Below are 72,089 nucleotides of genomic sequence, written 5' to 3' on the forward strand. Positions count from 1 at the left end.
CCGGCATCTTGCATTCTGATCGGTTTTGATCTGCTTGACGCGTTTCGGAGACTGCAACTCCTTAATCATACGCCTACGAAACTCCACAGATGCACTACCCAGACATCTTTAATTCCATGCTGTTAAGTTCAATAGCCTCCGGTGGGTTACACAGGTGCGTTCCTTTTGCAAGGCATGTTAGAATTTGTAGTGTATTTTAAAACCTTTCTTATCCTTCAGTGGGTTCTGCGTAGCTGCAGTCTGTGTAGTGCATCTGCACAGCTGCACTGCCACACCCACTCACAGACCCATGCAGCCACTCAGACCCACTCACAGACCCATGCAGGCAATCAAACACTCATTCCTAGACCCACTAAGGTACTCACATACCCACAGACAGACCCACACATCAACTCACACAGCCACTCACAGACCCACACAGGCAGTATCACACCTACTCACAGCCACTCACACACCCACTCACAGACCCATGTAGGCACTGAAAAACTCATTCATAGGCCAATACAGACACTCACAGGTCCAGTCACAGAACCATGCAGATACTAACACATACCCTTTCAAAAACCCATACAGGTACTAAGAGACCCAAATAGGCATTCACATGCCCACTTATAGACCCACACCACCACTCACACACTCTCACAGACCCACACATGCACTCTCATACCCACTGACAGAACCACACAGGCAATTACAGACCCACTCACATACCCCCTCAGAAATCAATGCAGCCACTGACAGACCTGCTCACATACCTAGACAGGTACTAGCAGGCACACTCACAGACCTATGCAGATACTCACACATTCACTCACAGACCCATGCATCCACTTACACATCCACTTACAGACCCAAAGAGGCACTTACACACCTGCTCACAGACCCACACTCTCAAAGTTCAATGCTGGCACTTTCAGACCCACCTAAAATCTCACAATGGCAGTCACATATCCACTCACAGCCCCACACAGGCATTCACAGGTATACTCACAGACCTACTCATCCAGTCACACACCTACTCACAGACCTATGCAGGAATTCATAAAGACACGTGTATACTTATGCAGGTACTCACATACCTACTCAAAGATCCATGCAGCCACTTATACACCCACATAGGCACTCACACCCCCACTCACAGAGCTATGCAGGAATTAACAGACCCACTCACAGAACCACACAGAAAACTAATACACCTGCTTAACCACTCACACACCCATTCACAGACCCAGACAAACCCTCACACATCCACTCACAAACCCACACAGACACTCACACCCCCACTCAGAGACTAACTCGTAGATCCACTCATAGACCCACACAAGCACTCTCACACCCACTCACACAAAATCACACAGGCAGCCAAATACCCATCAAGAGAGCCACTCAGGCACTAATATATCCATGCAGGTGTTAATATCTATGAATACAATGTAATTACATACCATGATATATGCAAGTCCCACAACAGCAAAACCAATAAATGCAATGTCGATGCACACCATAAACTGTGCATGCATACAAATGTTGATACCAGCAGAAACAATGTCAATTTATTCCATTAAGCATGCACACATAACAATGTCAAAATCAGTAAAGGCAATATTGATGTATGCTATGACAAATGCACGCACAGTACTGAGGATGTTGGCAAAAATGACATCAATGACCACCATATTTGTTGAACACATTATAACAAACTTGCATAATTTTGGTCGAATTCACCAGAGGTGACCTCCCCATCAACCCTGAGTCAGAGGTACGTGGTCAGACAGGCCCTGAGACCCAAGCCCAAGCCTACCAATTGACACTTCACAGGTGGACTACACTTAGCCCAGAGACAAACGCACACCCATGGAAAACACATATCGATCCCACAGATAGGCAGCTACACCACAGACAGGTCAGAGGAAATTGGCCCCAGTAAAACACGTTTGGCCAAAGGCACACATTACCAAAATAATGCATGGTCAGATTGCACATAAAGTCAGGAACACTCAGCCAATCAGGACACAGAATGCACACCACATGTAGTGAGTGCACTCTCCCCATACCGGACATCTGAACACATACACACTGGGGCACATTAGCTCTCCCCGAGGTCAAGAGACAACTATGTCGTCCTTATCAGATGATTGTACTTGTTGTTTATGACTAAGTTGCTTTTCTAAGATATAAGATCAGTTTATTGTACCTCACACGCTGTAGATATTTTTGGCTAAAACGTCTGTACATTGAGAGAATTTCTTGAGATGCGACTCTGTCGATACTCTCCCTGCCGCTGCGTTTAATTAAACCAACTTGTTTCTGTTTTGCCAAACGCCTCTTGTTATTTTTAAGGTAAATCCATATCTGAGCAACACAGGCACTAAAAATCCACTCACAGACCCACCCAGGCACTCAGAGACCCACTCATAGATCCTTGGAGATACTCAAATACTCACTCACAAACTTATGCAGGCATTCATATACCCACTAAGAGACCCCTGCGTCTACTTACACACACACTTGCAGACGTTCACAGGCACTTGTACACTCACTCACACACCGATGTAGGTACTCACAGACCCATATAGGCAATCACACACCCACTTACAGACCCTAAAAAGGCTTTCACAGATCCCCTCTCAGACCCACACACTCACTCACAGATTTAGAGAAACTCTCACACACCTATCCACAGACCGTCACAGGTACTCACACACCCACTCACAGATCCACACACAGTCATAAATCCACTCATAAATCTGTACAAACAAACCCTAAATGTGCTACTTTGCATTGAATGTGTGCTTTTGGTTTGTGGATCCAATATGGATTAGTGAAGTTGAGTAAAAATGTATAAAAAAGGATTTGAGATGAGGATGAACCAGTGTTTGGGAAAAACCATGGCTCTAAAGAGAGCCTTTGTGTTTATGATCTGCAGATAATAACTACACATTAAAGAAGATGGAGTCTTTCAAGTTCAGTTCAGTGAAAAATTACGTTATTCAGCACCAGAACCACAAAAGCTTGGCAAACAGACAACACATTTTTAAAATGTTAAAAAAAATCCTTATAAGTAGATAAAATCACAATTAAAAATAATTAAAAAATAAGCACCTCATCAACAATAACATTTCATATTTCTTAAAATGAGACTATACTAGATATTTCTTCTCCCTGACCAGTAACTGTGATTCATAACATTTTCTAATACCCATTGCAGTTTTGATAAAATTTGACACTGCACTGCAAATAACAGAACTGGTCAGGAATTGCAGGTATTTAAACCCCTCATTATATGTACATGGACAAATATTCTTTAGTAGCGGTACCAAAAATCTTCTCCTCAGTTCCCATTCCTTATAAAGTGCCCAAAAAAGAATAACGTGCATGGTGCTCTGGGTTGCCATATTGTCACAAGTGCAGGGAGTGAGATTGTCCATCTATCCATATTGACTGGGAAATGCCACTTGAAATTGCAAAGTGCCTAAGCGGAACCTTTTTTTTTTTAAACAATTTTTTATTGAAGTTCTTTGGATCTTAAGGTCTGATCAAATACAGAAACAATATGAAAGTCAAGGCATACATTAGGACAAAATTACGTTCAAAATACAGAAAGAGCTCCGTTTTTAACATAAATACAATAATCCAGAGTTACTCAAATACGCTTCCCAAATCTTTTCAAACTTCCTCATCCCTCCTATACGTTGTGCATATAAAGATTCACTTCTTCTCACATTCCTCATTTTTTGCAACCATGCCTGGAACAGGGGGACCTGAATTGATCTCCAATTTTGCAATATTAACGACCTTGCTACTGCCATTACAATATATAACAATTTGACAGTCTGATCAGCAAATTCGAGCTCGGAATCGTATCCGTGGAGCATTAATTTTACATTCTACGAACTCTGAATCTCGCAGTCAGCTTGTAGAAAATCAAAAATCTCTTTGCAGAAGGATACAATTTTAGAACAATATACTATAATGTGAGACCAATTAGCAGGGGAGAATTGCTGACATCTAAAACAATTAGCAGATGTATTAACGTACATTTTTGAGATAACTGCTGGGGTATGGTATAAAAGCCATTTATTAAAGAATAGCATTCTTCTTCAATTAGCGCCACGTAGCGCACTAAAGTTTAATTCATTTAACGTCTTCCACACATTGGCAGAAAGAAAGTGATTCTCTTGATCCTGCCATTTTTTAATAGCTTTCAGACTCACATCCACCTTGATATGTTGAGCTAAACAACGTTTCCAGTCCCAGGTTTCCTCGACCGTATAGTCAAAAACAAATCGTCCCATAACTGAATCGATAAACAGAGATTTCTGGGGTCCAGTTGTTCCAGCATTTTATAGATCAAGTTATAAGAGCCCGTTAGCAAATAGTTCCCCTGAATCAATTGTTGCATCTCGCCGGGGGATAGCTAAACTTCATCTCTTAAAGTCTGATTAAGTGTTAAACCCTCTGCGATTCCACTGCATTATGATAACTGAACTGATTTTAATCCCTGTATATATGAAGATATATTTTAGAGGGGTCCTAGAGTTGAAATGCGGAAGAGAGTATCTTTTGAGGATTGCATCCGGCGTTTAAAAAACCAGTTCATAGTCTTATATCGCACTAATTTTGGAGATATCGGAATTTGCAAAGAGAAGGGAATCTGAGTCTCATAACAAATTAGATCAAAGAAAAAGTTAATAAATTAACTAGGACTATACATTCCAATTTTAAAACGCTCTAAATATTGAGCGAAATATGCGCTATAGTAATCTTTAATATTAGGTAGAGAAAGCCCTCCTTGTTTTATATCTACATAAAGAGTTCTTGTTGCTAATCTAGGAGTTTTTTTTGCCCAGATGAATCCTGAAAATAAAGATTCTACTTTTGAAAAAAAGGCAGCAGGCAGAGAACATGGAATAGTTGAAAATAAAAAGTTGAAAAGCGGGAGTACTGACATTTTAATCAGGGCCACACGACCCAAAATTGACAGTGGTAAGGGACTCCATCTAGCAAACATAGAATGCATTTTCCGCAAAAGAGGTTCGAAATTAAATGTATATAGATCTGAGACCGAGACGGAAAAAAAAATCCCTAAATACCTTTTTGGCCTTAAATTAATACATCCAGCTAACTCTGGGTGTAACTTGAAATCCATACCTCCACAAGCTAATATTCCGTTTTTTTTTATTGATCCGATAGCCGCCTAAGGTTTCAAATTCCTCAAAAAGCTATAAGACATAAGACTGAGATTTAATATCCGGCTTAATTAAAAGCATGATGTCATCTGCGTACATTTTAATGTTCGCCATGGAGGAAATCGGAGGAACAATATTTACAGAATTGCGAATTGCTATGGCTAAAGGCTCCATAAAAAAGCAAAAAGAATGGTGGACAAAGGGCAGCCTTGCCGAGTCCCACGCTGAACCAATACTGTGCCTGCTAAAACCGAATTAATGATTATATTAGCTTTGACACCAGTGTATACATTTTGAATTAATCTAATAATTTGTGGGGGAATTCCAAAATGTGCCAAAATAACAAATAAGAATGTCCAAACCACCAAATCAAAAGCCTTTTCTGCATCAAGCAGTAAAATTAAAGCAGGAATCTTTTTAATCTCAAAATAATCTAACACCTCCACCAAAAAGTGAGTATTAGTTACGAGTTGACGGCCTGCAATAAAACCATTCTGATCAGGGTGGATAAGATCTGCAGCAGCTATGGAATTAAAGCGTAAGGATAGTAATTTGGTTGTAATCTTATAATCAGTATTCAATAAGGTAATAGGCCTATATAAATTAGGGTCTTTAAGGTCTTTGCCCTTTTTAGGAAAACTAACCACAGAGCCTTCAGCGAAGGAATCTGGTACTTGCCCACGTTTAGCATAGAGCAGGGGTCTCCAAACCGGTCCTGGAGGACCGGATCCATGCCAGATTGTTAACATTACTACATGAATCTCAATGGGGATATCCAAACAATCTGTCATGGATCCGGCCCTCCAGGACCGGTTTGGGGATCCCTGGCATAGAGTTTAACAGCTGAAGTAATAACTCCGAAATAGAATCAAAGAAAACCTTAAAAAATTTGGCTGGGAGGCCATCTGGGCCACAAGCCTTGCCCACAGGTAGGTCCTTGACCACCAGTTCTAATTCAGCCTTGGTAAATGGAGTTGACATTGCTTCCTGCTCCTCTCGAGCAAAAGAGAGTATTTCATATCTGTTTAAAAAATTTATAAGTTTTGCTTGATCTATATTTTGATGTTGTGTATATATCTGTTGATAATGTGACAGCATTATAGTTCCAATTGCTGCAGCCTGTGATGTCTCTATACGTGTGTTGGGACATTTTAACAAACGAATCTGATTCGCAGCAATTCGTTCTTTCGCCTGCCAGGCCAAGAGTTTACCAGTAAAATTGCTCTCCTCATAAATCTTCTGAGTTTGTCTTCGAAATTGTTCCTCACTCTGTTTAAAAAAATTTGCTTCAAAAAACGTTTTGCTTCATTTAACTTGTTCTTAACAACGTTGGAGGGATTGGATTGCGTTAATAAGGTTAAGGCATTTATTTTTTGATACAGTAAATTTCTCGCTTGCTTAACAACACGCCATTCCGAAGCATCCTTACTTATTAGAATACCACGAATAAAGGCTTTCAGCGAGTCCCACACAATGTGGAGGGGCAGTATCCGTATTACGTGTTATGAAATCTGAAATCTCCAATTTTAATGAATTAATCCAATTCTCATCCTGTAAATATACCTTATTAAATAACCATTTTTTAGGTATTTTATCGGCTTCTCCGGCCACGAATTCAATAACCAACATAGCATGGTCTGAAAGCCCATTATGAAGAAAATTTTGACAAGAAAAATCTAAGGCTTCTTTCACTTCTGCCACTGTAAAACAGGCACTAAGCTCAGCAGCTTGTACTAGATCTATGGGGAGAAATGAGGAGCTACGGGGAGCTCCTCATTGCTCACCATCAGCTCACCGTCAGCTCCCTACTGCTTGGGTTAAAGATGGTCGCAAAATGGGATTCCAAAATGTCTCCAAGGATCATTGAGTCCATTCTTTCCACTTCCTCACTGAATTGAGGTCGGTTAATAATGACTCAAAACTTTTGCTATCTTTGAGAGCACTTGCTCTCTCCAAATCCTCCCATGCTAGGTGCCTCAACTCCTCTGTTCATTTAGTGTTGGTACTTTTGTATAAACATCTAGCACTTTTTATGGTTCTCAGTGACCCTCTCTCAGACCCACACACTCACTCACAGATCTACAGAAACACTCACACACCTACACTCAGAACCACACAGGTACTTATACACCCACTCACAGATCCACGCACAGTCATAAATACACTCATAAATCTGTACAAGTGAATCCTAAATGTGCTGCTTTACATTGAATGTGTGCTTTTGGTTTGTGGATTCACGATGGATCCATGGAGTTGAGAAAAAATGTATAAAAAAGATTTGAAATGAAGATGAACCAGTGTTTGGGAAAAACGATGTCTCTAAAAAGAAGCTTTGTGTTTATGATGTGCTGATAATAACTACACATAAAAGAAGATGCAGTCTTTCAAGTAGGGGAGGAACATCCTGTTGCCTTTCTCTAGGAAATTAACTCCATCATTTCTGTATATACCGTCCATATCAAAGCGTAAATTGTTTTTTTATATAGAGCCCATGTTGTGGTCTCTGAAGAATGCAGAAACAGTTTATTGACATGTTTCCTGGATTTGTCTTTCTGTGGACAGTATTTGTTTGACCACTTCCGTCTTTGGCAAATGTTGTAGAACACTAAGGCAGTGTGTGGGAAAAGTGGCATCAATTTATCAAGGGTATCCTTCATTAGGATTTCCAGCCCAATCCCAGTAATTGTGCTTAGGTCATTTCAACTACATTGCACAATCATGAAATCTGGATGTTGGCAATCCACAATGCTTTCAACCGAAGGTAGAAATTGATGCCACTTTAATCCTCTCTGGCCAAGTTAAGGAATGCCTACATTAGGTGAACCCACTCATTCTAGCACTCTCTCTGGCCCAAAACACTAAATCATGGGCCACAATCCACACACTAACCCTTTTAGAGGGAAATTGGAGTACCACACAGAAGAAGGACATAGGAGAATGAGACAGTTTTCAAAATGAAAGGCAATTAAAATGGAGGACAGCACCTAAATAAAAAAGAACATATGTGATTGGACACTGTTAATGTGGAGGTAGTTAAAAGTAGGTAGTGTGTTTGATAAAAAATAATTACGTCTGTGAATGGCTCTGTAAAAAAAAAAAGTTATGCTGCTTGGGATTCACATATTCCAAACAGTCAACCACACCCGCTACCGTTCACATTGAGGGTAGTATGGTGCTCACATAAAGGGGTGTGAACTTTTGACCTGCTGCTAGCAGTGAATGTTCTAAACATGGTTACTATGGAAACTGAGCTAAAAGAGTTTGGGGTGGGAAATAAAAAAGACTGTACAGTAACACTTAAAAGGAGAGTGGTGTAGACACACTGCATATTGTGGACTGTTTGCCTCCATAATCACTAGTTTCCTACAAAGTGAAATGTGCATGCAAACCAGAACAGTACAATGATGAATGCATGTACAGGCTTTCGTGCGGAATCGTGGATCCACTGAAAATTTGCACAGGGGGCTGCGCTGAACCCTGTGGCATATCCTCAAATCTGACTAAAAGCTCTACTAAATTGGGCTTCTTCATAAGCTTCTAATAAAGGGTTAGTAAAGACTGACCATTCAAAAGTGATTTAAAAAAATACAATAAGAAAGGAATGCTATGACTTGCTGACTACATCAGTATCACTGAGAGGAGAGTGGGACGGGTTGCCATTATTGGTTCTTCTGTCCTCAGTGTAGCATACCATTCTTGTACTGCTGGCTTGCTTGAGATTTTCACTGAGAAGCCATTCTATGTTGAAAAAAATATTTGAAGAGCAGCAAAGAAATTTCACAGGTTTGTCAGTAATGCTTCTCATTTAAAAAAGTATATGTATATAGAACGTTATGAGTGGATATACAGTGAAAGAAAGTGAGCAGGTTGTACACAACAATAAAAAGAAAACTATAAGGGAGAGTCTTTGATGATGATAAGGAAAAGCATAATGAGTAACAAAGGAGGAAGGAATTTGTGCAAAGACAAAATAGAGGTATTTTATGAAGGTACTATTAGACAATGTGTTTGGAAGAAGTTGTTGTTGAATGATTATAGTAGATAATGTAATAGTATATAATTTGTGCCCAGTCACAGAGATAGGCAAGCACTGAAATGCTCAGTTACAGATACAAAGCACTTATGAACCCAGAACATATGAAGCCAAACAGACCCTAACTAAAGTATTCACACACTCAATTACTCACCTATAAATGCACTTTCATATTTATGTTCACTCCCATGAAGGCATTGTCATATTCACTGAGAAACATATACAGCCATTCATGTACCCAGCAATCACTCTGTTACAGACAGATGTACACAGTCATATACTGATTTATACACCTAGTCACCCACCAATACACACACTAAATTACCTATTTACAAAACCATAGAGCAAATCTCTCATTCAGTAAGAGGGCAGCAGAGTCACTTACACATCCAGTCACACATCTGCACATCAATTATGTGTCCAACAGTAACAGAGTCAGTTGCACACACAGTTATATACTCCAACACTCACTAACAGAGCCAATAAGCAGTCCAAACAGCCACTTACATACACATTTACAGACCCATAGAGTTACTAAGAGTGCAAGTCATATAGTGACATAGTTACTTACACAATCAAGTGATAGACCCACAGAGGGTCTGATACACTCACTCAGATGTATACTCAAGTACTGACACTCATAGACAACCATCCAAACAAGTAGCCCTTTACCCATGTTTCTGGCCCGCTACTGCAGAATCTGTATGTGCGGTTTTACTGGCAGGCCGACTTGCCACCTAAAACCCCTTGCCAATCCTTAAACTCCCCATTTTCTACATATAAATCACCCATACCGTAAGACATAGGTAGCCCATAGGGCAGGGAGCTATGTGCTCAAACGGTGAGACATTTACTTTGAAGTTTCAGTGAGTTATGTACACTTACAGACCCATACATCCAGTTATACATCCAGTATCACACCTATACTGCGACTCACATACCTATGTACAGAACCATAGAGCAGCCCAAACATCCAGTGAGAAGGGGGCACAGATGCACTTACTTTCACACACACACACACACACATATATAGATATATATATACATATCTACATATATATTTTGATGGCGATGTGCTGTGAAGCAACACAAACCTGCATTGATGTTGTGGTCACAATATTATAAAACAATTTAAAGTAATAGTCTAGTGGTTTACCATTGGCGAAGCATGGCCAACTACAAATCTCAAACATGAAAAGGGATGCTGAAAGAAATGCTGAGTAGGAAGTGAAAGTTCCTTAGGGTGCAAAGTGAAAGGTCATATGTTTGAGCAAGAAATGCTGGGGATTGAAGGTAGGCTGTCTCGATTTTCCCTGGATGAATTAACCTCCCATTTGCAGAGAATGTAGCAGGTTCATATATGAAATGGATCCATTTCCAGCTAAATGCTTAAAGTGATTTTCACTCTTACGGAAACTGCTATAAATATTATACAAATCTGCAATACCCTTAAATTAGGGAAACTAATACTTTCCTTTTTTTAATTTTTTTTTTATTTTTTAATTTATTTTATAATCATCGTTGGGTCTTTTGACTTTACAAGTGATTCATTCACCAATTTACATGACATTTAACAATCAAATAAAATCTTCTTTTACTAACAAGATATTTGTAACGGGTAGGTAATAAGGATGGGTTCCTATACAAAAGATAAAACTAATACTTTCCAAAGGGACACATACATGGAGATTGGGTTTTCTAAAACACATCTTGGCCAGTTGATTAGTGCGATGATCATGGTGCGTACAGAAGAGAGATGCTTTTTAGATGCAACACGTGCACTTCTCTAGTTTATATTTCTGCTGCACATCCACTTAATAGACAGAGCAATACTCTCTCTTGCAGACTGATGAGAGCACATTTTATTGCCCATTATGATTTAATAACTAACTTTACTGTTCCAATACTGGTAGTTTATCACATTGCAGATGCTGTTTTCTGATATAATACTTTATGAACACTTAAAACAGTATAATGGATCATTACCAGAATATCAGCAAATCAAACGCATAGTTTCCCTTCAGAAGAGGCAATGTAACTTATAAATATGAGTTTTCAGTCGATGAAAGTTAAATATTGGCATCCAAATAAAAAGTGTTGCTGGTAAATGGACTGTAAAATGCTGTTTTATGCACTCAGAGTAATCAGTAGTAAATATGCTATATGTTCAGGGATAAAAAATGGACCTAATCCATAAAAAATGAAAAGTAATAAAAATTCAATTTTTATTCAACATTGAGGGTTGTGGTGAGTGGAAAAGTTAAATCACACATATATTTATGACAACTAATGTGATACGTGGCTAGATACGTTTTACTAGCTTTAGGCACTGAGATCTTTTTCTCTGTCCTTTGTTATTCCAGAAGATTGCTCACACAATTAAACATAAACATATGTGTGTGTCTGTGTGTGTGCGCGTGTCTGTGCGTGTGCTCTCATAGGTGCACCGTGCCCAGATCACCACTAACCATGCATGATTGTTTACTTGTAAATAGTAATCATTCTCCCATGCATTTATGCCTACATTAAGAGGATCTCTTAATCTAGGGGGTAAATGGCCGACTGAACCTCTGTCATTAAAGAGACAATTTCAAGATCAAAAACACAGATAAACACACAACCACCCACATAAACATTACAGTTAGCTGCAAGGTTCTGGCAATCATCTATGGATCATCCTACCATCCTAAATCAAATCAAATCTCTGTATAGAACATGAAGTAAGAGAAGGATGATGCAGTCTGTTCTCTCCTCCAGGCGAAAAAAAAGAGAAAGATTTAGATTGAATGAATTCCGATATATACAGTTAGAAAGGGTGTGCGTACTCTAAGACTCAAGCAGCTGGTGGTGGGGTCCAAAATGCTATCAGCAAACGTGAATGGGTAACAAAAGATCTTAACTGTAGTGCAGCACCAACACCTATGTTGGGATGAAAGCTGCAACATGGCTGCAGGCTGAGAACCAACAAGTACAGATTGATTTATCATACGTTGTGTTAATCAAGGTGCAGTTTTTTTTAGGTAATCCATGGTAAATAAACAAATATATATGAAATACGACCATGGCGCCGTACTACAATAAACCGTTAAATATTGGGGTCAACATCCAACGATCATGGTGACAAAATATTGAAGTCTGTCAAAAAGCTATGATATTTTGGTTTGTGATAACATGAGACAATTCTCTGATAGATCACTTCATCATGCATACAGCCATTCACCAAAAGCATCTCTTTAATGTGCCATAGTAGGGATAGGATGGGGGCTTTTGATCATCTAGGCGTAAAAGTTGGACTTTGATGCATTTTTAAATAAGTGGTAAAATACATAGTTGGTAAGTCTTGTCACAGTCTGGGGGGGGCAACAAAATGGACTATGAGAAAAAAATGGAAGTCACAGATCTGGACGCTTGAAGAATATTTTTACAGTGAAATAATTAATACTGGGTATATGTGGTAAGTTATTCATTTCACAAACTTTTTCACATCATGCATCACTGCCAGTAAAATGATCACAAGTTGTACTAGCTGAGCTTTTTGTCAGTAGCCCAATGAGAACGTTTAGGCAGGACCCCCCCCCCCCACACACACACACCCTCAGTAGTTACATTGGGCCCATACTAGCACATCTTTGTTAGAACCGTTGTTATGTGGCAACAGCATATCTCTAATGAGCACCATATAATATTGAAAAGGATCCAGCAGCTGCTTACTCTGACAAAGCAGGTGTCTTCGAGGCGTAATTGGGCACCACTTAGTAATTATTTTGTGCTGGATAGAGGCTAGCACGTAGAATGTGCCTAGCCTTACTCAAAGAAAATATCTAAATATGCCTGTCGCAGAAATGAAATGCACACTAGTGGAACCACAGCCTGGAATTAGAAGGAGCCTGTATCTCTAGTGTGCTGAATATATTTGGAACCCACATTTTCCCATCCTAGAGCCTTCTGAGTGGTCTACTCTGTGCACCTCCCTTTGGCTGTTGTCTTCTTGGCACTGGGCACTCCTCATGCAAATACTTTCCTTTAGTTAACACACGTGCCTGAAGATCTGGCATAATTGAATGTTTACAGGGGCAGTAGTGAATACAACAATGTGCTTTTTCTGCATGTGTCACACTTTTTATTTCAATTCAGGTCCTAGAGCGCTGTTTTGTTAAGCATTTGACAAAATGGAGCCACTATTAAAATTACAAAACTAAAGTTAAGTAGGCTTATCTCCAGTTCTTCTGCTTCCAGCTTGTTCCACTAATAATTCTACACGTGAAGGTTTCTAAATTCTCTCTTATCCCACTTATCTGATCAGCTGTTCCAGCAGCACTAATTACTCTCTTGACTTTTGTTAATCTTTTGTTTTAATCTCCTGCTCATTTTTCATCTATAAAATCCATCTTCTCAAGATATATTCATCCTTAAGTATTTTAAATGATCCGTTAATATAACCATCCTATTGAAGCAGAGTGTGTTCCTTCACTCTGGACTTGACCCCTTTGAGATCAATCATCATTGAAAATAAATCATGAGCTCCTACTGACTTCTAACGCCCAGCCTGGTCTGCGCACCTGGTGGTGACTGCCATTGCTCCTAAGTACTAGAGTCTCCACAGCATGGATTTCCTTTTTGCTGTTCACCTCCATGTTTGACCTTTTACTCTGATTATCAATATCCCACTCTATGACTGTGGTACCCAAAGAAGGGATCACATTTTATCAAGAGCTCAAATTTGTCCCAAACAGGTCCAAGGTGTCAGCCTGCTGATTCGATCTTCTGAAGGCCGAGAAGGACATTTGACAATCTCTTCCTGCTGAGACTCACTTTTTGAAATACCAATCTGTTCTCACCTCAACTACTGCATAGAAATCAAGTCACAGATTCAACACTTGTAATTCATCAACTTCAAGTTCAAATTGCTACTGCAAATTGATGGACGGAATGATGGACAATGCAAACATTCACCCCCCAGTCACAAGGATCTGGGTTAAACCCATCCATTAAATCCAAAATAATTATGGATTAAACCCAGATCCTTGTGAATGGGGGGTGTATGTTTCCATTGTCCAGCATTCCGTCCATTAAGTGTTTCTTTTGCATATGTCACCCTAAGTGGGAAGGGTATACCCAGACGTGGATCCCGTGCTCACTACACCACTGGATTCAATCTAGCCTGGTTGATAAAGGATGATGCCCTGAAACCGGTCCCAGGATGCGTGTTTCCAGTCCAGGGAGTACCTGGCTTGGCAGTTCAGGCTGGACTGCTCCCACAAGGAACAGGGTCAAGACTGATTTGCATATGGCTGGGTCAAAACTGGGGTGGTGTGGTGAGCAAAAGAATTATGGGTTAAACCCAGAGCCTTCTGCCTGGGGGTGATTGTTTGCATTTTCCAGCATTCCGTCCATCACTTGTTTCTTTAGCACATGTCACCCTAAGTGGGTAGGTCATGCCTAGACGTGGGTCCCGTGCTCATACACCACTGGATTCAAGCTAGCCTGGCTGATAAAGGGTGATGCCCTGAAACCGGTCCCAGGATGCTTGTTTCCGGTCCAGGGAGGACCTGGGTTGGCAGTTCGGGCTGGACTGTTCCCACATGGAACAGGGTCAAGACTGATTTGCATATGGCTGGGTCCAAACTGGGGTGGTGTGGTGAGCAAAAGAATTATGGATTAAACCCAGATGCTTGTGACTGGGTGTGAATGTTTGCATTGTTCAACATTCCGTCCATCAATTGTTTCTTTTGCATATGATTTGAAATGAAATGAAATACCAGTATTTGTAAAGCGCACAGCTACCTCCGAAGCGGTGTCCCGGCGCTGGAGGCCCTCGGAAGATTAAGCAAGCTATTGCCCAGAGTCACATGGTGCTGGGCTAACCTGCCGCCGGCACCGGGGATCGAACCGTGAACCCCGTAGTCCCGAGTCAGGCACCCTGGCTGGTGCGCCACACCTCTTCCACCCTAACTGGGAAGGGTGTGCCAAGACGTGGGTCCAGTGCTCACTACACCACTGGATTCAAGCTAGCCTAGCCCATAAAGGGTGCTGCCCGGAAACCGGTCACATGATTCTTGTTTCCAGTCCAGGGAGGACCTGGCTTGGCAGTTTGCGTTGGACTGTTCCACAAGGAACAGATTCAAGAATAATTTGCATATGGCTGGGTCCAAACTGGAAAGGTGTGGTGAGCAAAAGAATGATGGATTAAACCCAGGTCCTTGTGACTGGGGATAAATGTTTGCATTGTCCAGCATTCTGCCCATCAATTGTTTCTTTTGCGGAAACGTTCTTAAACATCATAGATGGGTGCCCGTTGGGCACAGAACCCAATAATGGCCTTTCTTATGATCATCCCCAATATTTTGGACTGAAGCTGCTGGTTTTTCAAATCACAGCATGCAGTGAGGCCGGCTAACCAGACATCAGTGCCAGTGTTCTGACTCTACAAGGTATATGTCTGATTGGCCTAAACCCAATCAATATAACATTATTTACTTATATTTCCCAAGTATTTGGTACCAGTAATAACCAGAGCCTGTAAGTTGAAGTATCCCATCAGCACTACAGCACCCGTTGTGCCACTTTGGCTGCAACCATTATAAAACATGACTCCAAGCATTACACTGCAGACTGGCAGAGCAGTTGTAAACTGCTAACTCAACAATACCATGTAAATTAAGTCTGGGCAGAGTTCGCAGAGTTCCGCTATGCAAAGTGACAAAAAAACTAGGCAGAGTTCTGCGAGCAGCAGAGTGGGTTACCTCATGCTGTTTGCAATGCTTTTTGTGCCTGGTGTTTGTCCCACTATGGGTTGCTCCTCCGCTATGGCAGAGGAGTGTCGCCCCACTGCTTTCTCACAGTGCGAGAAGCAAAAAAATAAAATGGTAATATCTTTTAGTCATTACCATTTAATGTTTGCTTTGTGGGTGGGTGTTAGATTTGGGGGTCTCTAGTAGGCAGAGGCAGGTACCTTTGACCAAATAGGGACCCTTGCGTCTAGTCAGGGTAAGGGGTACACTCCTAAAATAACACCTGTTCACCCCCTTGGTAGCTTGGCACAAGCAGACAGGCTTATCTTCGAGGCAGTGTGTAAAGCCTTTGTGAACACATACAGTAACCCAGTGACAACACTACAGATGGACACCACACAAGTTGTAGTATAAAAATAAATATTTTTATATAGACTTAACACAAGACCACAAATGACAAAAAAACACAATACTGTACTTAAAAATGGTAGAATTAGCTTAGTTCTCTTAAGGTTAAAAATGCGACACTGTGAGTTCAATGTACGTTTGGATGTGTAACGCTATACAACAAAATTGTTGCAGGGAAGGTGATGCGTCGGTTCCTTACACACAAGAGCGTAATGCGTCGGGTCCCTTCTGATGCGTGGGGGATGCGTCAGTTCTTCTCGGTGTGGGGAGGTGATGCGTCGGTTTCTTACTGCGCTTCCGTGGCGATGCGACCAGCAGCGCCGTGATGCGATGATGATCTGGTGCAATGAAAAAAAATGGCGTCTTCTCCTTGATGCAACACAATGCGTGCATGCCCGACGACGGTGCAGCAACTGAACAATTCTTCTGAGCCGCGACAGACCCTGTGCCATGCTTCACTGTGATGCGGCGGCATCTGATGCAACGTCGATCCTCTTCTCCAACAATGCGAGGCACTTCGGGAACGATGCAACAGCTATCGCAGCGACATGCTTTCCCAGCGATGCGACGACAACGGCTGCAACGGCGACACGCTTCTCCGATGATGCAGCAGCGTCTGGTGCAACGTCGATCCTCTTCTCCGGCGATGCGAGTCGCTTCTGTGTTGCGAAGCAACAGCGGCAGTAGCAGCAACCCGCTTCCTCTTTGTGAGTAGCTCTTCCAGCTCCTTGTGACACACATTACCTCAGAAAGCCCAACACAACTGCAGGCACTTCCAAAGAACTCTTTTGGAGCTGGTGGGTGAAGTCTGTTGTGCCTGAGACTTCAACAGGAGGCACGCTTTATCTCAAGTCCTCGGAGATACTTCACAAGTTGAATTAAAGTAGCACAACGTCCTTTTTCCTCTCTTTGGCAGTCAGGAAACAACTGCAGGCCAATCCATCATGCTTAGGAATAGTCTCTCCTCAGTCTCTCCAGTTCCTCTCCTCAGCAAAGGTTTCTTCTTATTGCCAAAAAGTGATCTAAAATTCTGGGGTCTGGGTCCCCCTTTTTATACACAGCATTCTGTTTACATGACTCCTTCTTTCCTTTCACAGTGCAGGGCAGAGACATCAGACACACCACAGGAGGTGTAGCCAGCATTGTGGAGGGAAGGCACAGCCCTATTCAGGTCCCAGGTGCAACTCCTCCCTCCCATCTGCATGCAGATCTCTCTATTTAGCCCTGTGCTGATTCACCCTGTCGACTGGAATCCCCCAGCCCCTGTCACAAAAACTCCAGACAAGGAATAAATAACCTAGCAGAGACAGGCTTGGATGGTTAGACAAGAAAGTGCCTACTTTTTAAAAGTGGTATTTTCAAACACAGAATGTTAAAACCAACTTCACTAAAAGATGTATTTTATCATTCTGTGTTCAGGCATACTAAACTCGAATTTCTACCTAGTTTCCTGAGTCAGTTAGGATTATAAGATGTAATAATCATACTGCCCATTCTGGCCTACAGGGAACAGGTAGCCTTGCAATAGTGAAACATGAAAATGGCTGTAATTCACTATTAGGACATGCCACACACACCAGGGCATGTCCTACTTTATACTTTCACTGCACCCCCCCCCCTTGGGCCTACCCTGGGGTGTCTGACATGAAGAAAAGGGAAGGTTTAGGGACTGGCAAGTGGGTGCACTTGCCCAGTCAACATGGCAGTACTAGACTGCACACAGGCTCTGCAATGGCAAACCTGAGACACACTTGTACATGCTGCTTCTGTGGGTGGCACAACCAGTGCTGCAAGCCCACCAGCAGAATTTGATGTTCACACCCTGGGCACACTCAGTGCACTGTACTAGGCTCTGACATGTAAACCAAACCAACCAATCATGGAATCACTAATCAATACATCAATTTACCTTAGGGAGCACTTGCATAGTCGCACTGGACAGCAGTGGCACAGTGCCCAAAGCATCAATAACCAGCAAAAACACATGAGCCAGCTGCAAAAAATGGAAGGGAGACCCACACCAAGGTGTTAGGTCCACAGTGGGGCTGCTCTTCTCTCCGAGCAGAGCAGGGGTGGAGTGGTTCGTAGTGCCTAATTTGTGAAATATGAAGTGCAGGTGCTCACGTTTTCTTAGGAGGCCACGCCCACTACCTCAGCTCTGCCAAGAACCCCCAGTGGCTCCACCCACTTCCTTTATTGGCTCCAGCAACATTCGCAAGCCTAAACACATTAGAGCTACCTCCTCACTTCTTGAGGACCGCCAGAAGCTGAAGACCTAGTTTTTCGCAAAAACACTTCGAGGACCTCACACCTACACACCTGCCCAAGGGCCTGAATACCCTCTCAGGTGATTAGTGCGCTATAAGAATCAATGTAGCACAACATATTATAACATATGCGAAGCCTATGACAAAAACTTAAAAGTGAACTTGAATGAGAGAATGTGTTTAAATCTCAAAAGGCAGCTTTAGTGGGGGCATTTGAGGACCTGAGGCAGCTTTATAAACTAAAGAGAATGTGTTTGGACTGTGCTGTTTTAAAAGAAGGGAAGGGATGGAGGAAGGAATACATTAAAGTAGACAGCAACAAATACAGGCAGGTAGGTGAGTACTGGAGTTAGGAATTAAATGAGAAATGGATGAAAGTAAGAGGGAATAAGCAAAAAATTTGAAAAGAAGACATGAAGGGATAGAAGAAATGAGGGAGAAAGGAAGTGCACGATGTGTGATGGATGAACAAAAAAGAAAAAAGGAAATGAGGAAGAAAAGCCGAAGGAAGGGTCAAGGATAAGAAAAGAAGAAATTAAAGAAGGGATGAAGGAAGGAACTGGAAAACGAAAGGAGGAAGATGGAAGAAATGCACAAAGTGAGGGAGGAAGGATGGGGAATGAATGAGGGTGTAAGGAAGCAAGAATGGAAAGAGGAAAGGAGGCATGGCTGGAGGTGCTGAGGAAGAGAACAATGAAAGAAAAAGATGGCTTGAAGGAAAGAAAGGAAGTCAGGGAAATGGATACGTGAATGAAAGGTACTGGGTAACTGAGGGACAGAGGGCTGGGCAATACTGCAAAGAAATTGAAAAACAAAAGATTAAAATACATATCGGCGTCCTTAACATACCATTTATGCTTGTAAAGCACATATTAACCAGAGGGGGCATTGACACAGAATTGAAATTGTTGTTATTCAGCTCACTTGCACTCATTTTATCAACCTAAGAATGAGAAAAGTTTGAGTGGCCACACCAAGATTTAAATTTTTGGCCCTGACATCAAACACAGATTCCTAGAGTGGATATAAATAGTATGCTCAAGAAGGAAAAGCATAAAAGAGAGAGTGAGGAAGGAGGAGAGGTCTGAAGGAAAAGATAGATACAGTCGAAGAAGAATGTAAAGAGAAGCGGAAAGCAGAGATGTAGAGATTGAGAGTGAAAGACTGCATTTGAACACAATGAGAATGAAAAGTGGAAAGAGGAGAAAGGCAAGGGAAGAAAGGCAGACTGCTGGGAATATGTGAAAGGAAAGTGAAAGGCAAAGAGAGGTTGGTGAAAAGGGAGAGATTAAGAGGAAACATGGACAAATGGCAGATAGTGAAGGAAGAATGGCGAGAAGGGAATGAGTAAGGTGTGAGGAGAAAGAATAGCAGATGCAGAGGGAGTGCAAGAAAAGAGTAAACCTCTGATTTATTACCTATTGAGTAATTCATTATGTAACGTTGAAGGGTGGCAGGGCTGTATCATTCTTTGGCCTGTCTCACCAAAGCATAACTGTGCTGTCCAAGACACACAATAGCAAATAATTACTGTGTTAAGATTTTATGCCATCAAAATATGATTTGCGGCCTCACAATTAGTACCCCTGCTAAAAGATACAAGTGTCAGTTAAAGGGCTGAGTTCAGTTCAGGGCAGAGGTGGCACAGCAGAGCTGTGAGTGAAGGGCCACTGCCCAGCCAGTGAGAAATGTCAATTAGGAGAGAACAGCGCTGACATAGACCTGGGGATGCGCTGATGCTCTTAAATTAGCAGAATACCTGTGTTGGTTTATTGTGCTGCGGCTTTCGGGGCTGAGCTGGAAGCAGGCTTGAGGTGCCTCAGCAGAGTTGACCTCGGCAAGGCCTTCCAACAATTTTTCACCAGTGTTGTGTAAACTCCTAAACTGAGCTGCAGCAATGTGGGCCACTGATGAGACCAGGACTGCACATCCTGGGCACAGACAACCTCTGAAATATCATCACTTGGTGCAGGTCAGACTGGGACCCTCCCACCTCTGGGCTCCACCAGCTGCACCAATAGTCACTATGCCCCTGTTATCATCCGTGAGGTCCACCTTGCCCACCTTATCTTGATTCTGTTCCTCACTGTTCCACATGCTTGCTTTCAGTTCATAATGTTTATTTTGTGAAACACACGCTCTGTCCTGTGTTTCCAACTCAAGAATACTCATATGGTAGACCTAGAGGATGAAAGCCTGCACGTCCTTGGCAGATTTCGAACGTATGACAATAAACCAAACACAGATCGATGCATTAAATTATTCACTCCACTGACTCATCACACCCTGCATCCAGGCACTCTCTCCATCATCATATAACTTGGAAATTGAAACTCACCCTTCCAATTCAATTCCAGTTGAAAGAATTGCAGCCTACACTGTGTCCCACAGATTTTCAAAGTTTGAAATCTTGTAGTAGCTCATTCTCGTGCGTGGCATGTGGCCTGCTTCGGCACCTTCCACACCAGGCTTGAGATAGCCCAGCAGGCAAGGAAAGACTCTGTGTAGGCCCTCTGCGTAACTGGCATGGAAACAAGGAAAAAACACCATCTCTACGTGCAGTACACTGACATGTTAGTTGTTGGACGCTCCCATTGGCCATTTACCACCAATAAATATCACCAACTAAACAACACTATTGACGCAGCCCTCCATTCAAAACGTATAGTGCTTTGAGAATGACATATGTACCGGTACAGATTTAAACTTGTGCACTGAATGTGACATCACACCTGACATGAAATTGTACCCTGGATCCTACCGCTCTTAAGAAGCGTGCTGTAGTGTCTAAGAAGAACCCTGGGTATGTTTTGGAGGATGGGAGGGTGGAGTGAAAATAGGGGATTCACGCTCAAAACCTGTATCACTTTTTTTCCCCGCAGATTTATTTAGCGCTATCTTGACTGAAGGTTTTGGAGCGCTTTACATGAGTGACCCTGGCTCTGCAAGAATAACCTCTGTGCAGAGGAGCATGCCAGTAGTGAGCCCCAATTAATGCTAGGTGTGAGTGAGCAGTTGTGCTGAACGGTTTCAGTTTTCCATTCCCTGCTTTTTGCTTCAACTGGATGTATGATGTTACAATGCGATAATTTTGATCGTGGTACATTACATCGCTGTTTTTACAACGCAAGTCGTTATAACGATTTGCGTTGTAGGGCGCTGGACTTAGGAAAAGTATGATTTACTATTCCAACTCCAGCCTACGTACAGTAGGGAAGGTGTTGGAATGGTAAATCACACTATTCCTCAGTCTAGAGCGCCCTCCAGTGCAAGTCGTGGTAACGACTTGCGTTGTAAAAGCAACAATGTAAATGTATTGAGGTATTTTGACCGCGTTGTTAAGGTAGTTTCCCACTTCAACTGCATGCACTGTCCAGGGGCATACAAATAAATGAATCTCAGACCTGCTGGTGTTTAGGATCTGGGCTGAATTAGGTCAGGTAACTGAAAACTTCGAGTGAGTGGAGAGCAGAGCATGGGTGGCACCACAGTAACTCACAGCCCAGCCTGTGGGTAAAGGACATGGCTTTGCCGTCGCACATTTATACTTCTGACTGTGCATGGCTCCCGGGGTGTCTGCTCTTGTGTAGGGTTGTTGTTGGCCCTTCCAGTACACGCCTAAGCCTGCCTCCGTGATCTAGTGTTTCTTTGACCCGTCCCTAGCCTGATTAAAAGTAAAAAAAGTGCAAGACTTAGCCGAAGAGTCCAAAACAAGACAGGCCCCACATAACGAGGAGACAGGGTTAGATTGGAGGCATTTGGTGTGCATAACATTGGAATTCCCCTGCTGAATGTTTAAGAATGTTTATTCTGTCCACCCCTACATAGACCCGGCCCTGGGAAATAAGTCCCGGTGCTCAGCACCTGAAAGCACTGGCACAATTTAAGCACTGGTGGTTGGCCCACTCCTGAGTGTGCACAGACTGTTTGGTCCGCCCTCTCGGGCCGCCCAAACCAGTCATGCACACACTGCCCTTTTCCTTGCAGTCTTCAATACAGCCTGCATGAAGAACATGCCCATTCCTCTAGCCCCTGCTGAGGGCCGTGTTACGGTGCTCAGACCAATCAGAACGCTGCACTACAGCATTGTCATTGGCTTAGGGGAGGGAGCCTAGCTGCCTGCTTCCTGTTCATGTCAGAGGCAGGAAAGCATGAGAGCAGTAGCAAAGAAGACGCAGGACCCGGCCTCAAGGTAAGTTTGCATTTTTATTTTTTTAAATTATTATGACCCCTCTGCATGACATCCTGCTCGATCCCCCCGCACCAACACCTCTACCCATGAGCAATACAGGCCGCAACTGTGTCACACACTAAAATTAGCGAGAATGTCATCTTGCACAGTGCAAGAGGGCGTTGCTTGTTTCTGTCGCTGGAGTAGAAGTTCTACTTGAGCGTCAGCTTCCTCAACGTGAACGGAAGGTTTCTCAACTCGGGCAGTGGCGACGATCCGTGACCACCCGTGTTAATAAATCTCACTCGCTAGCTTACAGTTGGCGAGTGTGAGCGAGGAAAATACTCTGCAAATGGAGCAGAGATCACCACCCAGGCTTTATTTGAACTAATGGCAAAGCCGAAACCTCCCTCTTTAATAAATATGTCACCCTTAAAGTAGGCCTATTGAGTCCTAAGGCAGGGTGCAATGTATTCAAGAGTAGGACATGTATTTTTGTATATATCCTAGCAATAAAATCTTCAAGTTGATGTTTTTACTGCAGAAATGTTAGTAGTCCCATTGGTGAGTATTTGGTTACATGTTGCCATCTCAGCTGTGCTAACTTCTTAATGGGAGTACTAAAGTTGATGCTTCAAGGTTTCACAATGATTGTTACTTGATACCCAAGTCAAATGTAATGTACCTTTGTTAGAAATGCAATTTTAGAAATATGCCAATTTGTTTCCCAAGCCTTTCTGTGGCCACCTACAGATCTTGGCTGCAAGAGAGCCTTCTTCACTCCTGGAAAGAATTGTAAATGACTCCCAGGAGTACCAGCAATAGGTGCCTAATTTCAGAAGAGGTTGTTGTCTCTCCCTGCCAGGAATCCACACATGGTGTGTGCCCAAAAGGCAAGCTCCAAAATGCAAGCCACTCTTTTGTTGAAGTAGACGGGTTGGGGTCAGTGACACAGAGGGGAGACCGGTTGCTAGACCAGTTTTACAGTGGGCATGTAGCCCCCAAGTAGCCACACCTCTAGTGTGGGCTGTCAATCTTCACACACCAAGAGAGGTGGTCTGCCATCTTGAGATTGGGCAGAATAGTGCACTCTGGACTAGCTATATGCCACACATCGCAGGAGGTTGTCACTAGGTGGGGAGGGTCCTAGTAGCTCATTGGCAAGACTTTCTGGTTATAAATATGGCACCCCTGGCACTCAGTACTCAGATCATATCTGGGCTGGAGAGAGGACTGAAGAAGGGCTGCTCTGCTGTTCTCTGAACATGACAAAGAGAGTGGCTACAGTGAAGACTGGACTGCACCTACTGATCCTTGGTCTAGCAAACAGAGGTCTGTGCCTTTTTTGCTTGGTTCATAGAACAACAAAATTCAATTGCCCCTCAAGGAATCATTTAATTCAATCTAATTATTCAAAAATAATGTCACCTTCATGATCAACACTTGAATTGAAGCAGGAAACAGTCAACCAATACAAATAGCTAACTGTATCAAAGGACAAGTTTTTTTCTTGTATTCACGTTTTTCTTATTATATTTTCTTTATACTTAGGCAACATACACAAAATTGAAAATTTACAATTGATTACAGTTGTGTGAAATCACCATTTGCCAAAATTATGGAGTTCTGAAATACCACAATATGTGACAGAATCACAGTCATACGTGTATTTGTGTATACTCCAATTATAACATATGAGCAAAATGGTGATGCAATGTCAACGTTTCGGTCCTCCTTTGGTCTATACGATCCTTAGGACCATCATCAGGACGATGTAGTTGCACATGTATATATCTGATGAGAAAACAAGCTTATACTTTAATAATTCGCCTGCATGTCAATATATAATTGTGTTGCTTCACACAGCTGAATGACAAATAGAACCACGTAAACCAGACTACCCAGTGAATGAGAGAGACAAAGACATTCCATGTGAAAGTTTACTCCACACTAATTAAAAACATATTAAAAACATGTCATCTGAGCATAAAGTGTATTCACCTTATTCATAGTAGTTCCATCCCAACAGAAACCGGGATTAATTCCCTCGGCCACGCTTCTCGGATAAAGTTCTACAACATAATATAAAACGATCAGAGGCTACCTTAGTTTCCCTGGGTGGTGAGGAAGTTCAACTCTTGGCACACTGGCCTTCAAGTCTGGAAGCATACAAGCAGTATCCACAAATGAATGGGATTTAAGTACATGCTCTGAGGGATATAGGTGCCAGCATAACCATGGTGATGGACAGGCTGGTTTCTCCTGATCAAACACTACCTGATGAGGTGGCTTCAGTCCCTTTGACCTACTCTTTGGACACCCTGTCATGGGTCAATAAAGTTTAAAAAAGCCCAAACAAGATTTTGTGGATTATGTATTTGTCCTTTGCTTTAGGATTTTTGAATACATTAAAAAAAGCTAACTAGAATTAGGAGGATAGCCAGGAGCTTGTTAACCATTGTTATGACCAGAAGTCCTCAATGGTGGAATACCAGTCAAGGCAGTTGGTGTGGGTTTCTGGAGCCTGTAAGAACCGGAACACTTCAGGACAAGTGGGCTTGGCCTTATCCTAGCCTGCAAAAGAAAGGGAAAGTCACCTACTCGAAGGATTTAGGAACCCAAAAACAACATCACAGAGCTTTCCATGTGACCATGCTAAAACTCTATGACAGACCATAAATTACAATGTTCATTGTGACCTACCGAGGAGAAGGAAAGGAGAGTGACTTGCTTTCATCAAATGTTGAAGATGGTTCAGTGGAAGGAGTGGTTCTCTCTTACACTCTAACAGACCAACACTAGAGGGACTGCTACAAGTTGATAACAACGGTTGCTGGTCTGTTCTCATTAACTCCAGGTCTGACAACTTGGTGTAGCCATGGTGTGGAACTGGTGACAGCTTGGCTGACTAGGTTAAAGCTGATATCAAGGCTGAGGTTGCCAGGATGCTAGAGTTGGGGGTGATAGAGCCCTATAGTAGTCCTTTGGCTAGCCCAGTGGTACAGGTGTACAAAAATACTCCAAAAGGTGGGAAACCTGAGATGAGGTTCTATGTGACCTACAGAGGTCTAAATGCAACCACCAAGTTTGATGCCCACACCATACTGTGGAGGCCATGTACAACCTCTCTAGCCCACAATCTAGAGAGTTCTGGCCTGTGAAGCTCTTAAGACCCAAACTCAAGTCAGAGCCTTTCATGGGGGTGACTGAGTACTATAGAAGTGTTTGTAAATCATACAGTGCCATAGTGCACTACTGAGAGAACGTACTTCTAAAAAGGAGCCCAGAAACAATATCTGGACTGAGCAGTGTCAAAAGACCTGTGACACCCTTAAGGAATCTTTATGTTCAGCACTTGTCATAAAGGCATCTGATTTCAACAAAGTGTTTATTATTCAGACAGATGCCTCTGAATTGGGATTAGGGCAGTGCTGTCACAAGTGAATGATGTCGGCCAGGATCAATCAGTTGCCCTTATCAGAGAGCTGAGTTGGAGTGACATTGAGAAGGAAGCCTTTGCTGTGGTTTGGTCCCTTAAAATCCTGAGACCCTACCTATTTGGGACTCATTTCAATGTTCAAACAGACCACAGTCCTCTCAGGTGGCTGATGCAGATGAGAGGTGTACACACAAGGCATTATTTAAGTACTTTTGTGTTACTAAAATCCTTCCTTTATGAAATACTTGTGCCTGATTGAAACAGCTCTTAAGAACATTTTATCCCAGAATATCAACATTTTAATATCAACCTGCCAAATATGTCTGTTCCAAACATTGACTACTGCTATATCACGAGCGTAAGAATACATAGTTATGTGCAGATTTACTATCCTTCAGTCCATCTGTATGCAGTGCTTAATTTGAGCTGTTGGTTGCAAGTGGGGCCCATTGTCATACATTTGTAGGAACCTGCACTTATTTTTCCTCACCAACCTTTGATTGAGGGCACTAGAGAGAAAACACAGCAGAGGGAAAGAAGGAGAAGGAGAAACATAGAAAAACAGACAAAGAGGGAAAGAAGGGATTAAATAATTCCTCAAGTGTGCGATTAGGAGGTAGGAGTGTCTGTTTGTTGCTGAAAAAAGTGGTAGTGAAAGAGGCATAAGGGAAGTCTAGACTGCCTTGGTATTCTGCATCCCAACCTTTGTTGGCACCAGCTGTAGGCTTCTAAACAAAACTTAGGACCCCTGCTCTTAATCTTTTACAAGTTAAGCACTTTGTATTTATACATTAACAATATATATTATTTCATGGAACTTAGACATTGAGTTAAGAATATCAAATCTATACTTAACACTAAATGCAAACCTTCACAATATAGTGGGTGTCAATTATTTAGCAACAATAGTCTGTCCTACAATCTTACAGGACTGTAAGAAATCTAAACTGATGTTCTTTGAACAGCCGAAAATAAACAGAGAAGAATTAATGCTTATGAGGGGAAGCTTGAAAGAGTTTTTAGATTTTGTAATATAAAGAAAGAAGTTATGAACACTTTAGTTTAGACACAATAAAATTATTCTTAAATAGTACAGATTTAAGTTTCCTTAGATTTCTATGTTCTACATTATATTTATTAAGCAATTACCCCATGATGACCTCCAATAAAGTAACATCCTGTGCAACAACAATGGCAACAATGTATGTAGGTGACATTGGCAAAAAGTGGACTTGTAAGCAGAACATTGAATATTGCCACATCAATTCCTTCTTCGGTTTAAGACAATCACTTTCCCTTATAAGAATAATCAAGAAATGGGAATGCAATTTAATCAGATTGCTATGGCACCATTGAATGACCATGGAGATATAAATCATAGCAAATCATCAGACATCCCTTAACAAAATGAATTAGAAGGGATCTATGAACAACTGCCTTGTCAGCCTTTTTTTTAAACATGACTGCTTGCTTAATTTTTGGGGGCAGCTGTTCATCACAACCACCTATATCAATAAGAAGTTCTGGCAGCAAACTCCAGCTTTCCTGAACCAGAAACCGCAAGAACACTAGTAAGGACACAGGAGCATATTTATGAAATAGTGGCGCAGTGCAGCGAAATGAGTGACCTTGCTGAGCTGCACCGCATCACTGGGAGGGAGCAGCAATGTGCCATACTTAACTTAAAACCTGAGAAGCATATTCCATTATCCATATGTGTTTCAGAATGCAGCACACATAGAAAGAGGAAGTAACACGGCGAAATAAAGATATTTCTCCTGGTTATGCCTCCTGAGAAGGTGTATCTTTTTGGCGCACTACCAGTTTTACAAGGCCTTTTATAAGACTGAGTCTGTGGTGCTCCACTGAGAGGACACTCGAGGGTTGCATAGGGTCCCCACAGCTACGAAAAGAGTTTATGGATGATCTCCCTGACTGAAGGGAAACATATATCGATTACTAGTTGCTATTAATCTATATGTGCCTGCTGATTACCCTGTTTCTGTCTCCCGGAACTGGGCCCTACATGAATAATAGAAATGCACCTGACGACGCTGACAGCCAGTGAGTCTACACCTCAGTCCCAAGGGATAGGAGAGTTCACGCCTTTGGGAGGGACACTTGAAGGAGAGACAAATGTATTGTTTTTCTTTTTTCAGCAATTCTGTCCTGAATTGTCATGACCTGAATGTTCCATTTATTTGTTTATAAGTTTATACTTTAGAGCTGTTACTCATGCTGAATTTTTCATACTGTCATAAATGCGCAGTTCCCAAGTTGGGATTTTTCACCGGACATGTAACACAGATCAGTTTGCTTGTAATTTGCTTCTGATCTGATAAGATGAAAATCAATAAAAAAATAGTTAAAAAATACAAGGTTTTGTAAATCAGGGAATGCGTCAAAACCATGGAGGTTGTGTGGGAAGACCTATGCAATGCCCATGGAATGCCTTCCCGAGGCAGAGTAATGCATTTCAGCGATATATGCTGTACTGCTTTACTCCAGATTTCTGGAGCCACTCAGAGCCACACAAAGTGGCTTTGCATGGCTTAAAAAGTATAACTTAGATGTTTGCGTTACGCATATACCACGTTGCGGGATGCAAACGTGATGCAACTCTCTCATAATTATGCTCCATAGTCCTTTAGCTGAATCGTCTTGAGGACACTCGGGAACAAAACAAGGAAAAGTAGGGAAACTAGCCATCCACCCACAGCTCAACAGATAAAACCTGCTAAATTGGTGAATTGGGTATAATCAAGGTATGGACAATTGAATTGAATTTGCATTTAAAAAATATTGATAACACAGTGACCTCCAACTGCTAGTCTTAGAGCAGACATGAAGTCTGGTCAGTAAGATTATCCAGGAACTTGCATAGGGACTAAAGGCAAGAGATACAGCACAGCACATGTACAATGCAGAAAGAACGAAAGGGAACCCTCGAAAACAACAAAGATACATTAGGGTCAAAGGCTGTGTGTGAACTAATAGTAGAGACAGAGAATCCTACCAAAGAGATAAGGTTTCAGGGCCCTAAGCTTTTGCATTTGCTGCCTTTGATAATGTATTTTCCTAAAATGACTATTGGGACACATTGCACAGCACAGCAATCACTCTATTTGTCTGTGCACAGATAAAGGAAATAGATTTATCAATGATATTAGTATGCTAAAGAAGATTTTGCCAGGGTGGCATGGCTGCATCTCTGGTCTACACCAATGTGCTTTAGCATGCCACCTACTTTGTTTCTAATAGTCTAAGTACTCCAAAAATAATTAGGTGCAGATATTTGCTTAACCTCTTCAATGATCATTATGAGCCCAGCTCGTCATGAGTCACAGTGGAGCTTTGCTCATGACGAGCTGGGCTCGTCATAACTGCTCCGCCCCGCCCACGCGCGGTTGATTCCCCGCCTTTATGGGCAAATTGATCAGTGGGTGGGGTTGTGAAGAGCCTAGCTCGTCTTGAGCACAGCTCCACTCATACTCATGATGAGCTGGGCTATATCGGATATACAAATGCAGGGTGACAAAAGAAAAGAGCTGTTCTTTTTCCGACATTTTTTTGCCCTGTACATGGAACCCTTCCATCAAGAACTGAGTATAATGATGATTTTCTTCATAATTTGCTTGCTCCTACAATTGAACAATTCCTGCTTAAATGCAAGTGTTAATGGCCTGCTTCCACAGATTGCGTCGCTATCTGGATATCTAATGACCAAAAAGCACTTCCACAGATCTGCACAGAACCTACTAGATTCATGATGGTGTTAGACTATGAACTCTGTGAATCCAAGTAATAGGTAGTGTGTACCCTGAGAATAATTATGGAGATTCCAGGTTGAACGTGCGAATCTGAATATTTAAATTGCATGAAACACTCTAAAATAGAAAAAATGAGTAAGAAACAATTATAATCCACTTTTACAGCAGTGCATATTCCTCATGGAATATTGTAAATGTCATGGTACTTATAGAGCGCACTGTCACCAGACAGTCACCTTGCGGTGTCACCTATTCGGCTTCCTGGTGCTGATACTCATACCGCTGTGGAACCCGTCCTGGCTTTCCCTGTGAAGTGTTCACTCCTGGGCACCCCCAGGGTGAAGCCAGGCATCCTTAGCACTGTTGGGGCCGGTGTGGAGGCTAAGAAACTATTGCCCAGAGTTGCAGCGTGGGGCCCATGAATAGAATAGGCACCGAGGCGAGAATTAACAGGTCTGAGGAAATTGAGCCTGAGACCCTGCCGAGGCGGGAATTGAACCCTGGTCCCTGGCCAGAACTCTGCATCAGGGCCTGCCGCTCTAACCTTTGAGCCACACTCCTTCACACATATTGCTAGCATCTACCCATTTTCCTCTTCAGTCACCTCGATATTGTGAAGATGTTCACATTTCTAAATGTCTTGGTCTGTTTTGTGCTAGACTTGTCCCTCGCAGCATCCCTATCCAAGCTCAAATGGGCACAGGATCCCCAAACTTCAAAACATACTTCTCCAAATTAATTTAACTCCTCCTGCAGGATCACTCTAGGTTATTTTTCAAATCACAGGAAACACTGAAAAATCACACCAAACTGAGATCTAGAGTCACATTAGTTCTATTTTACAGGCATACTCAACATTCAATATGGTTTGGATGGCTTCTATACCCTAGCACTAACTGTGTGCAGCTGTATCTTACCCAAGGCAAATGTTTTAATTACTCATGAATTTCACGCATTGAAAAGAAGCAGGTGCAGATCCTGAATTGCGACTCTAGAATATTGATGATGGTTAATAGCGTGTTCAAAACATTGTGAGTACAAAACTACCAAAGTAGAGCATATCAAGGCTAACTATATTCTTTTCTTTTATTGACATTTCACATATTGGTTACTAAAATATTGTTCTACTTATTTTTTTGCCTACTATTTATTAAGATTTTTTCTTAAAGGTTTATTATTATGTAAAATATTATAAACAATATTGTACAAAAATTACAGGCTTTTTGGTGGGTTTTGCATTTCATTGAGATTTTGGGTGATGGGTAATTTTTAAAAAAGAAAATAGGAAATAGTAAACAATTAATGTAATTGTTTTTTCAAATATATTTATGACTATTGACTTTACAATAAATTCAAATATTCAAATATGTGTTTTTATGTTTCAAAAATCGAAAACTTAATATTTTGTTGAAATATTAAATATCTTTTACACCGTCAGTACATCTTTTATTAATTTCATTTCATTTTAAAAATACATTATTATTTTTAAAAAAATGTAACTGCTTATATTTTACAACTATATGGAAATTACTAATGTGTGTAGAAGTAGAGTTTGAATGTTTAGAGTACATTTTTGATCTTATGCTTTAATAAGAAGATTTTTCATAATGTACTTATATTATTAATTGTGACACCCTGTTTTATATGTATGCACCCCAATGTTTGCCCAACTGGATTTAGAATAGTTAATATACCCCCCAATTCTATTTAATTATGCCTATTTATGTTGGGATACATTTATAATAGTAGTTATCCACCCTCAATTACATACACATATTGCAATGTTTGTTAGGTTGGAGTTGCAATAGTAAATATGCTCTTGGCAATTATATACACTCACACCAATCTGTGTTGAACTGCAGCTAGGGTAGTAAATATGACCCCAATTATATGAACTTACTCAGTGTTTGCCAGGCTGGAGTCCTAGTAATAAATATACCCCCCATTATATGCACTTGCCCCAGTGTCAATCGGACTGGTGTTGGAATAGTAAATATGTCTTCCAAAATTACACACACTTACCCCAATGTCATTTGGATTGGTGCTAAAATAGTAAACCTGCCCACCCAAATATGTACTTTCCACAAATCCAGTTGTACAGGAGCTAGAGTAGTACATCTGACACCCCAAATTATATCAACTTCCTTCAATGTTAGTTGGGTTGGCTGGATTGGAGTTAGATTAATGTATCTGGCAACCTGAATATAGGTTTACTTTCCACAAATTTAGTTGGAGCAGAATTGGAATATTATATCTGACCCCCCCCCCCCCAAAACGTGCAGTTTTTCCAAAGTTAGTTGGGCTGCAGTAAGAATATGAAATTTGACCCACACTAAATGTAAGCATTCTCTCCCCTATTGTCTGGTTTGGAGTTATTTAGAATAGTAAAATGTTCCCCCCCCCCCGAAAAATAAATGCGCTTTCAGCAATGTGGAATTAGAATAGAAAATTTTCACCCCTAAATATATGCACTGTTTCCAATGTTATTTGGATTGGAGTAAGAATAGTAAATGTAACTCCCCTAAATAGATGAACTTATTTAACGTTAGATGGACATGAGTTAATTATACAGCTGTGCCCCCAAATGCATGCACTTTCCACAATATTAGTTAGACTGGATTTTGAATAGTAACCCTCCCTCCCAACTGCCATGTAATGCACTTTCCCCAGTTTTAGTTGCGCTGAAGTTAGAATAATAAATCTGACCCCTCAAATTGATGCACTTTACCCATTGTTAGTTGTACTGGAGTTAGGATAGTGAATGAAATTCCCACCAATAAACATTATTTTCATATGTTTATTTATAGAAGTGTTCTTTATTGTTTCAGATAATTGCCTTACAATTACAATCACATCATACATTACATTTAGTTGATTCACATAAAAACAACTCAAGTGCCAGGACAAACATGCAATATCCTGTTACAATATCAACCCTACATTTATCATATAAGTAAAATGTGTGCCCTGGTACCAGTCCAAAGATGCAATGGTGATAAACTGTAGGTGATCATAAAATTTACAGAGTCCAAAGAAGTTTCACTCTGAAACAGCTATATAATAGCAAAATAAGTAGTTCCCCATGAGGCCCTTAGAATTCCTATTTCAATATAAGAGCTAAACTTGATAATAATGTTCATGTTTTATCGAGTCAAGTAACATGCAGCAACAATGAATTCTCTCTACTATTCATGGTAATTCAATCTCATGCAGAAGGCAATTAGTAAGTGGCACCGGGCCAATGAACTTTGGGTGCTTAAAGTGCAAATGCTCATAACATTTAAAGTACATAATTGTATCATATTCAGACGATGTCAATAAAATACAGCAGCTATTATGTTTTCAAGGTACTTACTTTTAAAATCCAAGATATGTAATTGCATCTGTTCTAAAAGAATCAATAAATTATAGCAGCTACTATTAGTTAAAATGAATTTTCCGTATCTACCACTGTGTTTCTACCTAAAACCCATACTGCTCACAGTTACAAAGCTATGGATTTTAAAATTACACCCTCGACTTTCCTTTAGCAAAGGTCCATTTGAATTTGCACCATAAAACTTAAGAGAGGCAGCAGCCAATTTTAGGGCATGCTATGACATTGCAACAGAATAACAAAAGATACATGATATCATCTTTCCCCTCAACCACACAATCACAATATCCACACCCCTTGGTGAGTATTGCACATCCTACAAGATAATCACTGGTCAGAATTTCCCCAAATCTAAACCTAACATATAAGCTACATTGCTATTCAGGTTGGATCACATCCAAATAATTTTTAGGACCTGGTTCCATCTTAAGATCAAAATAGGCAGTTGCTATGCTAATAGGTTCAAGTACCCAGTTTATAAGCTGATGACAGTCTTTTGCTATTTCCAGTGCATCAGGGTTAACTTTGTTCGGAATTGTGAAAAGGTGGCCCAGTTTCAGATCAAATGACTTTCTAACATGAGCCAACCAGTTGCTTCCCCACATCCTACAATAACTTGCTACTTACATCATCGTCTTTAATTATCTGGAAGAATTTGGATTCCTGACCAGTATAATCCAGTACAATACTGGTTGAATCTCAGTCAAATCTGAATTTTTATTCATAATTTAAGTGAAGGATTATTCGTTACAATGTGCTTTATGTTTACTTTGGATTTTTGTCATTCTTTCAATTTTGTATTTAGCTATTTTTGTGTTTTTCATTAATTATTTAATTATACAGTAAGATATCTTCATAAATATTTCTAACATATTTAATACTTTAGTGTGTCAGTTTAGGTATATGTAACTTTATTAAATATAAAAAATCAATAATAGTGTGTTTTGTAGCTTTATAATTATTTTAAACATTAGAATTCATGTTTTTGTGAAGATATTGAAATTCCTTTTTATTTTTTGTGCCATATACCAATTGCCTGGACTGCCCACAGATGGGCCAGACTCCGGCAACAGTTCGATGGTATTTTTCCACATGTATCATGCATATGTGTACATTTGACACATATGCAGTGGAATTGTTCTCACAGACAAGATCTCCGCTGCCACACCGCGGTAAACTCTTAATACGGCAGTCTGAAGACTGCCCGTGCTGTGGTCTACTGGCAGCCGCGGATGCAGCATTCAAGCACTCGGACCACTAAACTCGTAATTAGGCCTTATATGAACACTAACAGAACAGCAGCCTCCTGAACCCACATAGTTCAGATTCATCAAAATATGCTGGTTCTCTACTGGCTCAACAATTTCACTCTTTTTATGTGTGAAGAAGATGACCAAAGATAGTAATTTTATTGGAAGTATTTTTAGTGCTTGGGGACATGTTGTGGGATCCACTATGTCCTTGCATGATGGCCAGAAATGATTGACAAAGCAAAATAAGATCTAAATGTAACATTCACTAAAACTAGCCTACCCAGATGCTAACATCATACTGCCGGGTGACTTCAACATGAATTTACAGCACAACTGCAATAAGGACACAATAGGGGCTATACTAGCCTCCAATCGACAGGTTTCCCTAGGTAAGAGATGCGCAGCTCGCCTGAATGATCTCTCAATGCAAGGGCTCAATGGTCAAAGCCCAACAGATCGGCCCCCAGCACATCCAAGGGTCACCCAAAAATCATGCTCAACCATCGACTACACGCTTACGGATTACGACCTTTTTCCGTACATTGAGAACTTTCAAATAAAAAATAGGGCAGAAAGCGATCATCTACCACAATCGTTCACTTTACTAGGCAGTTTCGTACTTCCAGAGAAACCAAAGGCGATGTCTTCCTTAACCCAATGTTATAACTTAAAACGCCTCTGCTGGAAAAAGGAAAACATTGAGGATATCACATGTATATACTCCAGCCTCTTGGAAAGATTTAATCTAGAAACACTGAGCATAAAGGCCTGGGAGTCCTTTATCCATGTCATAAATAACAAATTTTCCAAGCACGTCCATGGCCATAAAGCAGGAAATTTAAAGGGGGCAGCCTGGTACACCAAACGCTTGAGGAAACAAAAATGACAACTAAATAAGTACATCAGACAATTACGATCATGGGAACCAGAACACCACCAGGGAATCGTGATTATAATTGCAAAAGCAAGAAAGGAGCACAACAGGGACATAAGATTGGCCAAAAAAGAGTACAATGAACACATCTGGGCAAAACTACTCTATGCATGTAAATTAAGGGACACCAAGCGTTTCTGGGATCAATTAATCAGTTAACTAATGGCAGGAATCAACATCATAACTCAGATGTAATGGATACAACTTGGAGAGCCCACATTGAACATCTATACAATGAAACTCGAGCTCCAATTGCCCCGAAAATTGGAACAATAACAGCAAATAGGGCCGGCGGCGGAGGACAAGCCAATAACACACTGACCCATGTTCTGCTGAAAAAGTACTAAAAATAATAAAAAACTTAAAACCTGAGGGAGCTCCAGTCCCTAATGGACTACTAAATTCCCTGTTTCGGCATGACCCTCCATTATTTTCTCGCCTCCTGACTCCCCTTTTTAACAAAGCCGTAACATGCGGTTTGATTCCTGAGTCCTGGAGAGGAAGTATCCTTAACCCAATCCACAAGTCTGGTTCCCGCTCGGATCCCTCCAATTACAGATTAATCGCATTGATAGATGTGGAGGCGAAATTATACGCATCCAATCTCTTGGTTGAGCTAGAGGCTTGGGTCAGCAGATCAAACTTAATACCTTACACACAAACTGGATTTCGGGCAGGGATGGGCACCCTCACCAATATTTCAGCGGTTACTCTCATAGCTAAACAGTCATTTGCAAAATCTAGGCCCTTGTACACCTGCTTTATCAACCTAAAAGCAGCTTTCGATAAAGTTTCAAGAGCCAACTTATGGGCAAAAAATGCAAGACTGGGGGGTTCCGCCACGACTCCTGAAGGCCATCATCAATCTATACTCACATACGTGGGTACAAATCAAGAAAGGAGATGGGTCCAGTTTAACTGGCAAAATTCCAACATCCAATGGGCTAAAACAGGGTTGCGTACTGGCACCCTGTCTATTTAACATTTACACCTCCGATCTCGATAAGCGCCTCAGGTTAATCCAAGCAGACCCTCCAAAATTGGGGAAAAAAAACGATCCCTTGTGTCCAATATGCCGATGACATTGTCCTGCTAGCACAAACTCCCATAGGCCTACAGAAACTGATCACAGAACTAGGAGACTATGCCACCTCGAACCAACTTACGATTAACCATAAAAAAACAAAAGTTATGTGTTTCTCGAAATCTATTAAAACACCGAAAAGTCAAACTTTTTCCTGGAATTTGGGTGAGCATCAATTGACAAGGGTTACGTGCTACAAATACCTGGGCTTTCAGTTAGATTGTAAGCTTAACTTCAAATCACACTTGGACCAAGGTCGCTTGAAAGCCAAACAACTGTTGTTCGCTTTTAAAACTCTAAGGAAAAAACTTATAGGATGCTCCACTGCCCACCTGCTTAAAGTGATTGCTGCAAAATGTTTACCTTCCATTTCATATGGCTCAGAAATTCTGAACACCAAAGATGCCACAGTCCTAAATACAGCACAATCTACACTATTTGAGAAACTGTTCCCAATTCCTGCTACACACCTCACAGGCACAAATCCGCCTAGAATATGGTCTAAAAAATCAGATTATGGCCAGACAAGGCGCCCTAGTAAAATGCTACTGGAGGATGAGAGAGGCAGAAGATAACACCCTAGCCCACTATTGTTGTATCGAGATTGAAAACCAAAAGAGCCTAGCTAACTCAACCACAGCAGCCCTGAAGGAATCCCTGTCGGCATTACAGCTAGAGGATGCTTGGCTCACCCTCACAACGTACTCCGGATTTAAAATCGTAGTCAATAACGCTCTCAAACGGACCTCTTTATTAACTGATAAAACGTCTTTTACAAAAAAACATCATGCCTGGGCTGTGATTAAGGATTATCAGAGGCTGAAGCCGCAACAATACCTTTTGGAACAATTCTCCCACCAGAAAAAACATTATCTGACTTTGATACGCATGGGGTCTTTCCCCTCAAAGGATTTGACCCCAAAATGGAAACAAACATGGCCAACCAAGGAGTGTCGTCTCTGTGGTCAAGGGGAAGAGTCACTACTACACTTTCTATGTACTTGCTCTTTTTTATTGGAAGCCCGGAAATCCATTCTCTGGGAGGCTCTAAGGAAGGAACAAATAAGACCATGTAGAGCAGCGGTCATTAAATGTCTCGGAGGGTCGTCAATTCCTCTGTCCTGTAGAGCCATAATACTATGGAAAATCGCAGCAAAAGAACTGGCAAAATGCGACCCTGCCAAGCAGCCAACTAATTAGCAGATTTCTCTCAAATGCATTGTTATATTCGTCATTATTTTTAAAATAATAAGTATCTCCTTATTCTGACATCAACCTCAAGCCTTTTTAGGTTTTTAAAAAAAATGTATATTCTAAAGCACTGTGTTTTATGATGGTTGTCCATCCTTTTATGATTTTTTTAATGAATCAAATAAAAGTATATTTGACTTGACTTGACATTCAGAAAACAAAAACGAATGTTCCGACTTTATTCGACACCTGCCAAAATGATGAAACTTAGATTATTGTCATCAGATCTATTCTGGACTTACAACACAGAAAAAGAACATTAGGTCATATGATATAGGGATGCAGTAAAGTTACACATTTCTGGCAGAATGTTTTAGAATAAATAGAATTAGGCTTGTATACTGTTTAAAGAATATTGTCTGTGGTTTCATTATCTGGGTAGTTTTTTTCAATGTGAGGGGTTAGCCTGGTTAGCCCTGGACACTCTGCTCTACTAGCACTATCACACATCTCCTCCATGCTGTGGCAGACATATAGCCACTATGTATGCTCAGCGCCTCAGCCGGAGAGAAAAGATAAGCATGGCAATTATGGAGAAACTGAAAGTGCCAAGGCCAATATTTACTAAAGTCTGCACTGATGCTCGCGAAATGAAGCACAGATTAGCGCAGCACACACAGGCCTTTACAATGGCAAGTAAATAGACACTATAATATACGTTACATTGTGTTATATGAGAAACTTAAAGAAATATTTAGGTTGACACATAATGTCATAAGCTTGCCTCGTTGTAAAAGTGCATTGATAACAAAACAAAGCAGGAAGTCCCTCCTAAGGCTATTCAGCCTGGGCCTCTCAATTATCTTCCTTGACATTCTCTTTTTTATGTGTGTATTTTTATATTGATGATCATTGATAATATATAGCCTTACAACTAAATAAAAGACATAGGGCAATATGTAGGTAATCCAAATTTACCGATTCTAAAATACCGAATTTTACTGATTCGGTATTTCAGAATCGGTAAATGTTATGTAGGTATTGATTCGGTCAATTTTACCGAATCGGTAAAATTCTGTAAATACTGATTCAGTGATTCCCATTCATTCCTACGGGCATGGAGACCCATAGGAATGAATGGAATGAATGGGAATTACCGATTCGGTAAATACCGAATTGGTAATGGGGGGAAGACTTACAAGGGGGGCAGGGTTTCACATTTACACCCTGTTGAACCCCTGAATAGTCCATGGGTGCACATGTGGCACACATAAATGCCCTAAGGGCATGTATGTCTGCCACATGGCACTTTTGGGAAAGCACAAATTTGCTTTTTCAAAGGTTTTTGATATTTACCACCAACTTTTAGTTGGTGGTAAATACCGAATCCTTAACTCAGATATGCACTCACTTGAGTGCTCCCTACATTAAGTATTCGGTAATTTACTGAATCGGTATTTTAAGGAATCTGTAATTTACCGATTCTTTAAATTACCGATTCAGTAAATTACTGAATCCTTAAATTTGGCTCCAACACCTCAAATGCCCAATACCGGTCGGTAACGGCCAAAATTCTGTAATTTTGGCCGTTACCGACTGGTATTGGGCTACCTACATCTGGCCCATAGAGATCACATCAAACAGAGCTATCTCCCCCTGCAATACGGAAAAAGGATTGATAAGAAGCATTAAATAACACAGCATTTTGTGCTTTTGTTGTCATTTGGATTTGGATGAACAAGATCCTGAGGCTTACTAGTTCTCCACCCCTGCATTTCGATTTGCAGATTGTCAAGATTCCAACAATGCCAGTATGGCAGACTCTGCCCCACAAAGGGACATGAGCCCAAGGTACAAATAATGTAGCATCTTGCAAATGACCATTAAATCAATGGGGTATTACCCATAGAATCAAAGGACCTGGGTATAAGTAGGTATAAAGAAAAACAATGGTCCTCGACTATTGATCAAAAAGAATACTTTTCTGAAAATATTTTCTAATTAGGAATGCGATTAAATCTGCATGCTTTAACTCAAGCAAGTAGGAGACATGTATTCAATTTCACACTGGTTATGTACACATTAAATGCAAAACAAAAGTAGTACCCAAAATTAAAGAAAAAGGAATGTTACCACACTTCGAATATATGTTCTTAACCAAATTTTCACATTTATTTACAGTTTTATAAAAAGCAATTGTAGTTATAAACGGAGCAAGTGCAGTGAGGAAAGGAAAAAGGGTGCTCAAGTGTTTAGAAGGAAAAAAGGAAAGCGTATTATACTGTACAATTCCAATATTTACAACAAACAAAAGCGGAGAACCTTCCGCTTACAAGTTGGCCTGTCCACACAGTTTTGGTGGGGAAGGGATGGTACAATAAGGGTACAGGCACACAAGTTGAATGGCGTCAACGTTTCGACCATGGTGCTCTAGGGATGTTTTGGGCCTCGGCTGCGGGTCTTCTTCAGGACAAGGGGCATGAAGGGAGGGGTGGGGGGGGGCCTTGGCCGTAATCAGGCACGTGCTTTCGTTGGGAACAACAATGAAGCTTGTCAGGGGAAAGAAATTCATCCCGGCTTCCAGGGGGTAGGTCACCTAATGTTTTGAGGGTGATCTTGGTGTGGGTTCACTGGACTGGTCGGTTAGTTCTTTTTGATAAAGTGTCCACTATATATGTTGGAGATGGAAAGGTACCCCATTAAGACAAGCTTTTAAATGCAAGGTATAATGCTGTCTTATGGATTGTAAGAAATCCGGTTTTTGGTTGACTGGGGTGAGAGCCCTGGTCAAGCAGCAACCACTATCCTTGTCAAGTGAGCTAGGAACAAACCCTAAATTTAACCTATTCTCAACCTCCCGGTTGATTAGCACACAGCAGCGAAGCTTAACTTAGAGACAATGTGTAAGGACGCCCCTTTGCTTGGCGCCAGGACGCCCCTTTGCTGGGGCAGCTGTTGCGCCTAATAAATGTTATTAACATAACATAACATAACAACACTTCAAACAGTAATAAAGTAAAAAATAACTCTCAAAAAGGATCCCACACCATGTTACAACTGTTGCTGAGGCTCAGGTCAGGATGCCAGCCAACTAGAGCTTGGAGTCACTCTGGAGTTCAGGGTTCAAGAGATGTACGTCCAAACCTTCTCCCCTGGCAAGAGGGCAGCAGGTCAGCACAGCAGGGCAGCAGTCCCTTCAGGTCAGCAGTCCAGCAAAATGGCAGTGCTTTCAGCAGCCCAGCAGTCCTTCTTCCTGGCATAGTATCCACAGGAGGTCCAGAATTGTATGGAAAAGTTGGTATCTGAGGTCCAATATTTATACCCCATGGTGCGTTTGAAGTGGGGATAATTTTCTAGAAGCATGCCTTAGAGGTTCACATGTGCTCTGCCTCCCTTGCAATGGCTACATACTAACTACAGGGGTTAGGCAACCCTTTGTGTGGAGGCAGGATACAGCTTATTTAAGTGTTAAGTGGGGCTGTGCTCCGTTTCTTCCTCCCATTTGGTCAGCGATGGCCCATCCAGGCACACCTAAGCTCCTCCTTATTGGGTTTTGCTTTCTACGAGGAATACACAAAGCACACTGTCAACTTCACCCAATCATGTGACCCAGAAGTGTCTGCCTCATTGCCTTTTATCCAGCCTTCTAGTGCGTTGACGGAAGAGTCCACAACATTCACACATGTCTAGTTTTGACCTTCATGGGTGTCCCTAAACTTTAATCTGTATTCTTCATGGTGAGTGCAAATCCTTCTATCAAGGCCTCCTTCATATGCTGTTAGGACTCAGCCACTCCCTCATTAAGAGTCAGAAGTCTATTTCTGCCCTTCACTCACAATACCTCCAACAGTAGAGAGCTCCAGTGCTGGTGGCCTATGCTCCTTATTTTGAAGGTCCTCTCAAAGGCTGCAAACCATTTGCCAATATCATCACCATCACTAAACTTGGAGACAATCTTTTTGGGGATCTTAGGGTCAACGTTTCCTCTTTTTCCCTTATTGAAGTTGCTGCCACCATTAACTTTGGGCTTCAAGCCCAACCTGACCATTATTTCTTCAAGATTTAGTCTCCGTTCTTTTAGTTCAATATTTTTCTCTAGTGAGAGGAGATCAAACTCTTTCTTAAGGCTTGCTACCACATTACCAATAGTGGGTCTGCTAGACTGACTTCTGTCACTTGCCTCTGCCACTTGCCTTCTGTCACTAGCCTGCTCCTTCCTTTCCATCTGGAACGCCTCCCTTCACCATGGCTTCTTCCCTACCACTTGGAAGGAGGCCATGGTGATTCCTATTCTAAAAAAGGCGGATGCCGATTCCACTGTTTTCGCCAACTACCGCCCCATCTCCCTTCTCCCCAAACCCGCAAAGGTCCTGGAAAAAGCCGTGCAGTTGCAACTCACGGAATATCTGGAAAACCACTCTCTACTGCACGACTCACAATCCGGATTCAGAGCGGGATTCAGCACTGAGACGGCATTGTTGGAAGTTTCGGAAACCATTCGGGAATGCGTGGACAGGGGCGAGGAGGCCATGCTGGTCCTCCTCGACCTGTCAGCAGCTTTCGATACGGTCTCCCACCCCATCCTCCTTGACCGACTCAAACAGATAGGCATTGGCGGCACTGCCTTCAGCTGGATCGAGTCCTTCCTTTCGGGAAGAAGTCAGAGGGTACTGCTGCGGCCTTTTAAATCGGATGAAAAACCCCTGTCATGCGGTGTGCCACAGGGCTCCGCCCTCAGCCCCCTGTTCTTTAACGTCTACCTTGCCCCACTGGCCGACGTTGTGGAGTCCTACGGAGTCAGGGTGATCTCCTATGCTGACGATACTCAGCTGGTATTTTCCTTTAGAGACCACTCGGACTCCGCATTCACCAACTTCCGCCAGTGCCTCAACAACATCAGTGTCTGGATGACTGATAACCACCTCAGACTAAATGCAGACAAGACGGAGGTGCTGTTCTTCAATCAGAAAGATCCTATCCCCTCCTCTTGGTGGTGGCCCACTGCACTTGATCCCGCTCCCTCTCCTGTTCACTCTGCTCGTAACCTGGGCTTCTAGTTTGACGATTCCCTCTCATGCAAAACTCAGGTCAATAAAGTGACCTCTGCCTGCTTCCTGAAGTTGCGCATGATCAAAAAAATACTCCCCTATCTCCCTCTGGACTCCCGCCGTACAGTTACCCATGCCCTCATCACGTCCCACCTGGACTATGCTAACAGCCTCTATGCTGGTGCCTCCCAGTATCTGTTAGACCGGCTTCAGATTGTCCAGAATGCGGCGGCCAGATTGATTGGTAATATTCCCTACTGTCAATCAGTATCCGCGTATCGTAAGGAACTTCACTGGCTACCAGTGGCCAGCCGTATCCAGTTCAAGATCCTTACCCTTACCTACCGAGCCATCAACGACCTCGGACCCAACTACCTGAAAAAACGTGTCTCTATATCTCGCTCCAGCAGATCCTTGAGATCCAATGACCTCCGCCTCCTGATCTCTCCCCGTTTTAGACTATCTAGAATGGGTGGCAGAGGGTTCAGTGTCATTGCGGCAAAACTGTGGAACGCTCTGCCAATCGATCTGAGATTCTGTCCTTCCGAATCCATCTTCCGAGCCAAACTTAAAACTTGGCTCTTCTCTGGACTCTGATTTCTCCCTGCTGCTCTCCCCATGCTCTATGTTCCTTCTTCCCCCCTAGAGACTCAGGTTCTAGCGCCGGGACACCCCTCCGGGGGTAGCTGTGCGCTCTATAAACTACATAAATAAATAAATAAATAAAAGGGGTCTGAGAAAGGGTGGAGAGTTTTGATCATCACCTTCTTCCCCATCATCTTTAATCAGGGTAAGGGCATCATCCTCACCCTCTTCAGGGTCTTCTTCTGAGAAGGCCCCTCCCTCTCTTTTCTCTTTCTTATAGGCACTAAGGGCTTTTTCAAGTTCCTCCTTTTTAGCTGTTACTCTATAGTTCATGGCCAAGCTTTGCACAAAACCATTAGATCACTGATCTTCAGGGCTGGAATGACTGACAGGTCAAGATTCTTGCCAGCCTTCATTGCGCCTAAGCTTTTACCTAAAAGATGGACCCCTTTTAAAAGTTTTTTTAAAAATTACACTTTTTCTAACTTTCTAAGTCTTTTGTCTTACTATTGGGATGGGTATCTACACAGGGCCCTAAAAATTCCAATTTTGAAAAACCAAAATAATTTTGAAAAAACTATTTTTCAGTCTAAAGTCAATAGTGGATTTCTCATGCAAAAATCACTTAGGACCAAGTGGTACTGTAAAACACAAGTTCAGGATCCCATCGCTGTAACACCAATGTAGGAAAGGGAAGTAATCTGTAGGGATGCTGGTTAGGCTTCAAAATGCAATACTCTCAAAATACCACAAAGATGGTCGTTGAATTCACAATAATAAATCCTTAGCTCAGTCCTGGCAGTGTGGCAAAGAGCAGTCATGCTTTACTAGAGGAACATGTGTTAAGCATGTCAGAGTACCAGCGTGGACAATAAGGAATTGACTTGACTTGTGAGAAATCCAACATCAATGTATACAACTAAAGAGATTTTTATATAAATTTAGGCAACTTAAACAAAGTAAATCAAATAAGTACAGTCGGAATTAAGGCTTTTGGAAGCAAATATATAAATTACTGAAAATATATACTGCAAAGTGTCAGCATTGCAGCCAATGGGAAATTGATGCTAGTGACAATCAGTCCCTTGCAGGTCAAATTGCGAGGAAACCAAGCAGGGTTAAGGTGATGTGGGTCCCAGGACCAAACCATGATCATCAGTTTGATTTTAACTGGCTTGAGGAACCCGGGTGCATATTTGTCCTGGCTGTCCATGGTGCTGAAGCAGGAGCCGTGGGCAGCTAGTACTACTACTTACAAGGTGATGGTGAGGAAACGGGTGCAAAAAGTCAACAACGGGGCCACTGCTGGTGTCGTATGAAGGTGTTGCGGTGTTTGCTCGAGTTGATGTGGTGAGTAAAGGTTGTGGTATCCAGACCAACCACCAGAAAGCCTTGGCAAAGGCAAAGTCGGCAGGAAGTCATTTCGATGTCTTGAGGTCAGGGGAAAAAGCGGAGTTGCCAAAAACTTGCTGGAGGTCAGCATTTTGTCTTCCACAATGGACTGTACCATCTTTTTTTGGGAGATCCCTTGGTGTGCAAGATGGCCAGCAATTATTTCGTTCTGGTACATTGCTTTTACCTGTGGTGTGCAGGGGACTAGTGACAATAGTCCACAGGAGTATGGAGTTGCCTTAGGCTCTCATAGGGTCCCTTCATCTGGGGGTACTGGACTTTGGTCTGAGAAAAGTTCCAGCTGTGCAGTTCCAGATTATCACACCTTTGGTTAGTGCAGCTACTGTTGTCGCAGACTCTGGCCTCTTCTGTGTCCTGTGTTGTTGCAAGTCAGATTAGAAATGTGGTTCTGGTGCCAGGGGTGCCTCTTCAATCCTAGATGTAAGGACTTAGCAGTGTAGGTGCAAGTGGCCAATGGGCTACTAACCCAGCAGCTAATTGGTTCATAAGGTGACCACACCTGGTGTGTGTGTGTGTCACCTTTTCTACAACAAACCCTCTATTCTGCCACTTTTAAAAATGGCAGAAATCGTCCATAGCTGTACAGACCAAGTAGCCCACCCTAGAGATGTGGCTAGCCTTCTGTGTGTGTATACCTCTGAACTACATAATTTTCCAGCATGCCTGGGTGCAAATGTGCCTGTGGGCAGGGCGAGGGCTGTTTCCCCCTTTGGGAGACAGCCTGGTCAAGTGTCACAGGCGGTGTATGCTTTGAAGCTCACTGCCTTGATCTGCCACTTCCCAAGCCATTCTGTTGGGGAGGGAGTTTTGACCTCCCTTTCCTCCAGGCCATTGTTTCTGACTCTTGGGAGAGTTCATGCCTCCTAGGAGGGGGTCAGATTCTTGTTTTGGCAGCAGCAGCAGCTGCAGGCTGCAAGTCAGAGCGCATGAAAGGCTGAGAAAATCAGGTTGGCAACTTCAAAAGTAGCCACCTGGGTGCATGCCACATCTCCCTTGACACAATAATCATGTCAGGGGTACTGTGGCACGTTGTTTGATACCAAACCTAACCTATTTTGGCTGTACCATAATGTTATGTTATGTTATGTTATGTTATTTATTATTTGTTAAGCGCGCATACGCCCTGGGGCTTCTTGGCGCTGGTGAGAGAATCAAACATAACAGTGCATAAAAGAAATACAATTATTTTTTACAGTAGGCCTGGGAAAAAAGAAGAGTTTTAAATGCCTTCCTAAAAGCAAGGAGATCCTTGCTATGTCGCAGGGTCAAGGGGAGGGAATTCCACAATGAGGAGGCTAAAAATTGAAAACTGCTGCCTCCTTGACGTTTCTTTTTGAAACGAGGGACCTCGAGTAGATCTTTGTGGATTGATCTCAGACTGCGCGAAGGTGTATATTTGCGCAGTAGTGATCTAAGGAACATAGGGCCCTTGCCCTCCAGAGCCTTGAACACAATGCAACCCACCTTGAAAGTGGCTCTCTGTTCCACAGGCAGCCAGTGCAAGGTCTCTAGTCCATGTCTGATTGATTCCCACTTAGGTACTTTGCAGATAAGTCTCGCAGCTTGATTTTGCAAGTACTGCAATCTTTTAAGTTGGCCAATAGGCGCCCCCAAGTAGAGGCCATTGGAGAAATCAATATGGGACAGGACTAGAGCACTGACTGTCTGAATTAAAGCCAGGCCTGTAAGAAGATGTGCTATTTTTCTGATCTTCCTCAATTGAAAAAACCCCGAGGAGACCACAGTTCCGACTTGGCTCACCAAAGTAAGGTCCTCACTAAGAGTCACTCCCAAACTTTTCACTGTACGGGATTTTTTTGGGGGCGAGCCCATGTCCGATGGCCAGAAACTAGGACTCCAGCTGATCTCACTCTTCCCAGGTAGAATGAGCTCCGTTTTTCCCGGATTTAACTTAAGGTGGTTTAGAGACATCCACCTCTGGATAAAAGACATGGTGGCTCGAAATTCCTCGGCAGCATTGTGGGAGTTTAGCACAAAAACCAACTGCAGGTCGTCTGCATAGTTATAGACATCGACCTTGAACTCTCGTAGAGAGAATAACAGTGGGCGCATGTACAAATTAAATAATAAAGGGGACAAGGAAGATCCTTGAGGGACCCCACAGAAGGAGATTTTTTTAGGGGCTGTGAAGGAACCTAGTCGAACCGATTGAGTACGTCCAGAAATAAAAGACTTGAGCCAGGCCAAGGCCGAGTCTCGAAGACCGGCCTGTTCGACACGGTTGACCAAGATGGTATAGTCAACCGTGTCGAACGCCGCAGACAGGTCCAGTAACACCAAAGCCTGGTGTAAGTCCCTGTCTGCATTAGACCTTAGAGTATTCTGAACGGCCAATATCACTGCCTCAGTGGAGTGACCAGGCCGGAAGCCTGCCTGGTTGGGTTGTAAATACCCGGAAACCTCCACAAAACTTGATAGGCAGTTGGTTACATGCGCCTCCAATATTTTGGATAAGTAAGGCAGTAACGATATTGGTCTGTAATTAGAGAGGTCTGAGGAATCAATGCCAGGTTTTTTTTCCGAAGGAATCAATAATAATAATAATGATAATGGAGCTGGCACCTTTGAGTTTGCCCGGGTGCCAGTCAATGTTATTCTATGGACAGCTTATCACTTACAGTAGCCTGTAATGGAAACAGCAACTATAGGGACCTATAAGCCTACACCTATATGTCTACACCTTGCACTGCCCCTGCAGAGTGCTATGGCACTGCTGCTGTTATTTGTTTACTTGGGTCACTCAGGACGGCACAAAATAGAGTTGCAGGACTTAATGATCCATTTAACCCGTTTCCCTGGTACCACTTACCAGGGACTTATAAGGGGGTTAAAGTCATTGCCAAGTCACATGTATCAGTGTTAGGAAGAGAGCACTAGCGTCTGCTTAGCAGGCTTTAGTGCATTGTCAGAGTTAAAAAACAACACCTAGTAGTCCAAATGGGGGAAAAAAGTGAGGGACACCTGCAAAAACCCTGTTTTCTTACATATACACAAACAGACAACATTACAAACAGTTATAATGGATCAAACACAGCAGACCAGAAGACAAAAGAAAAAAACATAATCTTCCAATGATAAATTGATAATTCTAGTACTCTTATTTCTGGAAAATGTTCTAACAGTATTTACAAGTTTAGTAAATCTCAAAAAAAAAATTCTTTCAACAAATCTCACCTAAACCTCTGCAAATTGTGTAATGTAACACTGGTGTCAGACCCCATTTGAGGATATGGCTCAGGGGTCTACTGGGACACATATATGGTTTTTGATGTTGTTTGCCACTGGTGTCCGGAGGTACATCCTATTATAGCTCTGCAAACTGAGCTGTACTTGACTCTCAGGGTAGTTCAAAGGCTTCTCATGGAGGGAGTGTAGCGAACAGAAGCTAAAGGCTCAACAGTTAGCCAATAGACTCAATAACATTTTGTCCAACCCAGTGCTTATTTGTTAGTTAAAAGAAAGAATATTAATCTTATAGAAAAAATAAATAATACAATACGAATTGGAGTTACTGGACACCTCACAATCAGGATTCTGGGCCTACCACAGCACTGAGACTTCTCTGATTGTTGCCACCGACGACATCAAAACTCTCCTCGACCACAGAGAAACTGTGGCCCTGATCTTCTGCTCCTTTCTACGGCATTCAACACCGTCTCTCACAGCACCCTCATCAACATTCTGCAAAATATGCATACAGCAAGATGCCCTCAAGTGGATTGCCTTCTTCCTTACAAGATACACACAGGGCATCGGACTGCCTCCCTTCACCTCTACCCCCAAAGACATCATATGTGGCATACCACAAGGATCATACCTTAGCCCCACCCTGTTCAACATCTATATGACCCCCCTCACAGATGTCATCAGATACTATGGACATAACATGATCTCCATTCAGACGACACTCAACTGATCCTCTCGCTCACCAATGACTCCTCCAAAGCCAAAACCAACTTCTGCAATGCCATGACTAACGAAGCCAAATGAATGAGAGACAACTGCCTTCAACTCAACTCTGACAAAACTGAAATACTGATCTTTGGGAAGAACAACTCTGCATGGGACCACAACCTGAGCATCATTCTCAACAGCCAACTGACCTTAAACGGACAAGTTAAAGCAGTCACCCCCTCCTGTTTCCACACAGTTTGCATGCTAAGCAGAATCTTCAGATGAATTCTAACTAACACCAGAAAGACCATCAGTCAGACTGCTGTCACCAGCTGCCTCGACTACGGCAATGCCCTCTATGCCAGCATTTCCACCCAGCTCCTCAGAAGACTCCAGACCATACAGAATGTAACAGCCAGACTGTTGGACTTGGCCCTTTTTGCAAGGTCATCCCTGAACTTTTTGCCTTCCTCCTATATTTTCTTTGACCTGTTGTTGGCTGTTTTATGACTCTGGGCACTTTACCACTTTTGATCAGTGCTAAAGTGCATATGCTCTCCCTATTGTAAACTGATGTATGGATTAGTGATTCCATTATTAACTGGGTTGGTTTACCTGTCAGACCCTAGTACCGTGCACCAGGAGTGCCCAGGGTTGGTAATCCAAATGCTGCTGGTGGGCTTGCAGCACTGGTTGTGCCACCTACAGAAGCAGCCTGTAAAAGTGTGTCTAAGGCCTGCCTTGCAGAGCCTGTGTGCAGTCTGGTACTGCCAGGCTGACTGGGCAAGTACACCCACTTGCCAGTCCCTAAACCTTCCCTTTTCTTCATATCAGACACCCCAATGGTAGGCCCATGGGCAGGGTGCATTGTAAGTAAAAGGAAGGACATGCCCTGGTGTGTGCAGCAAGTCCTAATATTGAATTACAGCCATTTTCGTGTTTCACTATTGCAAGGCTACTTGTTCTCCATAGGCCAGAATGGGCAGTTAGATTATTACATTTTATAATCCTAACTGACTCAGGGAACATGGTATAAATTCGAGTTTAGTATGCCTGAACTCAGAATGATCAAATAAATCTTTTAGTGAAGTTGTTTTAATATTCTGTGTGTGAAAATACCACTTTTAGAAAGTAGGTATTTTCTTGTCTAATTAACCAAGCCTGCCTCTGCTACGTTGTGTATTCCTTGTCTTGAGTTTGAGTGACAGGGCTGGGGGATTCCAGGAGACAGGCTGGGGCAGCCCAGTGGTGAATAGAGAGATCTGCATCTAGATGGGAGGGAGGAGTTGCACCTGGGACCTAAATAGGGTTGTGCCTTCTCTCCACAACGCTGACTCCACCTCCTGTGTTGCGACTGATCTCTCTGCCCTGCACTGTGAAAGGAGAGAAGGAGTCCTGTCAACAGAGTTTTCCAGGGCTGTGCCTTCCCTCCACAATGCTGGCTCCATCTCCTGTGGGGCGTCTGATGTTTCTGCCCTGCTCTGTGAAAGGAAAGAAGGAGTGCTCCAGAACTGGTTTGGACTAGGCAAAGGCCCCTCTGCCCTCAGAGGGCAATGGATTTTGGGGTACGCGTATTGGGACCCTGATCCCAAGAATTTAGATCACTTTTGGAAACAAGAAGAAACCTCTGCTGAGGAGTGGAACCTGAAGAAACTGAGGTGAGACTATCCCTAAGCTGAAGTGCTGCTTGGGGGATTGGCCTGCAGTGGTTGCCTGACTGCCAAAGAAAGGAGAAAGGACTTTGTGTGCTTTATTCAACTTGTAAGAATCTCCAAGGGTTTGAGAGAAGAGCTTGCCTCCTGCTGAAGTCTCAGGAACAACAGACTACAACCCCTAGCTCCCCAAGAATTCTTTGGAAGTGCCTGCTGCTGTTTTGGCCCTTCTGAGGGTACTGCGTATCGCAAGGAGCTGGAAGGGCGACTCAAGAGAAAAAAGGGTTTCACAGTCGCAGACGCTGTTGTAGCATCGTGGATGTCACCGCTGTAGCTGTCGCATTGCACCGCATCCCAAGAAACGTCCTGCAATCCTGAAGAAGCGTGTTGCCGTCACAGCCACTGCTGTCGCATCGTGAATGTTGCCGCTTTAGCTGTTGCATTGCACTGTATCAAGAGAAGCGTATCGCAACAAGGAAGAACCATGTTGCCGTCGCTGCCCCTGCCACTGCATCGTGGATGTCGGCGCTGTAGCTGTCACATTCCACCAAATTAAGAATAGCGCCTCACATCCACGGAGAAGCGTGCATCCGTCGGAGCTGCTGTTGTCGCATCACGGAACAAGGGTGTCGCCGCTTCAGTTGTCTCATTGAGCGGAAGCATCTCGCATCATCAGAGAAGAGTATCGCCACCAAAGCCGCTGTCATCGCATCATGGAACAAGGGTGTCGCTGCTGCAGCTGACGCACTGAGTCAAGACTTCTCGTAATATCAGAGAAGCGTGCCGCATCAGGAAGAACTTGACGTCTTAATTTCTTTGCATCGGATCTTTGCTGCATCTTCATCTCTGCAACACTTTCGTTGTAGAAGCGTGAAGCATCGTAAAGTACATTGACTCAGAGTGTCGCATTTTAAGAACTAAAGATAACTAAGCTAATTCTACCATTTTAAGTACAGTATTGTGTATTTTTGTTGTTTGTGGTCTTGTGGTAAGTCTATATTAAGAATACTTATTTTTTATATACAACTTGTGGGGTGTCCATCTGTAGTGTTGTCACTTGATTACTGTATGTGTTCACAAATGCTTTACACACTGCCTCTGAGATGAGCCTCTCTGCTCATGCCAAGCTACCAAGGGGGTGAGCAGGGGTTATTTTAGGAGTGTACCCCCTTACCATGACTAGAGGCAAGGGTCCCTATTTGTCACAGGTACCTACCTGTGCCAACTAGAGACCCCCAAATCTAACACAGACTCATCCTGGACGCCCTCAAATGAACCCATTCCTGAGAAAGCTCCACTGGCTCCCCTCCCAGAGGAGATGCCAGTTCAAGGTCCTCACACATGCCTACAAAGTTCTCCATGACCTAGGACCGGCCTACATCAACCATCGACTGAACTTCCACCAACCCTCTAGACACCTGTGCTCCACTTGACTCAATGTCACACACCCCCTGCATCCGTCGTAGCCACAGTGATGGTTTTTCCTTCTCCTACATTGCTGCCAAGACCTGGAATGACCATCCCCTCCAGTTCCGAACAGCTCCTTTGCTGGCAGACTTCAGCAAGAGACTCAAGACCTGTCTCTTCGCTGGAGACTTAGGGCCAGATGTAGGAACCCTAATACCGGTCGGTAACGGCCAAAATTACTGAATTTTACTGAATCTGTAATTTAAGGATTCGGTAAAATACCGAGGGCCAGATGTAGGTAATCTCAATTTACCTATTCTTAAATACCGAATCATACCGATTCGGTATTTAAGAATGGGTAAATGAGATGTGGGTAAATTTTTGTTAAAAATTACCGAATCGGTAAGTTTCGGTAATTACCGAATCGGTATTTACCGATTCTGTAATTGCTTTCATTCCTATGGGCCTGGAGGCCCATAGGAATGAATGGCAATTACCAAATCTGTAAATACCGATTCGGTAAAAGGGGGAAAACATTGAAGGGTGGCAGGGTGTCACTTTGACACCCTGTTGCACCCCTCAATTGTGTGTGGGTGCACATGTGGCCCACATACATGCCCTAAGGACATGTATGTCTGCCACATCGCACTGTTGGAAAAGCAAAAAAAATGCTTTTTCAAAGGTTTTTATTATTTACCACCAACTTGTAGTTGGTGGTAAATAACGAATCCTTCACAGAGGAATGCACCAACGTGAGTGCTCCCTACATCCTGGATTCAGTAATTTACTGAATCGGTATGTTAAGAATTTGGTATTTTACCGAATCCTTAAATTACTGATTCGGCAAAATTCAGAATCCTAAAAAAATGCCACCTACATCTAAAAAGCCAAATACCGGTCGGTAACAGCTGAAATTCGGTAATTTCGGCTGTTACGGACCGGTATTAGGGTTCCTACATCTGGCCCCGAATTCTTAACATACCGTAGCAGCACAAAAATGTCTGAAAGGAGAGACACTATGTGGGACTTGTAAAGAGAGGATTGCTGTGCTGCCAGGGAAAAACCATCTGGACTTTGCCTGTGTGCTGGCCTGAACCAACCCAGAGCTGAGCCAGGCCTTGAACAGTCGCAGACACTGTATATGTATGTATATATGTATAAATTGTTTTGTAACGCGCACTGTTACTTGGGAGTATCCTGGCGCGATGGGAAAGGCAAAGATGGATGGACAAGGATCATCTTATGTTCTGCTGCTAAACAGGTGAGTTTTTAAATTTTTCTTAAATTGGGCGACAGATTGACTGGACCGCAAACGGAAGGGGAGAGCATTCCAGGCTCGAGCCGCAACCACTACAATGGACTGTCCACCTAGTCTGGTTCGCTTGAACCGGGGAAGGGTCATTTTAAATAGCGAGGATGACCTAAGTACTCTTATAGGGGCATAGAGAGTGAATCTCTTCTTTAGATAGACCGGACCTTGGTCATGAGTGGCTCTGAACGTAAGTACTAAAGCTTTGAAGAGAATGCGTTGGGGTACTGGGAGCCAGTGGAGGCTGGACATATGAGACCGAACGCTCTGCCATCTAGGAATGTTAAAAAGAAGACAAACCGTGGCATTCTGAATGACCAGCAGACGTTTGATCAGATAAGCCGGAATGCCGCTGAACAGGGAGTTCGCATAGTCCAGCCTTGCTAAAATGAGTGCTCGGGCAACAGTCTCCCTGGCCTCTCTAGGGAGCAATGGACATTTCCTGAGCATTCTCAAGGTAGCGAAACAGGTCCCAGTTAATTTTTTTATATGGTCCTCAAATCTTAGATCCTCCCCGAACCAAATCCCAAGATTCTTCGCCGGGCCACCCATTTCCTTGGGACATGGGATATTCGGGGGCCACAGTGAGTTTTTAAAACTGAGAGGGAAGGAGCCATAAAAGAGGACCTCCGATTTATCCTCGTTGCATTTTAACTGGGCCAGGGTTAGCCATCGAAAGACTGAGGATAGGCAGAGATGGACCTTTGCGGTGTCCAGATGATCGTCAGGCCAGGTGAAGAGTAGCTGTGTGTCATCAGCATACCCTATAATTTTAGCCCCATACTGTTCCGCAAGATATACCAAGGGGGTAATATAAATGTTGAACAGTAGGGGGCTAAGAGTAGATCCTTGTGGTCCCCCTAGAAGACTTACTCTTCTAATTATTCCTATATTATCCTGCCTGGACATTTTTTAACTCAAATTAGAGGAGTTACTAAGGACAAGTAGAGCCTCAACACAAAAAAACCCCATCCACTAATCCACAATCATACATTACACACACTACGATTAATTCTGTCACTACCTGCACCACCCATCCTCAATCAAAGTGTATCGCAGCACCGGACGACCATGGAAGAGCCCCGCATCCAGGGTTACAGTTAACCGCATCCGTACTCATGACAGCTCAACGCCTTCATGAATCACGGGCGGCAGCACTAATTCCCCTCCTGTGCGGGTGAATTAGTGAGTGGGCGGGGTCATGACGGCTCCATGCAGTAATGAGCACATGCCACCCGTGACTCATGACAGCGTGGAGCTGTCATAAGTATGGGAGTGCCACGCCCACCCCCTAGCTCAACCACTTTGTGGCAGAATTCGCGCTGCAGCAAAATGGTTAAGTGGGGGCACCCAGCTAATGCGGGGAAACATCAGTAATACCCCTGCTCTAATGTCTCTTACTGCCTTCTTCCCTATAGCTGAGAACAGATCAGTCATTTCTAACCCCCCTGAGGGATTAGGAGATACCACTCAAAGTCACATCAACCATTCTCAGTCAGTACTCACACAGTCATTCCAGACATCAAAATCTTGATCTGTCATCAGTTGCCTTCCCACTTGTATTAATTTTGCTAAGTGTCCCGGTACTTACTCCCCTACAAAGAGAATCCACCACCCCGCTCATGGCCAAAGCACGCTATTTGTTAACCAGACATACGAAGCCAGGATCCCTAATACAACATCTGGTAATGGCAAGAAGAACTCCCTGGGTGTGCCCCTCTTTAAAATCTTATGAGCGTGATTGTGTTGTTTTAGATTTTGACAGCCCCCACTTGGTAAAGGATTTGCTGTTACAACCTCTACCTAATTCTAATCTAGCAACTATGATTCATCCAGTATCCCTGGGCTTCTTTTATCAACCACAAACACTGTAACAGGGTGGGGCCAAAACAATAGCACAAGACCGTCATTCAAATGTGACCAGGACCCTGATGAATAATTTTATGAAATACTCTACTACCAACTGATTTGCCCTACTGTCAGGTCTGGATTCTTGTTACTGACATACGGCTGTTATCCATTGACTGCCCGAATACAGCATGAAGGGTTTGAGGTAACAGGGAAGGAAATCGGCGCATGCCAGATCTCGCTGGGGGTAATTGAACAACTGAGCTCTCCTGACTCTCATGACTCTCAACTTTTAGTCCCTGTCCAACAGATTAGGTCAGCTCTCAATAGGGTTACATGGAACTTAGCGTACCGCCTTGTGTCCTTGAATATAGCTAGTTATAGAGGCAAATGTAACAAGCATTAGAAATGCAATAGGTCTCGCAGCATTAGAGTTAGTGCTTTTAGAATTGTTTATGGGTTTTTTTGTAAATCTTTAGCATTTTTGTTCCCTGTAGCCAATGCTAAAGAATTAAAAAAAAAAGCCATAAACATTTCTAAAAGCTCTAACTCAAATGCTCCGAGACCTATTGCACTGTGTGAGGGTGAGGGGTTGAGGGTGAGGGGTTGAGGGTGAGTGAGGGTGAGGGTGAGTGAGGGTGAGTGAGGGGTTGAGGGTGAGTGAGGGGTTGAGGGTGAGTGAGGGGTTGAGGGTGAGTGAGGGGTTGAGGGTGAGTGAGGGGTTGAGGGTGAGTGAGGGGTTGAGGGTGAGTGAGGGGTTGAGGGTGAGTGAGAGTGAGTGTGAGTTAGGGTGAGGGGTTGAGGGTGGGTGAGGGTGAGGGGTTGAGGGTGAGTGAGGGTTTGAGGGTGAGTGAGGGTTTGAGGGTGAGTGAGGGTGAGTGGGTGAGTGGGTGAGTGAGTGAGGGTGAGTGAGGGTGAGTGGGTGAGTGAGTGAGGGTGAGTGAGTGAGGGTGAGTGAGTGAGGGTGAGTGAGTGAGGGTGAGTGAGTGAGGGTGAGTGAGGGTGAGTGAGGGTGAGTGAGGGCGAGTGAGTGAGAGTGAGGGCGAGTGAGTGAGAGTGAGGGTGAGTGAGGGGTTGAGGGTGAGGGTGAGGGGTTGAGGGTGAGGGGTTGAGGGTGAGGGGTTGAGGGTGAGGGGTTGAGGGTGAGTGAGGGTGAGTGAGGGGTTGAGGGTGAGTGAGGGGTTGAGGGCGAGTGAGGGGTTGAGGGTGAGTGAGGGGTTGAGGGTGAGTGAGGGGTTGAGGGTGAGTGAGGGGTTGAGGGTGAGTGAGAGTGAGTGTGAGTTAGGGTGAGGGGTTGAGGGTGGGTGAGGGTGAGGGGTTGAGGGTGGGTGAGGGTGAGGGGTTGAGGGTGAGTGAGGGTTTGAGGGTGAGTGAGGGTGAGTGGGTGAGTGAGTGAGGGTGAGGGTGAGTGGGTGAGGGTGAGTGAGGGTGAGTGGGTGAGTGAGGGTGGGTGAGTGAGGGTGAGTGAGGGTGAGTGAGGGTGAGTGAGGGTGAGTGAGGGTGAGTGAGGGTGAGTGAGGGTGAGTGAGGGAGAGTGAGGGTGAGTGAGGGTGAGTGAGTGAGTGAGAGTGAGGGTGAGTGAGTGAGGGTGAGTGAGTGAGGGTGAGTGAGGGTGAGTGAGGGTGAGTGAGTGAGAGTGAGGGTGAGTGAGTGAGTGAGAGTGAGGGTGAGTGAGTGAGGGTGAGTGAGTGAGGGTGAGTGAGGGTGAGTGAGGGGTTGGGGTTGAGGGTGAGGGGTTGAGGGTGAGGGGTTGAGGGTGAGGGGTTGAGGGTGAGGGGTTGAGGGTGAGGGGTTGTGGGTGAGGGGTTGAGGGTGAGTGAGGGTGAGGGGTTGAGGGTGAGTGAGGGTGAGGGGTTGAGTGGGAGGGGTTGAGGGTGGGTGAGGGTGAGTGAGTGAGGGTGAGGGGTTGAGGGTGAGTGAGGGTGAGGGGTTGAGGGTGGGTGAGTGAGGGTGAGGGTTTGAGGGTGAGGGGTGTCCCCAAACAGAAAGTTCCAAACTTTGCCATTGGCATATTCTAAACCTCACTCTTAAACATTACATACCAACAGTCACTATGCAATGCTGAACAAACCCGGCAATTGGTGAAAACGGCCAACTTTCAAAATCTAGAAAAGTTAATGCCCTGTAACAATTTTGTAAAACCCCGGTCAAAATCGCCCAGAAAACAACCCTGAATAAAAAATAAAACTGACAACTAAATAGATTCCTACTTGCCTCCCTACTGGGTCCATAGACTGACACCAAAGGACATCATCAAGAATCAAGAGGATGTTGAGCGTCGTTCCCGATACTCTTTCAAAAAAAACTTGCGAATAAACGTGAAAGGCTTTCACGGCCGGCCGGTCGTGAAACTGAAAGCATGGCCGGCCGGCCGTGAAAGCCTTTGATGTAATCAACACACCCCACACACCTCCTTTTAGTACAAATTGGAGCCTCTGGAGGGGTCTTCCTGCCTCGCTCTCTCGCACCCAGCCAGGCCCAGCCCTTTAATATTCAAGGGTCCAGACACTGCAGGAAGGAGCACGCAAGGCTGATGCTGACCCCCTAGGCAGGGCTTGTGAAAGAAACCAAACAATGACCTCTCCTGGTTCACATGCAAACCCATCCCGCGAAGAATTTGGAGCATTTCTTGCCATGGAATCCGAGGCCACTGACACCACTAGACTAATTCAACAGCGAAAGTCCAATTGTTTCAAGAAGAAGTAGGGTGTACAACAGACGGGCTAGGAAGCAATAATTAGAGCTAGTCCATTAGATTCTAAGCATTCATGTATTTACTTGCCGCCTTCAGTCATAACTTTACCAGTAATTACTTTCTTGTGTCCAAAGTGACTCTTTCCCATGTTCTCTTCATTGGTACACTTTAGTGGACAATACGGAAACAATGTGCTTTCTTCAGTAAGTAAGCACCCAAACTATAATCTATCTACATAGCCGCCACCCACTTGGTAACCTGTTCTACATAGCAGCTGTCCATGAAGAAGCTACAAGGAATGGTAGTGCAGAATTCCGTCGGTTTTTCAGCACTGGTCTTCTACGTAATAACGTCACCTTGCTGTGGAGACACTATTAATTGGGGCTTTTTACACTGTGACTCTTTTACTGTGGCCTTTGAAACACTTATCTTAAATTTCAAAATTTGGTCCAATTAGCAGACAGGCAAAGACGGCACATCGGAAGTAATGTCGCTACTGGACCGGATACACGGGCCCGTTTCATTGCACAAACCCGAGTTATTTCTGCGGAACAAGGTTGCCCTGGGTAGACCGCATTACACTGACGATACACTGCTTATATTGCCTCGCTTGTGGAGTGGGGTTGGTTCGTAGGCCTCTGCTTTGAACTTTACAAGACTTTTAGCGAGGTGTTAAACTCTAGTTTTCCCAGGTCCCTTTTCCTAATTGTGTCACTTGCCTATACATTAGTAGTGCAGCGGTATTCAAGAGGGCATGTGTGAACTCTAAATCCGATATTGCGGTTTTGGAATTGTTGAGAGGTTGGGGGACGTTAGAAGAAGACCTTCGTTTAGTGTCCACAAACGGAATTCGACGGAATCATTGTGTTTACGTAGCTTTGCTCTTTTAATATGCGGAGCATTATGTTTAGCCAAGCATGGAAGCGACTCCAAAACACTCGCCTGCAATACAGACCACGGACAAACATTGTGTTACCTTCTGTTCTGTGTGTCTGCGGTGTGTAATGCGTATTCAGGAAGACTGGTACACAGATCCCGGCTTATTTGCTGAAAAACAGGATATGATCGTGGTACACGGTGGGCCGTTAGCAAGGGGTGCTTGATAGCTCACAGGAAAAAACAAGCTTCTCAGCAGTGATCGCAGGCTGCCAGTGGGAGGGAACGAGCGAGCATATGGCGAGCGGCGGGGGAGTCTGGTGCGAGGCGCGGGGGGGGGGAACAGACCACGGACAAACTTTGTGTTACCTTCTGTTCTGTGTGTCTGCGGTGTGTAATGCGTATTCAGGAAGACTGGTACACAGATCCCGGCTTATTTGCTGAAAAACAGGATATGATCGTGGTACACGGTGGGCCGTTAGCAAGGGGTGCTTGATAGCTCACAGGAAAAAACAAGCTTCTCAGCAGTGATCGCAGGCTGCCAGTGGGAGGGAACGAGCGAGCATATGGCGAGCGGCGGGGGAGTCTGGTGCGAGGCGCGGGGGGGGGGAACAGACCACGGACAAACTTTCAGGAAGACTGGTACACAGATCCCGGCTTATTTGCTGAAAAACAGGATATGATCGTGGTACACGGTGGGCCGTTAGCAAGGGGTGCTTGATAGCTCACAGGAAACAAGCCTTTCACCGTAACACGGCGGGCAGGGGAGGGGGCGGAGAGGGGAGAGGAGAAATGCGACACGGAGGGAAGGGGAGGGGGCGGAGCGGGGAGGGGGCGGAGAGGGGAGAGGTGCGACACGGCGTTAGACGGAAGGAAGAGAGGGGAGGGGGAGGAGAAAGAGAAATGCGACACGGCGGGAGGGGGCGGAGCGGGGGAGAGGGTGTGTGTGTGTTGTTAGGAGACGGACGTGCACGCGCACGCGCTTTTAAGGTCAATGCGCATGCGCATTGACCTTAAAAGTCACGGGCACTGCAAGGAATCGCCACGATTCCTTGCAGTGTGGATAAAGAGTGGATAACTCGCAATAGTCTCGCTTGCTCGATGCGCATGCGCATCGACAGGCGAGACCTAAAAATGAAGAATGGCTTTCTGCTTTGTCCAATTTCCAGATTCTTCTCTTCCAAGAAACCTGGGAGTCCGACCAAACCTTATCGATGGCTATAGGTCTTTTCAAACCTTGACTAAACCGTCCACAGGGGATAGGCCTAGAGGGGGGGTTATTAAGGCTGATCTCTAACATAGTCGCATTTAAAGTTTTGAATTCATGAACACATCTCCAAACTTTCATATTCTAGTCATCTAAGGGCCTGACGAAAGGGATCTATTATTGGTAAATTATTATACCACCAACTTCACCGACCCAGCGGTGGTACCCCAGTCTCTGGATAACCTGTTAGATGACCTAGTGGAGTCCCATTCAAAACCCCTATATATAATCTGGAGATTTTAACTTAAAACCATGTTCTCGAAACTCCATGGGGTTATGTGGAATCCTCGACCTGACTGGGTACCTATGGATATCTTTTTAGCGGACATCTAATTTTGGTACCCGCTTTTGTCATGGTTTTTAATGCCTTAGCTGAGACTTGTCCACTTCCCACGTGGAAAAAATCTGTAAATATTCCAATATATAAGAAAGGGGATGCTTCTAACCCTGCCAATTAGAGTCCCATCTCTCTGCTTGGCTGCTAGGCCAAATTAATGGGTCGATTGCTGTTAAACAAACTGGAAATATGGACTGAGGAAAGGGACATTCTCATGGAAGTGCAATACAGGTTTAGACAGGGCGGGGGAACCTTAGACCAATGTCTCAATATGACCCTTACAATTGGGAAATACGCCAGAGCGAAAAATGCCCAAATCCATCTGGCCTTCATGGATTTATCCAAAGCCTTCGACTGCATGGTGCATATTAAACTAAGGATCATGCTGAAGGAGATGAGAGAGGACGATACTGTCACTAACTTCATCAGAGAGGTATATTTGGACCTTTTAAATTGAAAAGGAAGTCAGGCAAGGTTGCATCCTGGCACCCTGTTCGCTTTCTACACTAATAAATTAAACAAGGTTTTGACTGAAGTTGAGAAAGACACTCCATTAGTCTCATTGACTGTCCTCCCCTTCTCCTCCATGCAGACAATGCTGTTTTATTGGCAAGGACACCAATGACCAATGGCACTGCAAAATCTTATTACCCAATACTCAAATTTTAATCACAACTTGGACCTGCACGTAAATAAAGCCAAATTCTACATCATAGCAATAGGTAGTGATAAAAGGAAGAGAATGAGACACACACTAGACGGGGAAACATTAGGGGATGTACCTAATTTTATCTATTTTTTGGTGGTTTTTGATAATAAACAATCATAGAGTGAGATGCTGTAAAGCCAAACCAACCTAATGATCCAAATATTCCTGCCCTTCTCAGATGTTCCCAAAAATTAGGCCATAAGCCTAAAATGCTCACAATTTACCTGGCAAAAACACTCCCAATGGCCACTTACCAGGGGGGGCTGGTCCATAGGGGCAGCGGGGCAGCGCCCCACTAGGCAGATTCAACAAGAAAAACTGCCCACGGGCAGCAGGAAATGTAAACAAACGGCAGAAGCAAATCGTCTGTTTACATTTCCGGCCTGTGCTGGCAGCTGCTTCCCAGCCTCAAGTGCGCATGAACACAGTCAGTTTGTCATTCAACAATAAACGTGCACGCATGCAGGCGAGAGCAGCAGGAGTCCAGAACTTGACTCTGACTGCGCATCTGTGAGGGGCGCTTTCAATTTATTTCAGCACCCGACTCCATTGACATACATTAGGCATGGTGCGCATGCCTAGTGTAGTACAGGAGTCTGAAGATAGGATCCTGCTCGGGCGGTGACTTTTGGTCGCCCCATGCCCTATCAAATGGCAGAATACAGTTGAATAGCTGCCCCACATTCACATCCAGTCTCATGATTTGCCACTTGCCATGAGAGGACTCGGAGACGTGATGCGACGCGGGACCGGCAGAGGAGATGGCTCATCCCGGTAAGTGTATTTGTGTTTATTTAATTTAATTACATAATTCGCGTACCACCCGAATCATACCGGCCGCAACTCTCTTCACATTTGTGGTGACCGCATGAAACCCTAACCATCGGTGCTGTTGGAATTGGAATGTAAAGCCAGAAACCACTCGCTTCAAGTGTGCAACGTTTGCGAGGAGTATGAGTGAACCTCTTTCTTTGCACCTCTCCTGTACTTGGTTTCACTTTCATACTAATTGGCATGCCAACGAGACGTTCATGACAGTCCCGTTTTGTATTTGGAACCAGCCTCCCAGTGGGCAGGCGCGTGCCCTTTATAGATGTCTAATCAGACATGGGAGCGAGCGTAGACGCTCCCTTCAAGAGAGGACATTGGCCTAAACACAGATGTCTAGTAGACATTTTTGGCTGTGGTAAGGCAAAATAAAATGTAAAAGTTGGTATATATTTAAGGATGTGCAAACATGACAAAGCTGAAACATTTTGGAATAAACTGTTTTACTGCAAGCATTTTGGTGGAAGGCTAAGGCGGCGTCCTGTCATCCGGGTGTTTGAGATCGGCGCACAGAACTCATGCCTAATCCGGGGATTGCATTTGCCCAAGTTCCAGTCTGGGCACTGGGGGCGGAGGAGGGGCTTTACTTAGCGAGGAACTCGATATTAGGCCACATGTTAAGCAAAATAAGGCGAATGCCTGGTGTGTAGGCAGCACAGATACTTGCATCCACTGTACTGATTATACTGCTTCCGAGCGTGTTTGTTCTTTATTCTCTGTTTGTGTTCACCTTTTGCCCACAGACTGCTGCAGTAATGCCTGGTGTGTGCTCTCTGGGCCAACACAATTTCTAGGAGTGCGCATTTTAATGCCCGCTAACTCTCTTAGCAGTATCCATGTTAAACCTCTCAAGCGTCCATGGCACGTGCTGTTATCCTCAGTAATGCACCGTCAGTACTTGTTGTGCAACGTTGTTTGAGCTTCTTGTGCCCAAAGGCAATATGAGCAAAAATACACGGTCTCTGCTACTTGTACCCCTGTGTTAACACACTATCCCAGTAATGCCTTTTGTGTGCTCCTTGTGCCTAAAGGTTATTACTGCAATGCTCGGTTTTAACTCCTTGTGCCCCAGTGTACATTGCACTGTATGTGGTGCAACATTTGCTCCTATGTTCAAGCAATATCTTAGTATTGCACTGTGTGAGATGCATAGTATGCCCCAGTGTTCACATACTACCCCAGGCATGCACTGTCTGTGGTACCTGTGTCACCAGTAAGATCAAAGGTATACTATTTACTTCTCAGTCAGGCCATAAATTTGAGCGATGTTTATATTGGTCACTCTGTGACCTATATAAAAAGCGCTGGAATTTATGGCCTGACAGAGAAATAAATCGTTTTTTTGACCTTACTGGTGAGCAGTCGCGGCAAAACACGGGTCAAGTTACAAAGCCAGTAATAGTACTGTGACCGACATAGGACTATTAGTAATCCAGTAAAGGTTTGTGCTCGCCTCGAGATCCTGCCCCTTGCTTACTTTCAGTGTGCCCCATTGTTGGACTTGGCCTGTCTGGTAGGTCCGCCCCTGAAGTTTGGTGCTTAGTATATGTGTCCGGGGAATGGTGATTCCCCCTCTGAGTGTGTGTGTGGTGAGAGAGACCTGCCTCCCATAGGAATGCATGGGGAATGTATGTGGCCCTGGTAGTTCCTGATGCGTGGGGGCGTGCCGGGTCGTGTTTAGTATGTGTGCGCTCGTGAGGTTGAATGCTACAAGATGATGTATGCAGCATGTGTGTGACTAGAAGGGAAGTGCCACTTCTAGACTTTGGTGCCTGTGTGCAGTAGGTGTGCTGGTGTATGATTGGCTGAAGCCGGCTGGGCCTTCCCCACCAGGCTGGCTCCACCCCCTAGGGTGCGTCCAGTGCCCCTGGCCTGGCCAGTAGCATGAAATTCCTTATAACCAGTTCTGGCTGGTTCTCTCCCTGCCTGCCCCTTTTGGAGACAAAGGGAGCTCCTGTATAAAAGGGGGGTGGGCCCTCTTCTCGCTCTCTTCCTCTCTTCCTGCTTGTCCTGCCTGGAACCCTCCCAGGGTCGTGCTGCTGCGTGGGCTCAGGGTTGGCTGGCCTCCCTGGGCCCTGCTCCTGCACTGCTGATGTCCCTTTTTCCCTTCTACAAGCTGATGTGCTCCCCCTGAGCTCCTGGACTTCCTATGGACCCTGCTTTCTATGGCCCTAGCGCTTGAGAGCGTTCTCCTGCTATCCTAGTGCCTTGTGGCGCTCATTCCCGCTTCTAGCGCTTGGGAGCGCTTTCCTGTCGTCTTAGCGCCTTGGGGCGGTGCCATCCGGCTGTCCTAGCGCCTCGAGGCGCTGCCGTTCTGCCCCTAGCGCTAGGAGCGCTCTATTCCTCCAGCCGGTGCCCACCCGGCATATGCCTGTCGTGGGAGGGGGCCCGAGCCCCCAGCGAGTGCCTACCTCGCGTTATTGCCTTCCTGGCTGCCTTATCGAGGGAGCCGGGCCCTCGTCAATTTCCCCTGTGTTTCACCGCCGCAGCCCGGGACCCCGCGTGAAGCCCGCCCCCGGGCCGCGCTCTGATTGGCTGTCGGCCCGGGCTGAGCTGATGACGTTTCCCCGGGCCGCGCTCTGATTGGCCGGCGGCCCGGGGAGCTGTGGAGACGACCGGAGAGAGCCACGAAGGCAGGGGTCGGCGGGAGCCTACTCCGCGCCCCTGCGTTCCACCAGAACCACTGCCGCTTCCCCCCCGGGGCCCCCAGGAGCGAGAGGGAGCCCCGGAGAGCAAGGAGGACCGGCGCGTCTGCCCGCCGACGGTGAGTGCTGCCGGAGGGGAGGCGGGGCGTCGGAGCACATTGTCGGTGCTCGCCCCTCCCCTCCAGCGCGAGCACGCGTGTGCCTCGAGGCCCGAAGGGCCCCCAGTGATGCCGGGTCCCCCGAGGGGGGCCCCGCCTGCCCAGATCATCCCTGAGCCCCCGAGGAGGCTCCACCATGGGTCTCTGGCCCCTCGAGCCCGCGAGGCTCCGCCCAGCGCTCTTGAGCCCGAGAGGCTCCGGCTGTAATCCTCTTGAGCCCTGAGAGGCTCCACCCTTGTCCTCGAGCCCCGAGAGGCTCCACCGTTGGCCCCAGTCCCTACGAGCCTGCAAGGCTCCGCCCACTATTCTGTCCTAAGAGCCCCGAGAGGCTCCCACGTGGCCCCTTCCTCCTTGAGCCCCGAGGGGTTCCCCCCTCCATTGTCCCTTGCCCTCTCAAGCCTGCGAGGCTCCTACATGATGTCCCCCTCATCCCCGGTTGCCCAGCACTTCGTGGGCAGCCGCCACGTTTAGGTTTGCCCTGGGCCCCTTGCAGCCCACTCAGGACACCGAGACTCTAAGGCGCCCTCGCCCCAGGAAGGCCATCTGGCCTAGGGGGCGCTACTGACTATTATCAATGTGTTGCTGAGACTGATTATGTGTTGCCCTGCTGATGGGGGCCTCTGTTGTGTTATGTACCTTGCCATTCCTTCCCCCCCTGCATAACCTTGCCTCATGTATGTCTATACTGGTTAGAGTGAGTTCTATTGCTAGTCCTATGAGACCCCGGGGCGTGACGTATCCTAATGCTAAGCTCCTGGTGATTATGTGTTCTAGTCCTAGTCCGAGGAAGCTCCCAGTTGTTCTATGTTCTAGATGCTAGCTCCATCATGGTCATCTTCCTGGCAGTGGTCCCGTGGCTCTGCTCCGTACCTCCTTCCCTGTAACCCCTGCCCGTGCCCCTGGCACCTTGTACAATGTGTGCTCCTATGTGCCCTGCTTAATACAAAGACTATTTTTATATATACTTTGCGTGGAGTTCCTTTTGTGGGAGGCCTGGGATGTTGCTGTTGGTGGGTGCGTGCGCAAATGCTTCACACATGTCCTCCGAGATAGGCCTGACTGCCCGCGCCGCGTTACCTAGAGGGCGAGCAGGGGTCGACTTTACATAGGAGTGGTGGTCTCTGACTGGCTGTGGCGCAAGCCCTGGCCGGCCGGGGGTCCCATTTCCTACACTGGTGGCTAGCGGTGGGATCCGGACTTGTGTTTGCGCAGTACCACAACGATAACTGGCCTCCCTACAAAACTCTGCATTGTAAATGGTCGCAAAGAAAGGAGATTATTGCTTTTAAGAGGTTACTTAAATGTCTGTTCTGTGAAAAATGTATTCTGGTACGCTATGGGTTAGGTGGCCCTAGCTCGGGAGGGTAGATCAACTCCCTAGTGCAATGGGTTTTTCTGGATTCACCAGAAGGGTGGGATCCAGTGGTGGCAGCGTAATTGTGTTCAATGTGCATGGTCCCTGTCCCTTCCCTGGAGTAATGATACCTGTGCCACATGGGTCGGGTCAGGTTGCTGAAAATGTCTGTTTTGTGGAAATGTTTAATGATTAATAGAAATACCCGTTCTGTGGAGAGTTTTTTAAGGTTACTTAAATGTCCGTTCTGTGGAAAAAGGTGTGCGTATGCACTGTGAGTTAGGTGCCCCTAGCTTGGGAGGGTAAATCATCTCCCTAGTGTAATTTGGTTTTCTGGATTCACCAGGAGGGTGGGATCCAGTGGTGGTTGTGTAATTGTGTTCAAATGTGAAGGGTCCTTGTCCCTAGAGTAATGGTACCTGTGCCCCGAGGGTCGGGTTGAGGAATCAGGGGCGGTGGAAAACTGTCTTACCAGTCTAGGGGACGGTGTGTGGATGAATGTTGAGGTGCACGGAGTAATGGAGTGTAAGTTCTCTGGGATGGGGAGCTTGCTGAATCACCGATAATCCTGTCCTTCCTTACCCCGCGGAATGTGTAAAACTGTCTTACCGGTCTAGGGGACGGTGTGTGGATGAATGTTGAGGTGCGCTGAGTAATGGAGTGTAAGTCCTCTGGGATGGGGAGCTTGCTGAAACGATAATCCTGTCCTTCCTTACCCCGTTGAATGTGGTTGACGCATCATGTGTTCCGTATCCCGCTGGATGCGTTTTAGGCGTCAGGTGTCGCCCTGGCTGAATTTATCTTAAGTGGTATCCCTGTTGTGTTCTAGGCGTCAGGTGTCGCCCTGGCTGAATGTATGTTAAGTTGTATCCCGGACAAGGAAGACCTGCTGGCGCGGCCGCGGCTTGCCTTGGGGAGAGCTGAACTCTGAGACTCTTCTTGTTGCGTTTTCGGCGTCAGGTGTCGCCCTGGCTGAATTTATCTTAAGTGGTATCCCTGTTGTGTTCTAGGCGTCAGGTGTCGCCCTGGCTGAATGTATGTTAAGTTGTATCCCGGACAAGGAAGACCTGCTGGCGCGGCCGCGGCTTGCCTTGGGGAGAGCTAAACACTGAGACTCCTCTTGTTGCGTTTTAGGCGTCAGGTGTCGCCCTGGCTGAATTTATCTTAAGTGGTATCCCTGTTGTGTTTTAGGCGTCAGGTGTCGCCCTGGCTGAATGTATGTTAAGTTGTATCCCGGACAAGGAAGACCTGCCGGCGCGGCCGCGGCTTGCCTTGGGGAGAGCTGAACGCTTAGTTCCCAGGTGGAAGACCAGTGGAGGGAGGAAGTCCCAAGACTGGTAGGAAAGTGTGTTCTGAGGGTGTTTCTCCTGGGAGAACGCGGAACCTCAGAAGTAGAGGTAGGGTGGGGCATTCTTGCCCGTGACCTCTGGCAAGCCTGAGGGTGCGGACCCTAGGTGGAAGGAACAGTGGTAGTCGTGGCTACCCTGAGAAAGGGAGTGGAGAAGGGCTATTGTGGGCCCGGGGTTACCACCCCCCACTTCGGATTAGCAGGGACCAGTGGTATCTGGATGGCTTAGGGCCTGGTCCTAGTCATGGACAACTCAGGAGTACCAGGTGGGTAGCCTGGTTGGGCCTATGTCTTCATTTTTTTGTTTTGTTTTGTTAATTTCTTTTTTTTTTAACTTTTATTATTTTTAGTCTGTGTATGTCTATCGGTCCGGCGGTGCGGGCCGCGTCCAAATTCTATCGCCCGGCAGCAGGGAAGTCCATCACGGTAGTGATTGGTCTGCCCTGCGTTTGGGCTGGGAGGGGCATGTGTTGGACTTGGCCTGTCTGGTAGGTCCGCCCCTGAAGTTTGGTGCTTAGTATATGTGTCCGGGGAATGGTGATTCCCCCTCTGAGTGTGTGTGTGGTGAGAGAGACCTGCCTCCCATAGGAATGCATGGGGAATGTATGTGGCCCTGGTAGTTCCTGATGCGTGGGGGCGTGCCGGGTCGTGTTTAGTATGTGTGCGCTCGTGAGGTTGAATGCTACAAGATGATGTATGCAGCATGTGTGTGACTAGAAGGGAAGTGCCACTTCTAGACTTTGGTGCCTGTGCGCAGTAGGTGTGCTGGTGTATGATTGGCTGAAGCCGGCTGGGCCTTCCCCACCAGGCTGGCTCCACCCCCTAGGGTGCGTCCAGTGCCCCTGGCCTGGCCAGTAGCATGAAATTCCTTATAACCAGTTCTGGCTGGTTCTCTCCCTGCCTGCCCCTTTTGGAGACAAAGGGAGCTCCTGTATAAAAGGGGGGTGGGCCCTCTTCTCGCTCTCTTCCTCTCTTCCTGCTTGTCCTGCCTGGAACCCTCCCAGGGTCGTGCTGCTGCGTGGGCTCAGGGTTGGCTGGCCTCCCTGGGCCCTGCTCCTGCACTGCTGATGTCCCTTTTTCCCTTCTACAAGCTGATGTGCTCCCCCTGAGCTCCTGGACTTCCTATGGACCCTGCTTTCTATGGCCCTAGCGCTTGAGAGCGTTCTCCTGCTATCCTAGTGCCTTGTGGCGCTCATTCCCGCTTCTAGCGCTTGGGAGCGCTTTCCTGTCGTCTTAGCGCCTTGGGGCGGTGCCATCCGGCTGTCCTAGCGCCTCGAGGCGCTGCCGTTCTGCCCCCAGCGCTAGGAGCGCTCTATTCCTCCAGCCGGTGCCCACCCGGCATATGCCTGTCGTGGGAGGGGGCCCGAGCCCCCAGCGAGTGCCTACCTCGCGTTATTGCCTTCCTGGCTGCCTTATCGAGGGAGCCGGGCCCTCGTCAATTTCCCCTGTGTTTCACCGCCGCAGCCCGGGACCCCGCGTGAAGCCCGCCCCCGGGCCGCGCTCTGATTGGCTGTCGGCCCGGGCTGAGCTGATGACGTTTCCCCGGGCCGCGCTCTGATTGGCCGGCGGCCCGGGGAGCTGTGGAGACGACCGGAGAGAGCCACGAAGGCAGGGGTCGGCGGGAGCCTACTCCGCGCCCCTGCGTTCCACCAGAACCACTGCCGCTTCCCCCCCGGGGCCCCCAGGAGCGAGAGGGAGCCCCGGAGAGCGAGGAGGACCGGCGCGTCTGCCCGCCGACGGTGAGTGCTGCCGGAGGGGAGGCGGGGCGTCGGAGCACATTGTCGGTGCTCGCCCCTCCCCTCCAGCGCGAGCACGCGTGTGCCTCGAGGCCCGAAGGGCCCCCAGTGATGCCGGGTCCCCCGAGGGGGGCCCCGCCTGCCCAGATCATCCCTGAGCCCCCGAGGAGGCTCCACCATGGGTCTCTGGCCCCTCGAGCCCGCGAGGCTCCGCCCAGCGCTCTTGAGCCCGAGAGGCTCCGGCTGTAATCCTCTTGAGCCCTGAGAGGCTCCACCCTTGTCCTCGAGCCCCGAGAGGCTCCACCGTTGGCCCCAGTCCCTACGAGCCTGCAAGGCTCCGCCCACTATTCTGTCCTAAGAGCCCCGAGAGGCTCCCACGTGGCCCCTTCCTCCTTGAGCCCCGAGGGGTTCCCCCCTCCATTGTCCCTTGCCCTCTCAAGCCTGCGAGGCTCCTACATGATGTCCCCCTCATCCCCGGTTGCCCAGCACTTCGTGGGCAGCCGCCACGTTTAGGTTTGCCCTGGGCCCCTTGCAGCCCACTCAGGACACCGAGACTCTAAGGCGCCCTCGCCCCAGGAAGGCCATCTGGCCTAGGGGGCGCTACTGACTATTATCAATGTGTTGCTGAGACTGATTATGTGTTGCCCTGCTGATGGGGGCCTCTGTTGTGTTATGTACCTTGCCATTCCTTCCCCCCCTGCATAACCTTGCCTCATGTATGTCTATACTGGTTAGAGTGAGTTCTATTGCTAGTCCTATGAGACCCCGGGGCGTGACGTATCCTAATGCTAAGCTCCTGGTGATTATGTGTTCTAGTCCTAGTCCGAGGAAGCTCCCAGTTGTTCTATGTTCTAGATGCTAGCTCCATCATGTGCATCTTCCTGGCAGTGGTCCCGTGGCTCTGCTCCGTACCTCCTTCCCTGTAACCCCTGCCCGTGCCCCTGGCACCTTGTACAATGTGTGCTCCTATGTGCCCTGCTTAATACAAAGACTATTTTTATATATACTTTGCGTGGAGTTCCTTTTGTGGGAGGCCTGGGATGTTGCTGTTGGTGGGTGCGTGCGCAAATGCTTCACACATGTCCTCCGAGATAGGCCTGACTGCCCGCGCCGCGTTACCTAGAGGGCGAGCAGGGGTCGACTTTACATAGGAGTGGTGGTCTCTGACTGGCTGTGGCGCAAGCCCTGGCCGGCCGGGGGTCCCATTTCCTACACCCATTCCTCTTGTTCATTCTTGGCTGTTGTATCAAGTGGCACGTGTCAAGGTATGTTGAGCTCCTTGCTGTAAACTTCAATAAATATTTATTCAGGTTACTTCCTGGCCCTGGTAGTGTCTGACTGCCAGAAGTCGGCCCCAGCACTAGTTTTGACACATTTTATTTTGTGAATACTTGAAGACCCGGCTAGTTGCAAAGTGAGTTCACTATTTTTGTGGCTGTAGGAGAGGAGTTTATTTATTTGTACCAGCCGATGCCATGAAATTAATTTCAAAAAAGCTAAAACTACACCGAATTGCTACACATGGTGTACAGCTCGCTGCATTCATGGTATCAACTCATAGCAGGATATACAGGAATATGAACTTATATATGCAATTGTGCAATATGAAGGACGCTTTAATATGTCCTCTTTTGATTGTGATGACTGTTGCTATGTAAACTCACCAGTAACTGAAACAGAGAGCGCGTGTTACTTGCATCTTTAAAGATATATATATATATATATATATAAATGTATATATACATATATATATATATATTCACTGAAAAAACCATAGGTTTCACACCAGTTATAGTTAGGAATTAGCATTTAAAAAACCTATTAAATTCACTGAAAAAAACATAGGTTTCACACCAGTTATAGTTAGCTGGAAATTTTACTGACATAAAACCATTGAAATTCCCACATTATAGTTAGTTGGACTCACTATAACTTGCGCGCCTGCAATGCACTGCTGATGACGTCACATATTACATCACTCATGACATGGTCAGTGACATCACTCATGACATCACTGATGACACCATCCTTGTGACAGACTGACAGACCTCCTTTGGGTGTAATGTAACCCTTGAAACACATATTCAAAAATAGAAACTAACATTTTCAAAAAAATTGAGATACCCATACCAGTTACAACAACCAATTCAGTAATTCCACTATCTATATACACATCCTCTCATTCAGCAACAGTTCTATATAGTCACTCATACATATACTCACTCATCATATGTAGTGATACACATATACATCCTGTTACACACCGACAGTCATCCAAATGTTACTCACACACATACTCACACATGCAAATAAACTATTGAACATCCATTTATTTGCATATACAGCTATACACACACTAGTACATTACTTCTAAGGAAACTTACACATACCTACTCTCTTAAACAATCACTTATATAAACACATACTTATTTAAACAGGAACTCTTTCAATCTCTCACGCTCACATATACTCACTTATATACATCAATACTCACATATACTAGATTAAAACATATGTAGTAACTCATAAAAACACTAGTGAGGCAGGCATTCACTCACTAACACACACATATTCACACTCATCCACCCATACAGTCCTGCACATACGCTGTCTTAAAACACATACAAACAGTGAGTCAGTCACCAACCCATGCAGCCACTTATACACAAAATGAAACACTGATACATATATTTAAAATATTTGAAAATTACTCGGTAATATATGTATTCACTAAGATACACTTTATAAGCCAGTTAACCAATCAATATTTTATTAAAAATAAACATCCATTTACACACTTATTTAAACATTTATTCGTCCATCGACCTTTACAAATACATATATAAAACATATTGATATTTCAGAAAGACACACATTCACTGGATGGTGTCATCAGTGATGTCATGAGTGATGTCACTGACCATGTCATGAGTGATGTAATATGTGATGTCATCAGCAGTGCATTACACATGCAAGTTATAGTGAGTCCAACTAACTATAACGTGGGAATTTCAATGGTTTTATGTCAGTAAAATTTCCAGGTAACTATAACTGGTGTGAAACCTATGGTTTTTTCATTGAATTTAATAGGTTTTTTAAATGCTAATTCCTAA

Source organism: Lissotriton vulgaris, chromosome 12, assembly GCF_964263255.1.
Source record: "Lissotriton vulgaris chromosome 12, aLisVul1.2, whole genome shotgun sequence".
Taxonomy (NCBI): domain Eukaryota; kingdom Metazoa; phylum Chordata; class Amphibia; order Caudata; family Salamandridae; genus Lissotriton; species Lissotriton vulgaris.